General features: G+C 44.9%; 2 protein-coding genes and 1 pseudogene across 6 annotated transcripts; 2 read left to right on the top strand and 1 right to left on the bottom strand.

Moving 5' to 3' along the window:
- Positions 1–34,663: 34,663 nt before the first annotated feature.
- On the bottom strand, positions 34,664–36,885 carry RPL24 (Translation protein SH3-like family protein). Its single transcript, XM_048684352.2, has 4 exons — positions 36,665–36,885; positions 35,493–35,531; positions 35,185–35,412; positions 34,664–35,047 (listed from the first exon to the last, which is right to left on the bottom strand). Exons 1-4 carry the CDS (start codon positions 36,779–36,781, stop codon positions 34,856–34,858), a joined length of 576 nt encoding a protein of 191 aa, XP_048540309.1. The 5' UTR covers positions 36,782–36,885; the 3' UTR covers positions 34,664–34,855.
- Positions 36,886–36,983: 98 nt separating this feature from the next.
- On the top strand, positions 36,984–41,941 carry LOC125519523 (beta-glucosidase 25). 5 transcript variants are annotated; one of them, XM_048684310.2, is made up of 14 exons: positions 36,984–37,185; positions 38,518–38,599; positions 38,693–38,759; positions 38,839–38,897; positions 39,589–39,664; positions 39,746–39,817; positions 39,923–40,010; positions 40,136–40,391; positions 40,467–40,582; positions 40,684–40,907; positions 40,991–41,022; positions 41,122–41,224; positions 41,316–41,424; positions 41,543–41,941. In XM_048684310.2, the coding sequence occupies exons 5-14, from the start codon at positions 39,604–39,606 to the stop codon at positions 41,736–41,738; spliced, it is 1,257 nt and encodes a 418-aa protein (XP_048540267.2). In that variant the 5' UTR covers positions 36,984–37,185; positions 38,518–38,599; positions 38,693–38,759; positions 38,839–38,897; positions 39,589–39,603; the 3' UTR covers positions 41,739–41,941. The 5 variants fall into 5 exon arrangements, with proteins under 5 accessions (XP_048540267.2, XP_048540268.2, XP_087393179.1 ...); XM_048684311.2 differs by lacking the exon at positions 36,984–37,185 and adding an exon at positions 38,277–38,394; XM_048684308.2 differs by lacking the exon at positions 36,984–37,185 and having other exon boundaries at positions 38,415–38,599.
- A 6,667-nt stretch (positions 41,942–48,608) lies between these two features.
- On the top strand, positions 48,609–49,298 carry LOC125520417 (calcium-binding protein PBP1 pseudogene; annotated as a pseudogene).
- Positions 49,299–72,089: the final 22,791 nt, after the last annotated feature.

The following is a 72,089-nucleotide window of genomic DNA, read 5'->3' as shown; positions in this document are numbered from 1 at the left end:
TGATGTAGAAGCCCTCCGTGATCGATGCCTCCTCCGACGGAGCTCCGGAACAGGCCCCAAGATGGGATCTCGTGGATACAGAAAGTTGCGGCGGTGGAATTAGGTTTTTGGCCCGTCCCCGATCGTTTGGGGGTACATTGATATATATAGGAGGAAGAAGTACGTCAGTGGAGCTTCGAGGGGCCCACGAGGCAGGGGGCGCGCCCTAGGGGGGCGCCCCCTACCCTCGTGACCACCTCGTGGCTTTCTTGACAGAGGGTCCAAGTCTCCTGGATCTTATCTGATGAGAAAATCACGTTTCCGAAGGTTTCATTCCGTTTGGACTCCGTTTGATATTCCTTTTCTTCGAAACCCTAAAACAGGCAAAAAACAGCAATTCTGGGCTGGGCCTCCGGTTAATAGGTTAGTCCCAAAAATAATATAAAAGTGGATAATAAAGCCCAATAATGTCTAAAACAGTAGATAATATAGCATGGAGCAATCAAAAATTATAGATACGTTGGAGACGTATCAAGCATCCCCAAGCTTAATTCCTACTCGTCCTCGAGTAGGTAAATGATAAAAATGGAATTTTTGATGCGGAGTGCTACTTGGCATAATTTCAATGTAAATCTTCTTAATTGTGGTATGAATATTTAGATTCGAAAGATTCAAGACAAAAGTTCATATTGATATAAAAATAATAATACTTCAAGCATACTAACAAATCAATCATGTCTTCTCAAAATATCATGGCCAAATAAAGCTATCCCTACAAAATCATATAGTCTGGCTATGCTCTATCTTCACCACACAAAGCATTTAAATCATGCACAACCCCGATGACAAGCCAAGCAATTGTTTCATACTTTTGACATTTTCAAAACTTTTTTGATCTTCACGCAATACATGAGCGTGAGCCATGGATATAGCACTATAGGTGGAATAGAATGGTGGTTGTGGAGAAGACAAAAAGGGAGAAGATAATCTCACATCAACTAGGCGTATCAACGGGCTATGGAGATGCCCATCAATAGATATCAATGTGAGTGAGTAGGGATTGCCATGCAATGGATGCACTAGAGCTATAAGTATATGAAAGCTCAAAAGAAACTAAGTGGCTGTGCATCCAACTCGCTTGCTCACGAAGACCTAGGGCATTTTGAGGAAGCCCATCATTGGAATATACAAGCCAAGTTCTATAATGAAAAATTCCCACTAGTATATGAAAGTGACATAATGAGAGACTCTCTATCATGAAGATCATGGTGCTACTTTGAAGCACAAGTGTGGTAAAAGGATAGTAACATTGTCCCTTCTCTCTTTTTCTCTCATATTTTTTTATTTGGGCCTTTCTCTTTTTTTATGGCCTCTTTTTTTTATTTTTTTCGTCTGGAGTCTCATCCCGACTTGTGGGGGAATCATAGTCTCCATCATCCTTTCCTCACTGGGACAATGCTCTAATAATGATGATCATCACACTTTTATTTACTTACAACTCATGAATTACAACTCGATTCTTAGAACAAAATATGACTCTATATGAATGCCTCCTGCGGTGTACCGGGATATGCAATGAATCAAGAGTGACATGTATGAAAGAATTATGAACGGTGGCTTTGCCACAAATACGATGTCAACTACATGATTTTATTAGGGGTTGTTTGGGTAAGGAGATTTTACTATATTGTTTTCCCCATCTCTAAACTTGTTTAAGGGTATAACCTCCTAAAACTACGTTTGGTCATTGAAATAAAGTAAGGATAAGTAAATCTCTATTTTCGTAAAATTGGTATATATGGAGTGCAACAACTAATAATCCTCACCAATCAGGGTCGGCAAATAGGTTAAGAAAACAAAGTGACCACCCTAGGCCCTAGGAGGATAACGACACCCAATACTATATTGTATACTATATAATACAAACCACTATAGTATTATCCATTATGTCCAACTGAACATGTGAAAAAATTCATAGTCACAATTTTGAAGAACAAGTTTATACCACAGAAAAATAGGGTGTACCACATGAACAAACCAATCTAATCATTATGTGTGTATGGAGGGGTGTTAATTAGGCTGATGGCCTCTCTCCAATGCACATGGTGCATCTTGTACTAAAATCTCCATCAACTAGATTTATATGTTTAATTTTGCATAACATTTTCTTTTGGAAACCCTTAGGAGATCTTATATATTCTAGATGAAGCAAATAAGCATATCAAATAACCAACGATATATGCACAAGTAGAGCTGGGAACATTTTTATTTCTTAGGTGATTACTGTAACTATAAGTGGTCTATCTCAAGACAAATCAACATAGTAGATCCAATTTGCAAGATACGTTTTCCAATGATTGAGTTTATACTCTAGAAGTTTCCATAAATATGTTTATCTAATAACACACTAGAAACCACTATTAAGATAGTAGTTCTTGTCTGAATGCTTAGATATCTCTGTCGTGGTATTTAATGGTAATAATGCATACACAAACACATGCACGTACACATAAGAATACATGTATACACCATATAATTTATCCAGTTGTTAAAAACTAATGCAAACATAACAACTTCTATTAGATAACACAATATAAATCTACCATTATCAAATTCACACAAATATACATTAAAATTTTATAACATAATAATTAATATTTAATAACATTATATGTATTTTTATGCCAACTATTCAATATAATATCATACTCGTTACCATGATAGTATGATATCATGATATTAAGTTTTAAGAAGTATAAATGTTTAGAATAAAAACATCATGGCTCCATTGGATGACGCCGTGATAACCCTCTCTGTCGTAGCGTTACAGTGCAGCTCGTGCAAAAGTTTCTCCCAGTTTTTGGAAACAAACTAGTTTGTCCCTTTAGAGGACGCAAATTAGGAACGGAAATGTCACGCCCAATATCGGATCCTATTCGAGAGGAACTCGAGGGTCCCATCAAGGATAGAGCCGCATATTGAAGACGTTTTTACAAGGTGGATATCATTACATCAAATCATTACATAATAGTTGGAGATACATGTAAAGGCATACAACTGCCACATGAATACATCAAACATCATACATAAGAGCAACATCCGACTACGGATGAAACACAAACAAAAACTCAAACGACATCCACCCTGCTAGCCTAGGCTACCGACTAGGAACCTATCCCCTGATCGAAGAAGAGGCAGAAGAAGAGCTCCAAAACGAGTAAGCATCGCTCTCACGTCAAGATCGTTGAATTACCTGTACCTGCAACTTTTGTTGTAGTAATCTGTGAGCCACGAGGAATCAACAATCCCGTTACCATGGGTATCAAGACTAACAAAGCTTAATGGGTATGGAGAGGATAAGTGGTGAGGTTGCAGCAGCACTAAGCATTGTATGGTGGCTAACTTATGAGTACAAGAGTAAGATGAGAAACTACGCAAACGGTCACAAACTAGTAATGATCAAAAGGTGATCCTGAACTACTTACGTTCAAACATAACCCCACTGTGTTCTCTTCTTGACTCACTCAAAAAAAGACAGTCACGGTTACACACGCGGTTGGTGTATTTTAATTCGGATCTGGTTTCAAGTTCTCTACAACCAGATATTAAAAATTCTCATCTGCTACATAACCGCGGGCATGGCTCTCGAAAGTTTAAACCCTGCAGGGATGTCCCAACTTAGCCCATGACAGCTCTCACGATCAACGGAGGAAAATCCTCCTCCCGGGACAACCCGATCAAGCTCGGAATCCCGGTTCACAAGACATTTTGACAATGGTAAAACAAGTCCAGCAAGACCTCCCGGCGTGTCGACACCCTGATAGTAGCCACGCGTATCTCGTCTTAGGCGATCGGATGAGTGAAGCGTACATTAACTGACGTCCCGAGTTGCCCCAGGTAGCCCGCACGGTGCTCTAGTTTGGACCAGCGCCAGCAGCACTGGCCCCCTGTATTACGTTGAATAACAAACCTCGGGTAGTGCTAACTCCCTATATATGTGTCAATTTTATTATCATGTTTAGTTATTATGTTTGGCAAATGGTAAAACCAATGTTGTGTCTTGCTGGAGGAGTTTTATTCAAAGCAACCTGTCAAGAGGGGCCCATAAACCCCGACTGTGTTAGGAATGCAAAATCAAGGAACATAACACCGGTATGACGGAAACTAGGGCGGCAAGAGTGGAACAAAACACCAAGCAAAAGGCCGAGCCTTCCACCCTTTACCAAGTATATAGATGCATTAATTAAATAAGAGATATTGTGATATCCCAAGATATCCATGATATCCATGTCCCAACATGGAATAGCCTGCAACTGCACCTGCAACTAGCAACGCTATAAGAGGGGCTGAGCAAAGCGGTAACATAGCCAAACAACGGTTTGCTAGGATGGTGGAGAAGGTTAGAGGCTATCATGGCAATTTGGGAGGCTTGATAAATATGTGGTTGGTAGCGCGACATAGCGATAGCATCGAGACAACTAGCAAACCAAAGATAGTAGTGGTATCCAGGGTAACGGCCATCTTGCCTGAGATTCCGCTAGGAAGAAGACCGAGTCCATGAAGAAGATGAACCAACGTAGACGAACGCTCACGATAGCAACGAAACAGGAACTATCGAGAAGAAGCACTACCGAAAAGAAACAAACTACACGGTAAACACACAACACATGACATGACATGATGCTCAACCAACTATGATGCATGACAAGGCTACAAGATGCTACTCATGGCAAGAGATGATTCATACAAAAACATCACATCAAAGCAAGTTCAAATGAGGCCAAAAACAACATATAACAACTCCGGTAAGTCCTCATATGCAAATTTCGAAATTGGTCCAGATCTGAATAACACATTATGTTGAAGTTGTTAAACAGCAAGTTAAAATGCACCATGATGATCTACACGGCTTTCTAGTCAAGTTACATATAAAGTTCATTTACTTCGGAGCTACTGCCTAGAAGATATGAGCAAAATAAGTTAAACATGGCATTGATGCAAAATGCATACAAACACAATCACAAACACTCCACAACATGGATGCAACATGGCATGATGAAACTACATGCAAAACCAAGCAAGTTTCATATAGAGCATGCTCTAAACGGAGCCACGGTTCAACACACACACACGAAACAAGTTTAAAGGACAAAGTTGTCCAAAACAGCGACTAGGCATATAGAAAGCATCAAAACAACATGCTAAAAGAACAATATTGACACAACCATGGCATGCACTTGAATAGCAGGTAACATACTTCCAATAACATCATTTTTGTACATGCATGAAATGACCTCAAACTTTTGTCACCAGGTGGGCATGCCCATGGTAGGCACCCATGCCTAGTTTGAACGAACAGCGACTCCTTGCGGGCAGAGAGGGAGGTGAGACGGGGAGGAAGGAGGAGGAAGGATGGCGGGAGAGAGGGGGCGCGGTGGCGCTCGCCGGCGGCGGGGCGAGGTCGGGGACGAAGGCTGCGGGGCTTGGGCGCTCATGAGCGACAACAATCGGGCATCGGAGCAGAGGCAGGCAGCCGGGCGAGCGGGCTCGCACGGGCTACAGCGGCGGCGGCTCGGGCCTACGCGGGCCCGCGATGGGCCTACAAGCCTAGCGCAGTGGGGAAGCTGGCCAGGGGTGGCGTGGCAGCCTTCGATTGGCTACGGAGTGGCTGGCGGGATGAGGTGGCAGCCTGTGATTTGAGGAGGCCGGCGGCGCAGGTGGCAGCATGCACAATGGAGCGGCACCAAGTGGCGAGGAGGGAGTGGGGCGGCGCATAATTCGAGGAGAGAGGTGGTTGGGAGGTAGGGGAAGGCTAGGGATGACCAAATTAGGCAGGGGAGGTGTTTATATAAGGAAGGGGGTTAGGGTTCGGGGGTTTGGGGGCTTTCGAAGCCCTACGATCGCGATCCAACGAATCTGATCAAGGGGGAGGCTAGGCAGGCCTAGGTGGGCTGTGTAGGAGGTCTTGGGCTGAGGGGAGAGAGGGGGAGAGAGGCCCGGCGACTGTTTCCGGATACCAAAAATGTCTGGCATTTGACCGGCTATAATGACGCTATACTTATCCACTGGGGCATCAAACGGACTCCTAATGGGACGAAATTTGGCAGGCGTTCTACCCACAATAAAACAAGACCGCACGCCAACTTTCATCCCATTCTGAGAACATTTTTATCCCACTTATAAAATAATATTTTGGAGGTGTCACCAGTGCGTGCGAGTGTGAATGAGCTTGGAACGGACAACGGAGAGAACTGGAAGACCCAGACGGATGCAAGTTTTGAAAAACATGCAAATGAAATGCACATGATGACATGGCAATATGCAACACGCAAGTGAATGACATGGCAACAACGGCGAATAACTGGAAGACACCTGGCGCATCGATCTCGGGGCGTTACAACTCTCCTCCACTAACAGAAGATCTCGTCCCGGGTTCTTAGGAACAAGACGGAAGAAAAAGAGGATGATGTGAAATAGGAGCGCAAGAGAGAAGATGAACAAAGTCGAGAGCACTCGGGTAAAAAAGAGGGACGACGACTATGATGAGAATCAAAGGCTTAAGGAGTATGATAGACTCTGAAACCACTCCGGTTAGAACAAGATAGAAAAGGAATAAGAATGAAAGAATTCGGATAGCGTCTGACTAGAAAAGGAAACGGAGATTGGCAAGAAAAAGGACTTCAGAAGAGGAATTAGCACTCTGGTAAAATGGATAAGCAAGTATTAACTATATGATGGGCGGAAAGAGCAACATCACATTGTCTGTGGAACGGAAGAATAGAAGGTGACTTGTTGAAAGAAAAAGAAAAGGAGGAACAAAAGAAAACTTCCACCATAATTGAATTGAGAAGCATCCTTGCAGGGAAGGATTGAACGAAGTTGTTGGAAATTCAACAACGAAAAGAATAAGCTTATTGTGGGCTTATGGAAAACAACTCAAAATTAAGAGGTGATGACCGGCCACAAACGGGAATGATTGTTTACTTGAGACGAAAGAAAAGATGCGAAACAATGAAGAACTGCGCTTCGAAATACAAGAAGAAGAAAAAATTGAGTTCCTCCGACAAGAATCTTGACGGACTTGAAGCATGAATGAAATCCTTGATGAGAATGAGTTAATTCCTTTATGAACCACCATGAAGAACTCCGGTAAACAAAAGGATTAAATAAATGAAGGTTGAAAAGAACAAGATGAAGCCATGCGATGTTTTATATGGAGCTTTGTGACGAGACAAGCGAGAAAAACTTGGAACTCCGGAAAAGAAAAGATGAACAACTTAGAACCAAGAAATTATTCATCATGAACAATCTCTGAAGGAAGGAATTACTTGACCACGATGAAATAAGAATAAGAATTACGTTATGCTTATCCTCATCAATTTTAATTGATGACAAACGGATTTGGCATGCAACTTATTCCTGTTGAAAAGGATTAAGGAGAGATATAGGGCAAACTTGGGAAGGTCTTCAACGGGCCACCGTAAGAAATGAAAACGAACGAAGAAAAGAGAATAAATTGTCAGGAAGAATTAAAAGAACAAATATACTTGAGGGGATTTAGATACAAGAGGATGAAGAGATCACTAGCTGATTAAAGAAAACTTGAACGAAGCACTGGAAGAATTTGAGAACGCGAAAAGAATGTCGTGAATGAAGAATTCTTCTGAAGTGACGGTCTCTGGAGAATCAAAGAGGAAAGGACTCATGAAATGTTGCGGATGAGTATGAAATAGTTCTCATAATCGAAAACAATTATGAGGATGGCCTCAAGCTAGAACCACGAATCTTCACGTGAACGGAAAATATTTAAAGGAACTCTTCTTCGGACTTCAAGCAGAGAATGAAGACACGAAATACCATGAAGAAATTAGAGAGGTGCTCCGGAACAGTGATGAATAGAGAGGTTGAGCCAAAGGTGACAAGAATTTGAAAGAGATCTTGGAGAAGGCATTTGACTGGTGGAATTCATTCTTACATCACACTTTAAAAAGAATTGGGAATCACTTCGGAAAATTAGAAGAGACAGGTAAGATCCTGTGGATAAACCTGTGGGTTAGGGCCCACTGAAAGGAAGCACCATTGAAAAGAATTTTTGAATGAGAAGTGATGCACCGGAACGACTAGAAAAGTTGAATGAGGTGACAACCTCAAATTAGCTTGAATGCAAACACGAATCTTCTATGATGTCTTTAGCACTCCAAAATGATTAAATGGCGAGAGGCGAATGAGTAAGGGGAAACATATGAGCCGAGGGAAAGAATATGATCAACATTGAATACTTGAATTGAATCCACTAAAGAAGAGAACAAGAGAGAGAGAATGACGAACTAGAATCCACCGGTTGAGACAATTAAGGACAGAATGAAGAGGCTTCACACGAACAAAAGGATACTCGATTAGGTTCTTCAAACTCCGAGAAGAAAAGGGCGAGTGGGTGGGAAAAACAAAGTAAACTTGGGACAAAAAGAATGGACATCGCATGATAAGAACTGAGGATTGAACTTGAAAAGGATCAAACTCCGTTGGGGAAACTGAGAATCGATGTTGCAAAAGTTGAAGAGGATGGAATAACTCGAGGAGAAGTGCATCGGTTGAACAAAGGATGGACAATGAACGAAAACACCTGTGTGACCCTAAAGAAAACTTCGAACTGGAAGAGTAGAAGAATCAAAACACCTACATCAAGATTCCTCACCAAAGCGACGAAGGGACTGAGGAGTAAAAAGAATTCCTACTCTCCGATATAACTAGACTCAGAAATAGTATTCTTCTAGACTCGACAACGGCCAACTACGATCATCAAGGGGGCTCCTATGGTTGGTCGAGGCTCTGATACCAACTTGTCACGCCCAATATGCGATCCTATCCAAGAGGAACTCGAGGGTCCAACCAAGGATAGAGCCGCATATTGAAGACGCTTTTGCAAGGTGGATATCATTACATTGAACCATTACTAATAATTAGGGATACATGCAAAGGCATACAACTGCCACATGAATACATCAAACATCATACATAAGAGCAGCATCCGACTACGGATGAAACACAAACAAAAACTCAAACGACATCCACCCTGTTAGCCTAGGCTGCCGACTAGGAACCTATCCCCTTATCGAAGAAGAGGTAGAAGAAGAACTCCAAAATGAGTAAGCATCGCTCTCACATCCAGATGATCGCATTTTCTATACCTGCAACTGTTGTTGTAGTAATCTGTGAGCCACGAGGACTCATCAATCCCATTGCCATGGGTATCAAGACCAGCAAAGCTTAATGGGTATGGAAAGGATAAGTGGTGAGGTTGCAGCAACACTAAGCATTGTATGGTGGCTAACTTACAAGTACAAGAGTAAGATGAGAAACTACGCAAACGGTCGCAAACTAGTAATGATTAAGAAGTGATCCTGAACTACTTACGTTCAAACATAACCCCATCGTGTTCTCTTCTCGACTCACTCGAAAAGAGACAGTCACGGTTAAACACGCGGTTGGTGTATTTTAATTCGGATCTGGTGTCAAGTTCTCTACAACCAGATATTAAAAATTCCCATCTGCCACATAACCGCGGGCACGGCTCTCGAAAGTTTAAACCCTCCAGGGGTTTCCCAACTTAGCCATGACAAGCTCTCACGATCAATGGAGGAAAATCCTCCTCCCGGGACAACCCGATCAAGCTCGGAATCCCAGTTCACAAGACATTTCGACAATGGTAAACAAGTCCAGCAAGACCTCCCCGTGTGCCGACACCCTGATAGTAGCCGCGCGTATCTCGTCTCAGGCCACGACCGGATGAGCGAAGCGTACAGTAACTGACGTCCCGAGTTTCCCCAGGTAGCCGCACGGTGCTCTAGTTTGGACCAGCGCCAGTAGCACTGGCCCCCTGTATTATGTTGAATAACGAACCTCGAGTAGCGCTAACACCCTATATATGCGTCAAGTTTATTATCATGTAGTTATTATGTTGGGCAAATGGTAAAACCAATGTTGGGTCTTGCTGGAGGAGTTTTATTCAAAGCGAACTGTCAAGGGGGGCATAAACCCCAACTGTGTTAGGAACGCAAAATCAAGGAACATAACACCGGTATGACAGAAACTACGGCGGCAAGAGTGGAACAAAACACCAGGCAAAAGGCCGAGCCATCCACCCTTTACCAAGGATATAGATGCATAAATTAAATAAGAAATATTGTGATATCCCAAGATATCCATGATATCCATGTCCCAACATGGAACAGCCTGCAACTGCAACTTCAACTAGCAACGCTATAAGAGGGTCTGAGCAAAGCGGTAACATAGCCAAACAACGGTTTGCTAGCACTAGTGCAGAACCGGGCAATAGCACCGGTTTGTAAGGCCCTTTAGTGTTGGTTCGGTAACCGGCACTAAAGTGTGGGCACTAAAGCCCCCCCCTTAGTACCGGTTCAGCACGAACCGGTGCTAAAGGGCAACCACGTGGCACGAGCCAGCTCCAGGGGCGCGCAGGACATTAGTACCGGTTGGTAACACCAACCGGTACTAAATGTTTGGGTGTGTTTTGGTTTTATTTTTTATTTTTACTTTAATTTTGTGTTTTCAATTTAATTTAGTGATTGTTTTACATTATAATGAGTTGTTAAATCATTAGGTGAAAGTACCGCAGATTAGTTTGACTGGATGCATGTGGATCCTAGCTACGTCATCAAGTATATGCCATATCCATATTATATATACTTGATCACCTAATTAAGTGATCGAGGTAATATGGATATGGCATATACTTGATCACTTAGCTAGAATCCATCCAGTTGAAACTAATCTGCGGTTTCTTTCATAAATGATATAATAACTCATCATCATCACCATCATCATCATATTAATATAAAAACTCTTGCATCATATATATATCATCACCAACAACAGTTTTCATAGCTAGCTAAAAATCATCATATAATAGTCGTCTCATTACCACTACTTAATCATCATATACTCCCTCCTTCCATCTATATAGGGCCTAATGTGTTTTTCAAGACAGCCTTTGACTATTGACAGGATTAATAGCACATGAGATGTATACTATGAAAATTATATTATTGGAAGCTCCTTTGACATATAAAATTGAAGGTATGCTTTGTGTAAGTTGCATGTCATATATTATTGCTCTAACGTTTGGTCAAAGTTAGCCTCGAAAAACGCATTAGGACCTATATAGATGGAAGGAGGGAGTAGTCATTACCGCTATCTAATCACCACCAACACTAGCTTAAAGAAGAAACATTCACTTGTACCAAAAGCCAAGATATCATCGAGTTCAACATGGTAATGATATTATAAGCGTTCATAACAGCACAAAAGCAAATCACTCTTTGAGATTAAGTTCAGGACAAAGAACACGGACATGAGAGGACAAGTACTAAGAGCATGAACTAGCTAATCACTCCTGCTGCTCTCTTTCAGGTAAAATAGCATAGAACATGTATAGATTTCCTGATTCATCATATTGGAGCATGCAGATGAACCTGTCTCCTAATCGTGGGTTGCGCTTCTGATTGCTGCCCCCTAGTACTTCTCTGCGATCGTTCACAATTTTGCTCCAGTCTTTTACTATTAAGCATTCCTCGCTATTAGAAATCCTGAATGCACTAAAGTGCATTGTAGGATATCTTGTCCATAAGCTAACAATATTCATGGTACCTTTAGTCTCGATGCAATCAGGCACAACATTCATCGGGAGTCCCTGTTGAAGAACATAGTATAGTAACATACTTAGCAATGAAGTTTAGCTTAAAAATAATGTATGCAAAAGATGCACTGAGGAGAAATAGTAGAAATCTTACCATCTTTACTAAATATATGTGACCGTAGTTCAGTACAGACACTATTGGTCGCACGTTTTGAGTACTAACATTTCTAAGTGCAGGAAAAAATATTCTTGACAGCATCAAGATCCTCAAGCCATGAAACATAATGACTTGTCTCCTCGCAGTTTAGTTCAGCCCCGGGACAGTGGACGGTCCTGTCTACCAAGCGCCGGACATGTTTGCTTGATTGGAAATAAGCTGTCAATATAAATTACTTGTCAACTCTTTTTGAACAAACAATATCGAAGACATAAATATGGTTGAGAAACTCACATAATGGTAGAACTAGAGGCGTCTGCACATCGACCCAGATGTCTCTATTACCTTCAACATCATCTTCCGGACGAATATCAAAGGTGATAACCATATCAGGCTCAAATGCATAAGCCTTGCATAGTGCTTGCCAAGTTTTGCATTCAAAATAGGTGTATGTGTCTGCATTGTATAATTTGACGTTGAAGGTATAACCATGCTCGGTCTTCAAGTAAACTCTTTTTACCTCCATAGTTCTGTTAGGACTGAAACCTATCTTATCCAACACAAAAATTCTTGCATGGCAGGGGATACGCTAGTAGAATAGTGAAAAAGATAAAATTAAAAGTTGAAGCAAATGAAGCATAAGTCATGCTTAATTATGAAAAAAGACTTGTCGTTCTGACTTACTGTATCCACTTTGAAGTTCTCATCCAGCTTGATGCTGAAGCGCCTATCATCAACTAGAAAATTTCTGCCGCACAGGCCGCGCTGGTCTTCGCAGTATTCGCACATAATGAAATCGTGTTCGTCGTCAGACGACATTCCTATGTTCATAGGTGAAACATTAAACACTTATTAGTTCTATTAATTCAACTAGTTCTGTTAATTCAACTAGTTCAACTAATTAATTCAACTAAGCACTTACGAAAAATATACCTAAATAAAGTAGCTCAACTAATTCAACTAAATAAAGTAGCCACTCTGTTAGGTTTTCGATCCGGTTTCCCTCATAAACTGGATCAACTCTCTTCTTCTATAATGCAAAGCCAGAGCACTTGGCCCTCTGACGAGGTTCCGTCAAAAAACAATTTGACATGCATTAATCTAAAAAACAGAAAACAAAAAATAAGTAAAAAAATGTGTGTGTGTGTGTGTGTGTGTGTGTGTGTACGTACAAGCGGGGGCGGCGGCGTACGGGCGGCGGCGCGAGACGACGACGACGGGGACAGCGCGATGGGGGCGGGGATGGCTGGGGGGCGTGCGACGACGCGGACGGGGACGGGGACGGCCGGGGTGCGCGACGCCGGGGACGGCCGGGGCGCGACGACGGCAACGGGGACGGGGCGCGATACGGGGCGGGGGCAGCGACGAAGACGAAGACGAACAGGAACTAACTGAAATTTTTCGTAAGTGTTGTATATATAGGAGAGGCCTTTAGTACCTGTTGGAGCCACCAACCGGTACTAAAGGCCAACTTTGGCCAAGCCAAGAGGCGGGAAGAGCAGGCCTTTAGTACCGGTTGGAGCCACCAACCGGTACTAAAGGTGGTGCGCTGCCACCCGCGGTGCACAAAGTTTAGTCCCACCTCGCCGGGCGAAGGGCAGCCACACTGGTTTATAAACCCAGCCGCGGCTGCTCCTTCGAACTCCTCTATATATCAGGCTTCCGGGCCTAACTATGGAGCGCTGCCCTGTGAGCCTGCCGGACCTTCTGGGCCTGAATTTGCACACCCTAGGTCTGGCAGGCCCACTGGGCAGCGCCCCAACAATTTTTTTATAGTTTTTTTCTTTTCTGCATTATTTATTTTCTTCTATTTATTTTTGAGTAATTTTTATATAGTTTTTTTCTTTTCTTCATTATTTATTTTCTTCTATTTATTTCTGAGTAATTTTTTTATATAGTTTTTTTATTTTCTGCTTTATTTATTTTCTTCTATTTATTTCTGAGTAATTTTTTTGCTGTATTTAGTTTCTTTGTGACCCTCTCTACTCTTTCGCACATGTTATGCGGGTGAAATGATGATACCATGTCAAGTTTCAACATTTTCATAGTTCATTTTGTAGTGATCTTCAATTTCATGGTCATTTAGCTCAAACAAATCGGTAAATGACTGAAAAACAGCAAATGATGTCAGAACGTGTTGAAAATTGATGAGGCCGCTTTGAATGATGCATACTGAACGCAAAAGAAGTCGGGATTTCAAATAAGTATAAACAACTTTGAAGTGCCCGTGTAACAGATGAGTTCTCGTCCGAAACCCTGATACTCCGTCCGAGATTGTCCAGTTTGTACACGAAGTGCGTCCAGTTTTTGCCGCGACCCTCTACTCTTTCGCACATGCTATGCGGGTGAAATGATGATACCATGCTAAATTTCAACATTTTCAAAGTTCATTTTGTAGTGATTTTCAATTTCACGGTCATTTAGCTCTTTAAACAATTCGGTAAATGACTGAAAAACAGCAAATGATATCAGAACATGTTCGAAATTGATGACGTCGCTTTGAATGTTGCATACTGAACACACAAGAAGTCCGGAGTTCAAATAAGTATAAAAAACATTGAAGTGCCCGTGTAACAGAGGAGTTCTCGTCCGAAACCCTGATACTCTGAAAGAGATTGTCTAGTTTGTACACGAAGTGCGTCTAGTTTTTGCCGTGACCCTCTCTAATCTTTCGCACATGATATGCAGGTGAAATGATGATACCATGCTAAATTTCAACATTTTCACAGTTCATTTTGTAGTGATTTTCAATTTCACGGTCATTTAGCTCTTTAAACAATTAGGTAAATGACTGAAAAACAGCAAATGATGTCAGAACATGTTGGAAATTGATGATGTTGCTTTGAATGCTGCATACTGAACACACAAGAAGTCCAGAGTTCAAATAAGTTTAAAAAACATTGAAGTGCCCATGTAACAGATGAGTTCTCATCCGAAACCCTGATACTCCGAAAGAGATTGTCCCGTTTGTACACGAAGTTCGTCCAGTTTTTGCCGTGACCCTCTCTACTCTTTCGCACATCCTATGCGGGTGAAATGATGATACCATGCTAAATTTCAACATTTTCACAGTTCATTTTGTAGTGATTTTCAATTTCACGGTCATTTAGCTCTTTAAACAATTCGGTAATTGACTGAAAAACAACAAATGATGTCAGAACATGTTGGAAATTAATGATGTCGCTTTGAATGTTGCATACTGAACACACAAGAAGTCCGGAGTTCAAATAAGTTTAAAAAACATTGAAGTGCCCGTGTAACAGATGAGTTCTCGTCCGAAACCCTGATACTCCGAAAGAGATTGTCCAGTTTGTACACGAAGTGCGTCCAGTTTTTGTCGTGACCCTCTCTACTCTTTCGCACATGCTATGCGGGTGAAATGATGATACCATGCTAAAATTCAACATTTTCACAGTTCATTTTGTAGTGATTTTCAATTTCACGGTCATTTAGCTCTTTAAACAATTCGGTAAATGACTGAAAAACAGCAAATGATGTCAGAACATGTTGGAAAATTGATGACGTCACTTTGAATGATGCATACTGAACACACAAGAAGTCCGGAGTTCAAATAAGTTTAAAAAACATTGAAGTGCCCGTGTAACAGAGGAGTTCTCGTCCGAAACCCTGATCCTCCGAAAGAGATTGTCCAGTTTTTGCCGTGACCCTCTCTACTCTTTCGCACATGCTATGCGGGTGAAATAATGATACCATGCTAAATTTCAACATTTTCACAGTTTATTTTGTAGTGATTTTCAATTTCACGGTCATTTAGCTCTTTAAACAATTCGGTAAATGACTGAAAAACAGTAAATGATGTCAGAACATGTTGGAAATTGATGACGTCGCTTTGAATGTTGCATACTAAACATAAGAAGCCCGGAGTTCAAATAAGTTAATTATTAAAAATAAAAAAGTGGTGCAATGCTGGTTAATTTGCTTTAAGCCTTTCGGAATAGTGTAGACTGCATTGCACATAGCTCAATGCAATCTATGCTATTCCGAAAGGCTTGAAGCTAACCAACGTGCAGGTGAGCATTGCGCCTCTTCGTCATTATCTCTGCACTCACGGCTTACAAACCGCTCATATTGCCTCTCTCTTGGCAAGGTGGGACTAAAAATCAGCTTCCTAAGAAACTCTAGTACCGGTTCATGCCATCAACCGATACTAAAGGTCTTCGTGGGGGGGGCCAACCTGACCACAGCCACACTGGCCTCATTAGTACCGGTTCGTGGCATGAACCGGTACTAAAGGTTGCCCACGAACCGGTACTAATGATGTCCGCCCGCCTAGCCGTTGGAACCGGCACTAATGTGCTTCACATTTGACCCTTTTTCTACTAGTGTAGGATGGTGGAGAAGGTTAGAGGCTATCGTGGCAATTTGGGAGGCTTGATAAACAAGTGGTTGGTAGCGCGACATGGCGATAGCATCAAGACAACTAGCAAACCAAAGATAGTAGTGGTATCCAGGGTAACGGTCATCTTGCCTGAGATCCCGCTAGGAAGAAGACCGAGTCCATGAAGAAGACCAACCAACGTAGCCGAATGAATCCTCATGATCGCAACGAAACATGAACTATCGAGAAGAAGCACTATCGAAAAGAAACAAATGACACGGTAAACACACATAACGTAACATGACATGATGCTCAACCAAGTATTATGCATGACAAGGCTACAAGATGCTACTCATGGCAAGAGATGATGCATACAAAAACATCACATCAAAGCAAGTTTAAATGAGGCCGGAAACAACATATAACAACTCCCGTAAGTCCTCATATGCAAATTTCGAAATTGGTCCATATCTAAATAACACATTATGTTGAAGTTGTTAAACAGCAAGTCAAAATGCACCATGATGATCTACACGGTTTTCTAGTCAAGTTACATATAAAGTTCATTTAAGTCGGAGCTACGGCCTAGAAGATATGAACAAAACAAGTTAAACATGGCATTGATGCAAAATGCATACAAACACAATCACAAACACTCCACAATATGGATGCAACATGGCATGATGAAACTACATGCAAAACCAAGCAAGTTTCATATAGAGCATGCTCCAAACGGAGCCACGGTTCAACACATACACATGAAACAAGTTTAAAGGACAAGTTGTCCAAAACAGCGACTAGGCATATAGCAAGCATCAAAACAACATGCTAAAAGAACAAGATTGACACAACCATGACATGCACTTGAAGAGCAGGTAACATGCTTCAAATAACATCAAGGTTCAAGTTCATAGGCATCAAGATTAAACCAACATGATCAATGCAACAAGCCACTTCATAACATAGATTATGACTTAGTGAAAAACAGGGCATACATGTGAGAAGAAATGACATGTTGACATGTTGGAGGCATGAAACAATGACGCTACAGTGCAATATCATAGCATCCCCATATAACCTCTAGATCAATGGCATTCATCAAGACAAGTAAGCAATTCATAACAGATTCTCGGACTTTGTGAAAAACAGAGTAAGGCTGAAAACATATTCATGATGCATACTTTAAGACAACAAAAGTATATGCTACAAGAACATTTCATGGCATCAAAGGGCATGGTAAGCAAGTACTAAACAACCTTAACAAAACATCATTACTGAGAAAGATCATTTGAGAAATAGGTTTTATGATAGCTTCAAGTGAACATGGCAAGAGGATACAGCAGACTTAGTGAGAACCGGGAATGCTGACAGTTATAATTTCAAGCAACTTGAGGGCACCAAAAGAACAAGCTACAAGAGGTTATAATTGAACAAGGGCATGGATGTATAGAGCATAACATGGTCTTCAAAACATGCTTATTGGACCTCTCCAAAATATGCATAGATTTGATGGTAGCATCAAACAAACATGGCAACATAATATAACAGATACAGACTTAGCAGAACAGTAACAGCAAGTACCCTACTTTGCAAGCTTGTGCTAGTCACCACAGGGCATATCATGAAAAGTGGATTACACCACTTCAAAGATGGTATGATTATGCTCCTAAAACAATTTGACATGATGCTTAAGAAAATCACACAAAATGCTATGAAAAAGACAAAATGACATGTTACAGCAGATTATATCACTTAGCACTTTTGCAATGATGATTAAGGCATCAAGATGAAAAATAACATGCATGCAAAGTACACCATCATGTAGAGCAGCAAGAGTGAACATTTTGACATATCATACACTCCAATCGGATAAACGTGCACAAAGTTAGGGCCCACACAACAATGCAATATGATATGACTTTTCAGTGACGTGGAAGAAATCTACCTCGCGGGAAAACGGGGCGGAGGGGTTCAAGACGGCGCGCGACGAGCCGGCCGTTTGGATCGGGGCCGAGGCTATTCCGGGACGGGGCGATGCAGATCGGTAGAGGGAGAGGACCGGCCAGCCATGGCAGGGCGGCACTCCGGCGATCGAGGAGAGGCGAGGACGGGCGGAGGAGGTCGGGACCGACGGGATCCGGTCCAACTCGGGCAGATCCGAGATGGCGGGGAGCTGGGGCAGCACAGCGGTGGAGCTCGGGGCCTTCCCAGGGCAGCCAGCGGTGACTCCCTGCGGGCAAAGAGGGAGGTGAGACGGGAGGAAGGAGGAGGAAGGATGGAGGGAGAGAGGGAGCACGGTGGCGCTCGCCGGCGACGGGGCGAGGTCGGGGACGAAGGCGGCGGGGTTGCGCTCGGGAGCGACGGCGATCGGCGTGGGAGCGGGGCAGGCAGTCGGGCACGCGGGCGGCGGCGAGGGGGCTCGCGCGGGCTGCGACGGTGGCTGCTCGGGCCTATGCGGGCCCGTGATGGGCCCACAGGGCCGGCGTGGTGGGGAAGTTGGCCAGGAGCGCGCGTGGCAGCCTCCGGTTGGTTGTGGAGTGGCTGGCGTGGTGAGGTGGCTGCCTGCGACTGGAGGAGGCCGGCGGCTGCGGCGGCGCAGGTGGCGGCGTGCCCATTGGAGCGGCGCCAAGTGGCGAGGAGGGAGCGGGGCGGCGCGGAATTCGAGGAGGAAGGCGGTTGGGAGGTAGGGGAAGGCTAGGGATGGCCAAATTAGGCATGGGAGGTGTTTATATAAGGAAGGGGGTTATGGTTAGGGGGTTTGGGGGCTTTCGGAGCCCTACGATCGTGATCCGACGGATCCGATCAAAGGGGAGGCTAGGCAGGCCTAGGTGGGTTGCAAGTGGGCTGTGTAGGAGGGCTTGGGCTGAGGGGAGATAGGAGAAGAGAGGCCCGGCGACTGTTTTGGGATACCGAAAACGTCTGACGTTTGACCGACTATAATGTCGCTATAGTTATCCGTTAGGGCATCAAATGGACTCCGAATGGGGACGGAATTTAGCAGGCGGTCTATCCACAATAAAACAAGACCGCACGCCAACTTTCATCCCATTTCGAGAACATTTTTATCCCACTTATAAAATAATATTTCAGAGGTGCCGCGGGCGCATGCGAGTGTGAATGAGCTCGGAACGGACAACGAAGAGAACTGGAAGACCCGGACGGATGCAAGTTTTGAAAAACATGCAGATGAAATGCACATGATGACATGGAAATATGCAACACGCAAGCGAATGAAATGATAACGATTGCAAATAACTGGAAAACACTTGATGCATCGATCTCGGGGCGTTACATGAAACAACAACACACAACCTAATTTTGCATGATCACAGTATGGCTATCATGATATTTTTATGGCTTGGCCATTTTTTGATGTGTGTAATATATATCTCCACATATATGCCTGCAAGTGACGTCCATATAGAAAAAAAACTCATCCATGCAAACATAAGGTGACAATATTCTTAACTAAATAGACATGCAATAGTTCTCAGGTTCCATTCCAGAGAAGTTAGTTGGCAGTGAACATTTGGCATACCTTTGAAATGCGGCATTGCTGCTTCCTTGTCTTTGCAATCTGTTGGAGTCAACATGGTCCTCTCATCTTGTTGTTCTAAATGCTATACAATAGAGAGATGCAATAACATAACATACTCCAAAGTCATTGCCCACAACAGCCATTTTGAGAATCGACCAGGGACAAATGGGAAGATGGATCAATATTCAATAATATCAGATCAATATAACTAGTTACAGTTTCACAGACAACGTGGATAAATCGTACTAGACTAATTAATTGGTGAGCATGGCACTTGTAAGCCCTACACGCATTGATACCTACAACACCAAACATCAAAATAGCACATGAACATTCAAAGCACAAGCAGCATGCATGCAACTCATGTAGCAAGTCAAAAACAATCGTGTACGCTAGTAATTAACTTCCAAGTCGCAGGTGAGATGGCACAAAATAGCAATGTGGGGAGGTGCAGATGAAAGTGGGGAAGTGGGAATCACCAGCGGGTGATGGCCTGCTTGGTCTTCACATCATTCTGCTCATTAATAAGGCGCAGCTTTTGCTGGAATTTTGTCTATTTTGGGCCTAGCCCAATAGCAGTTTCAGAAATTCCTAATAAATCCTAGAGGCCCACGCAGCCCATTTGTGCAAGGCAAGAGGTGGAACAAAAGTTTAGTCCCACATTGCTAGTTTAGAGGGAGTTGGACCTCTTTATAAGGGAGGTTCTTTCCCCACATGTATGAGCATGAGAACAAGAGAGACGTCCACGCACGCCCCTCCTCCGCCGCCCGCCTCGCCACGCCACGCCACGCCTCGTCACGACGCGCCGCGGGAGTTGAAACGTTTTTTTGTAGTGGACACTAAATTCGAACGGCGCGCCTCTTCGGCCGCTGCCTATTCGCTACGTCTCCCTTCGTTGCTTCACCTCCCGTCATAGCCTCTTCGCGTCCTTCTCCTGTGCCTATATAAGAGAGGTCGCTCCTCTCCAGAGAGACACACCACGCTCAGCGCGACTACTGGCTGCTTCATCACGGACGATCCGGTCGCCGACGACGACTTCTTCCCCGACGTCCACGACCTCCTCGACGACATGGCAGGCGAGGACACCGACCCCAAGTCCAGCGCTTCTGCTGCTGCTGTCCCATACGTGTTCTTGTCTTTCCTGTTAAAGGTTCTGCCACAGTTCCTTGTTTTAGTCCTTGTCCTACACATGTTAGGTTCTACTTCATATATACTACTTGATATTCTGTCTAATTTAGATATGATAGGCTACGGTTCATATATGCAGAAGCTATTTTCCTTCTCTCTGTCAGAACGCATGACTTGTTTTATCTCTACTATATTAGTCATGCTTTATCTAGTATTTCTGTTAATAAAATCATTCGGTAAATTGCTCATATTTCCAACAATCCAAAAACCTTATTATAGGCAATTTACCCCAAGTGGTTTTGCTGCTTCCATGAGACCTCCTATGTTTGAGGGTATCCACTATAAGAGGTGGCGCGTGAGAGCAGTCTTATGGTTTCAAACCATGAGTTGCTATGACGCCACTCTCGGCAAACCTAAAGGAGAGCTTGATGCTCAACAGGCACAAGCTTTTCAGAAGATGGATACTCTGTTTAAGGCTGCTCTCTTGAGTGTTCTTGGTGAGAACATAGTTGATGCTTATGCGTCAATTGATAATGGAAAAGATATGTGGGATGCACTCGAGGCCAAGTTTGGGGTCTCAGATGTTGGCACTGAGTTGTACATCATGGAGCAATTCTATGATTACAGGATGACTGAAGAACGCTCCGTGGTTGAGCAAGCTCATGAGATACAGTCATTTGCTAGAGAACTTGAGCACTTCAGTTGTATGCTACCGGACAAGTTTGTTGCCGGAGGTATCATCACTAAGCTTCCTCCTTCATGGAGGAACTTTGCTACCTTGCTGAAGCATAAGAGGCAGGAGTTTTCCGTCCCAGATCTCATTGGCACTCTTGATGTGGAAGAAAAGGCGAGAGCAAAGGACACATGTGCTCGAGGTATTGAGGGAGGATCTAGTGCCAATGTGGTACAGAAGCAGAACTTCCAGCCCCACAAGTTCAAGAACAAGGGCAAGTTTGATGGTAAAGCAAAGTTTGATGGGAAGAACAAGGTTGTGCAACACACGAACTTCAAGAAGAAGAATGGCAAGAAGAAAGGTACTTGTCATGTGTGTGGGGATCCTGATCATTGGGCTCCTAGTTGCCCTAATTGCTATGACAAGCGTAATCCTGGGAAAGGCGGCAAGACCGCTAATGTTGTCATTGGAGACACTGACATGAAGGATGCTGGGTATGGTATATTTCCCACTATTCTTTCAGTATGTCATTCTCCTGACTGGTTGATTGACACGGGTGCTAATGTGCATGTATGCGGTGATATTTCCATGTTTTCGTCTTATCAGACCGCAGGGACTTCAACCGTGTTGATGGGCAACGGTTCAAATGCTTCTGTTCGTGGTGTTGGCACAGTCGATCTGAAGTTTACTTCGAGGAAGATCGTGCGGCTGAAGAACGTGCATTATGTCCCCTCCGTCAATAAAAATCTTGTTAGCGGATCTCTTCTGTGTAGAGATGGCTACAAGCTTGTCTTTGAGTCGAATAAATTTGTAATATCCAAGTATGGAACCTTTGTTGGTAAAGGCTATGAGTCAGGAGGCTTGTTTCGTTTATCCTTATCAGACGTTTGCAATAAAGTTGTTAATCATATTTGCAACAATAGTGAATCCAATGTGTGGCATTCACGTCTTTGTCATGTTAACTTTGGTTGCATGTCGCGACTAGCGAAGTTGAACTTAATCCCTAGTTTCACCACCGTCAAGGGATCTAAGTGTCAAGTGTGTGTGCAAGCTAAGCAACCTCGTAAGTCTCACACGACTGCGGAAATAAGAAATCTTGCACCACTAGAGCTCATACATTCAGATCTATGTGAAATGAACGGTGTATTGACAAAAGGTGGAAAGAAATATTTCATGACGTTAATTGATGACTCCACTAGATACTGCCGTGTGTATCTTCTGAAATCTAAGGATGAGGCTTTGAACTTTTTCAAGATCTACAAAGCTGAAGTGGAAAACCAACTTGGTCGAAAAATCAAGAGGCTTAGGTCCGACCGTGGTGGAGAGTATTTTTCCACTGAGTTTGATGCTTTTTGTGCGGAACATGGTATAATCCATGAGAGGACTCCTCTCTACTCACCTCAGTCAAATGGGGTGGCTGAAAGAAAGAACCGTACTCTAACTGATTTGGTTAATGCCATGTTAGATACATCGGGTCTCTCCAAGGCATGGTGGGGGGAGGCGATATTGACAGCATGTCATGTCCTGAACCGAGTCCCCATAAAGAACAAAGAGATAACTCCATTCGAGGAATGGGAGAAGAAAAGGTTAAAACTCTCTTATCTGCGAACATGGGGTTGTTTGGCGAAAGTCAATGTTCCAATTCCAAAGAAGCGGAAGCTTGGACCAAAGACTGTGGATTGTGTTTTCCTGGGATATGCTTTTCATAGCATTGGCTATAGATTCTTGGTTGTAAAATCTGAGGTACCTGACATGCATGTCGGTACGATCATGGAGTCGAATGATGCAACTTTTTTTGAAGATATCTTTCCCATGAAGGATATGGCTACCTCATCTAATCAGGAGATGCCTAGTTCATCGAATCAGGAACCAGTTACAATTACCGAACCTACCATTTCGATGGAACACTTCGAAAGTCCTGTGGAGGAGAACAATGAAGTTCCTACCAGGAGCAAGAGACAGAGGACTGCAAAGTCCTTTGGTGATGATTTTCTTGTGTATCTCATAGATGACACTCCTAATTCTATTTCAGAGGCCTATGCATCTGAAGATGCTGACTACTGGAAGGAAGCGGTTCGTAGCGAGATGGATTCCATCTTGGCAAATGAAACTTGGGAGATAACTGGTCGTCCTTATGGGTGCAAACCTATAGGATGCAAATGGGTATTCAAGAAGAAGCTTAGGCCTGATGGTACTATTGAAAAGTACAAAGCTCGGCTCGTGGCTAAGGGTTATACCCAAAAGGAAGGTGAAGACTTCTTTGATACTTACTCACCTGTGGCTCGACTGACCACTATTCGAGTTCTACTTTCACTAGCTGCCTCGCATGGTCTTCTCGTTCATCAAATGGATGTTAAGACTGCTTTCCTAAATGGAGAGTTGGACGAGGAAATTTATATGGAACAACCAGATGGGTTTGTACTAGATGGTCAGGAAGGGAAAGTGTGCAAGTTGCTGAAGTCTTTGTACGGACTTAAGCAAGCACCCAAACAGTGGCATGAGAAGTTTGAAAGAACTTTAACAGCTGCAGGCTTTGTTGTGAACGAAGCTGACAAATGTGTGTACTATCGCCATGGTGGGGGCGAGGAAGTTATCCTGTGCTTGTATGTTGATGACATACTGATTTTCGGAACAAATCTGAAAGTTATTAAGTAGGTCAAGGATTTCCTATCTCGTTGTTTTGAGATGAAGGATTTAGGAGTGGCTGATGTCATTCTGAACATCAAGTTGTTGAGAGACGATGATGGTGGGATTACTTTGCTTCAATCTCACTATGTGGAAAAGATCTTGAGTCGCTTTGGCTATAGTGACTGCAAGCCCTCTCCAACACCATATGATGCTAGTGTGTTGCTTCGAAAGAATCGAAGAGTTGCTAGAGACCAATTGAAGTATTCTCAGATTATTGGCTCGCTTATGTACTTAGCCAGTGCTACAGGACCTGACATCTCTTTTGCTGTTAGCAAACTGTGTCGGTTTGTTTCAAAACCAGGAGATGTGCATTGGAAAGCTCTAGAAAGAGTTTTGCGTTATTTAAAAGGCACTGCAAATTATGGAATTCACTACACCGGTTATTCAAAGGTGCTTGAAGGGTATAGTGACTCAAACTGGATCTCAGATGCTGATGAGATAAAGGCCACGAGCGGTTATGTATTCACTCATGGAGGTGGCGCTGTTTCTTGGAAGTCTTGCAAGCAGACCATCTTAACGAGGTCAACAATGGAGGCACAACTCACAGCACTAGATACAGCTACGGTTGAAGCAGATTGGCTTCGTCGGCTCTTGAATGACTTGCCGGTTGTTGAGAAACCTGTACCGGGTGTCCTTATGAACTGCGACAATCAAACTGTGATCACGAAAGTGAGCAGTTCAAAGGATAACATGAAGTCATCAAGACACGTTCAGAGAAGGTTAAAGTCTGTCAGGAAAATGAAAAACTCCGGAGTTATTGCGTTGGATTATATCCAAACGTCTAAAAATCTGGCAGATCCTTTTACTAAGGGTCTATCACGTAATGTGATAGATAATGCATCGAGGGAGATGGGTATGAGACCCACAATATGAGTTGTTCACAGTGGTAACCTATTCTTTGTGATCGGAGATCCCGTGAATTAGATGTGGAAGACAAGCTGTTGGTCAACTGAGAGGAGAGTATCCTTATTATTCACAATACCACTCCATGAAGATGCAATACTCTCCTTATCTGTATAGCAGGTTGATGTAAATCTTAATGTGTTCTAAGTGGCTTATTTAAGAAGAGATGTTATCCTGCAGAACATCTTTTGAAGAACACACCTATATGAGTCTGATTGTCAAACGTCGCAATCTATGAGAGTAGGGTTCTCTCTAGTAAACTCATGAAAGGTCACGGAGTATGACACATAAGCTCCACCCGTGGGGAAGACCCACGGTAGCCACGTATCGGTCAAGGCTTTATGTGAAGCTAGATTCGCAGAAAACTTGCAGTTCAAGGCCCAGTCCATTGTTCAAGTTGCTTACTAGTGTAGCATAGAGTTCTAGGTAGAAGTTCAACTTAAGAGTCTCCACTGCAGTACCGGTATATAAAACAGTGTTTTGGAACCAAAGGCAAATTTTTGTGTGCCTCTGGGATCTGGTGGGGGATTGCTGGAATTTTGTCTATTTTGGGCCTAGCCCAATAGCAGTTTCAGAAATTCCTAATAAATCCTAGAGGCCCACGCAGCCCATTTGTGCAAGGCAAGAAGTGGAACAAAAGTTTAGTCCCACATTGCTAGTTTAGAGGGAGTTGGACCTCTTTATAAGGGAGGTTCTTTCCCCACATGTATGAGCATGAGAACAAGAGGGACGTCCACGCGCGCTCCTCCTCCGCCGCCTGCCTCGCCGCGTCGCGCCGCGGGTTGCGGGAATGAGCCGAGCCGATGTCTAAATTTTTGCCACGCACGACGGGTATACGAAAGGTCACATGTGAGTTGAAACGTTTTTCTGTAGTGGACACTGAATTCGAACGGCGCGCCTCTTCGGCCGCTGCCTGTTCGCTTCGTCTCCCTTCGTTGCTTCACCTCCCGTCACAGCCTCTTTGCGTCCTTCTCCTGCGCCTATATAAGAGAGGTCGCTCCTCTCCAGAGAGACACACCAGGAGATCCCCTTCCTCTCGCCACAAAGTTCCTGAGCACTGCGCTGCTGCTACGATCTTCCCCATCCCGGCTTGCGGCGTGCACCGCAGGTTGGGACAGTAGACCTCCGAAACCGCACCTTTTGAGTCCTGTACGGGAGAAGGGTGATAAGGTTTTTGGGAAGCGCTCAGCGCGACTACTGGCTGCTTCATCACGGACGATCCGGTCGCCGACGACGACTTCTTCCCCGACGTCCACGACCTCCTCGACGACATGGCAGGCGAGGACACCGACCTCAAGTCCAGCGCTTCTGCTGCTGTTGTCCCGTACATGTTCTTGTCTTTCCTGTTAAAGGTTCTGCCACAGTTCCTTGTTCTAGTCCTTGTCCTACACATGTTAGGTTCTACTTCATATATGCTACTTGATATTCTGTCTACTTTAGATATGATAGGCTACGGTTCATATATGCAGAAGCTATTTTCCTTCTCTCTGTCAGAACGCATGACTTGTTTTATCTCTACTATATTAGTCATGCTTTATCTAGTATTTCTGTTAATAAAATCATTCGGTAAATTGCTCATATTTCCAACAGCTTCCTCACTGGATCGGTCCTGCATAAGCAACAAGGTGACCAAATCAGTTCATCCCAGTCGAACCGAAGCAAACCACGAAGGTGAGATGGCAGACAGTAGCATTGTGGGGAGGAGTTGCAGATGAATGTGAGGAAATGTGGATCACTTGCAGGAGATGGTCTGCTTGGTCACCAGATCATCCTTCTCCTCGGTAACGCGCAGCTTCCTCACTGGATCGATCATGCATAAGCAACAAGGCGATCGAATCAGTTCATCCCAGTCAAACCCAAACAAACCACGAACAAATCAGTGCGGGAACCGTGAGTAGAAATTCAACCCGCAGTTCAGTACCAGAGGTAGGATCTTCCTCGGCACAAGCCGGAAGGCCATGATGCACATGTTTCGCCTCACGAATAGTGGCAGACTCCCCATGATGGGTGGTTGCTCCTCGTCCGTGTTCCACGGGGAGAAGGCTCTGGCTATCGCGAACAACACAAGGATCACGGTTCCAACTGCGATGCATGCAACTCTTCCCTTGTGATGTAAGGATTTCTGGAAGCGTTCCTACCTTCTATAGAAGGTTGCGTGATGTTTATTTATACTATTAGGAAGATAGCCTATGCCATCGAGTACAAGACGGATCCATCAATCTCGTGTAAGGATCTGTTACAGAGAGAATCGGGAGCAGACAAAGATACATACGTCTATGTTTTACAGATATTGAGTACAACACGTTATGCCCCCCCCCTCCCCGGGCGACCCGGGCGCCCAACCCTAACCGCCGCCGAACCCAACCCCCACCTCCTTCCTCTCCTCCCACCGTCGCCGGGCAAAGCCCGCGCGGTGCCGGCGGCGGCGGGATCTCGTTTGACCTCGCCTGGAACAGGGGCCGTGGGGGGCTGATTCTTCGGGCGCGGAGGCGGAGCTCGGCGGCCGGCGCGTCGGGTGGCGCGCGCTGGTGGTCGGTGCGGGGCGGCGCGGCCTGCTGTCCAGTGGCGGCACGTCACGGTGGAGCGCGCGGGCCGGTGGCGGCACAGTGTTCTTCGCGGTGGTGCTTGTTCTGGTCAGATCCACGCCGGCTGATCTGAGGCGGCGGCCTCGCTGGGGCGGATGGCGCTCCTCCGGCGGCGGGGAGTGCTCGTCGGTGAGGTAGACCGGATCTCCTCGGCTGCGCGGGCAGCGAGGTCCCGGTGGGCGCTGGTCATGGCGTGGGGAGGCCCCGGGCTCCCCTCGTCAGATCGGAGGCGATCTGGTCCGCTCGTGTTGCATGACCTCCGGCCAGCATGGATCTCCGGCGTGCACGTGCCTGCTGATGTTGTGTCTGGTTCGGAGGTGGCAACAGGGTGCTTGGCCGGGGGAAACCCTTGGCCGCCAGTGGCGGTCACGGCGTCGATGACGTCTCGGACGCCATTCCCTCCTTGGTGGCGGCGCCGAGGCTAAACCTCCCCTGCCCCTCCCCTTCCCCTGCGCCCGGGTGAAAACCCTAGCCCCGGTGGCTAAGCGGCGGCGGCGCCACAGCGTCGTCACCTTCTTGAAGGCGCCGACTTGGGCATGGGGATGCTGGGTGTGCATGGCGAGCTTATCTGGTTCCTGGTGGCGGCATGTCTGATCTACCGCGTCGCTGCTCCGGGCATGTCTCGTGACTGCGATGCTTATCTTCCAGCCGTGTTTTCGATGGCGACCTCGCCCTTCCTCACCTTGTACTTGCCGTGGTGGAGCGGTTCTTCATCTCACTCATTGATGGCGGCGGAGATCGGCGGCATGGCGCTGTCGAGGCTCGGCGTCCGATGCGCGGAGATGGACTCGCGCAGGAGGAGGTAGCTATCTGGCGTCATGGTGACGTCGATGGCAGAAGTGGCCTTCACAAAGTAGAAGATTCAATATAATCTGAAGACGGACTTGTGGAAGATGGTGGCGACGACACAAGAGTGCGTCTGACCGGATTGTGCCCCAAGCCCGGTATGTGGCTTGGCTGGGGCTTCCGGCTTTTGATGTTAGGTTTAGGTGAGTGGTTTGGGTAGTGGCCCAGCTAGCATCCCTTCATCATATGGATAAGAGTAGCGGCATATGTTGCCAAGATGGTGGATTCGGGTATATTGTTTGTAATACTTTGTAAGGTCCTCGAGAATAATTAATAAAGTGGCCGTATGTATTTCCCAGATGCAGAGGCCGGGGGTCATCCTCCTTTTTAAAAAAAAAGATAATTCTTGAACTCTTCAAATAACTTGACTGACAAAGCTTTAGTAAACCCATCTGCAACTTGATCTTTGGAGGGAATGAATCTATCTCTAACTTCTTCTCTGCAACGCTTTCTCGTACAAAGTAAAAGTCTATCTCAATATATTTGGTTCTAGCATGGAAAACAGAGTTAGCAAACAGATAGGCAGACATGAACCGTATCTTCAACTTCTTCTCTGCAACCCTGTTACGATTAACAGAAACTTCTCCAACGTGTTTTGCTTGAAAGAATGGAACTGAAGGGTGTGTTGAAGCTTATTTTGTACGCTCGGAAATGCTTCATGTCTGTTGCCTATATGTACTCTGTACGGATGAGACACTTTTGCATTTCTTCCGAAGATATGACGTGGCCTTTATTTTATTTTATTTGAAAACTTCAATAAGCTTATCATGCTTGTATATTTTTTGACGATACATTTATATGACAAGTTCTTGAAGTATCATGTAATTGCTAATTAATCAACAATCAAACAATACTGTACCATAATTATTTTTGGGGATGTATGACATTAATGTTCCAGCCTACACAACTTGTCTTGGAGTAAAGAGTTTGTTGTTGTAATTGTTGTTGGTGGTATTGTTCTTCTAGTTTTTTTTCAAAAAGAGGGGACATCCCTCGGCCTTTGCATCGAGTGATGCACATAACTTTTTATTTATCATATCAAAGTTCATCATCCGACCATAACAAAGTTCAACCAATAAATTGTCACACATGACTGCCGCAAGGGCAAATTAAAAAATAGAATATCGTAGGGAAATGAGCCTCATGCATCACAAGTCCTACTAGTAGGCCGCCAACAGAAACAAATCCCGAGAGACGACCATCTCCCATCGGTTGCACCCAAAGACCATGGGCGCCCGATCGTCCGCCTTGTGTAGTAATGACCACGTATGGATACAGCTGGTGGCCTTGAAGATAACCTGCAAAAAGTTCGGAACTTTCCTTCTATTAAAAATACAATCATTACGAGTGTTCCAAATGGCCAAAAGTAAAGCACAAATTCCCACACGGGTCTGAGACTTCAACTTGGGTTGCACCCCCACTAACCAGTTTCCAAACATATTCGTACTACTCGTGGGTGGAGATAGATTGAAAGCTATATGGACCATTCGCCATAGTATCTTGGCAAGTGGGCATTGAAAGAATAGATGCTGAATAGACTCCTCATCGCCACAAAAGCAACACTTAGTGCATCCTTGCCAATCTTTATTTTCAGATTATCTTTTGTCAGGATGACCTTGCGATCCAAGTACCACATGAAGATTTTTATTTTCAATGGGACTTCCATTTTCCATATGTATTTGTGGTGGTATTTTTCTTCTAGTTACATTTTCCATATATACATTGAATATATATGCACAATGTATGAATATTCAATGAAATATATACACTATATATATGTATGTATATATATTCAATGAAATATATATATATATATATATATAATATAATATACAACATGTTAATTGCATTTCATGTTGCATAACACCATACATATACAATGTTTAGTACTTGAACATGTATTGTTGCAATTTCCCGATCCAAGATATTGTTATTGCAATGGCAATTGTTGCTTTTGCAAAGAGTAGAATGCAACATATGATGTCTCATGGATGAGAAGAATTTCTTGCAAAGGTGACCTTTGTTTGCAACAATCATGACATTGAAGTTCCTTTTGTGGGAGGAAACTTTTGTCCCTCATGGAAGATCACGTCGGTATTATGAAGTACAAACAAATGATGATCGCTATAGAAGAGAAATATATCTTGGTATCATTGATCAAACCATTCAAGAGCTTGACAATAGGTTTGATCAAGTTAATATGGAGTTGCTTATTTGCATGTCGGCTTTAAATCCTCTCAATTCATTTGCTTCTTATGATGCACTCAAGGTAATGAGACTTTGCCGAATTCTAGACATATCAAACACGGATTTGATAAGGCTAGAATTCAACTTGCCAATTTCATTGATGATATAAAACAAGATGATAGGTTTAGCCATGCAAGTAATATTGGTGAGCTCTCTATTATGTTTGTTGCAACAAAGAAGCATGTTCTTTATGATTTGGTCTACTTATTCATCAAATTGATATTGATTTTACCGGTGGCGACAACGACTATTGAAAGAGTATTTCGGCGATGAATCTAGTGGAAAGTAATTTGAGGACTAGTATGAGTGATGATCGCTTGAATGATCGAGTGACATGTATTGAACGAGATGTGTTCTTGAAAGTAAGTGAAGATGCTATAGTTGATACTTTCATGGCAATGCGACAACGTAGACTTATCCGGTGTTGTAATTTTCTACTTGTGCTTCTTTCATGTAAGACTATTTAAATACATTATAACTGCGCAGTTTTCCTGCCCTCTCAGGCCACTTGCTTTCTCCACCATTCGATTTTTAGTTTTGTGCGTTTCTGGCCATCCGATTTTCTTACGGTCCCGCGTGTGCTTCCTTCGCTAACCAGGAGCTCTAAACGTAGCGGGCCGCTGCTCCCATAACAATTTTGGTCCTTTCCTGTTAAACTGGGCCTAATGGGCTTGAGAATAGTCTCTGTTCGTCTGCCTTCCTGGAACGGGGCGATGCCTAGGGCAGCCGATCGTTCCCTGTCGATTCGCCTCCAATAGTTGGCGATTCAGTAATTAATTTATACACCCTAAAAAATGAATTAATTTATACCCCATTAGGGGAGTAATTGCAACGGACCATTAGTGGCAAATCGATGGGGCGCACCCATCAGCGCCCATAATTGGAGGTCAGTTACAACTTACAATATCGATTTATCACGTCTACATAATCTCCGTTGTCTAGCTACTCCTCATACAAATCCTTCATGGGCAGGCATGCCTGACACTCAGATCGATAATTTGACTCCCCGCCTCTGGCCTTCCACAAGTGTTCCCTCGTTCGTACCTCCACTCTCCTTCAAATTCTGCATGTTTTTTCTCAAGTGATGTTCTTCTTTGTGCTCTCAAATGAATGCAGGTTTCATTGTGTTCCACGGGGTTCACTGGATTTCTCATTCTTCTACGTAAATTGCAACGTGAGGCGCTGCTTTCACCTTCAATTGTTTCTTCCCTGAGAGTATATTATTCATGAATGGCACCATGTTTGCAATTGCACATGGCGCTAATGGTTAAATTGTTTGTTGTGGTATAATATTCTTTTCTGCTTCCCTATTGTAGATAAAGCAGATGCATTCAAACTTGTAATTTTGACTCTGCTTCTACAACAATTTTGATATATACACAGTGTGTTTTCATGACTGCTATGAACGTTAGTTATGCAAACATAATTCCAATGAATGCATGTGCTATTGGAGGATGAATTCAAGCTCGGTACTGCTTTGTTTGCTGCTTCTACCGCATGGTATTCTTCCTAACAGCACATTCTATGGAACTCTAATGTCAAATGGACAAGTTATTATCTGTGCACTGTTATGCCTCATGTTAATTATCTTGCGAGGTGGTTTCATATGTTGGTATTCTGGAGTAATTGCTCCGGGTGGAACTGACTACTCTAAGTCACCACTCCCGTCTTGATTTCAACCATGCATGTGACAATCTCCATGAAGTGGAAAGAGTGGAGTGAAAATGATTGGTCTACTGATGTATCATGCTTTTGAGCCGACTCCTATCCTATGTTTGCGCAAGGAACGATGTCCAGCTGCAGGAGCTCATTGCACGTCAGAGGATCCAATTGGTATACCCAAACCACCAAGATGACCGGTTAATTTTGGAGCTAGCCAATCATGTGTAGCAGCCCTTATAATAAGTACTGCTATATATATTACTGAAGTCCGCAGTCGGGTGACTTCTCAAAAATGTGACTCTGCACTACTGTAATCTAGCTTCTTCCTCTCTGCTTGTATGGGTTGATTATAATTGCTTCTTCATCATATCAGAAAAATGGCATTTGCTACTGCGATCCTATGTGGCGATTTGATCAATGCTATTGTATATTGGGATTGTCATGTTAAGTTTCGAGATGCTACTATCAAGTTATGCATTTTTTGCATGTAGTAGTACAATCTCCTCGAATATCAGCTTGTGTGGTGTTGCCCTATGGGTAACTTTATCTCTACAAGCTTATCTCTGCATCAAAGATTGTTCTCTCGCTCAGATGCCAACAAATCATGTTATCATCTTCAAATATATATAAACAAAGTTGTTTAATTGCAGAACATTTGAATTGTATAGATTAGCAGTATATATCCATAATTTCAGACCCCAAAAAGGTTCAAGGTTTTTATGTGAGTTACTTGTTCTGTACAAAAGCTAGATCTCAGGCTGTCAACATTGTCCAATTTCATGCATATATAAAAAGATTATATTGTTATAGAATAATTTTCTTATAGGATAATTGTCTTATAGATTAGATTTCAGGCGTTCGATATTGTCCAGTTTTATGCACAAATTCATGTACTGGATAAAATTTGTGTCCAACGACACCTTTTATGTTATCAAAAATTCTGGCCAACGGTGACTTGCATTGCTCCTGAAGTGTACCAATTATTACATCATGCTGTTTATATCACCTTGATGTTTCATTGTTGATGAAAGGAACCAATTTAATCCTCAAGTTTTTTCCTCATTCTATCGGGGGATAGCATGTTATTAAAAGATGTTTTGCATCCCTATTTATTTTTATAAATGCCAACCATTTTAATTTAAAAATGTACGGGTGCAGCAACGCCCGCCATCGATGATCTAGTTTGTATTGTAATTGAGCACCTTTGATATATATTTTCTGAATAAATTGTTGTGAGATTAGAATTGAGCTATTCATGTTATTCTTTTACCATATTTTGTATGACATTTGGATTAGGTAGAAAATAAATTAGAGTGTGCACACCCTTCATTTTATTACTGGGTCCACCAATGGATCACACACACCATAATTGTGGAGGATGAGGGTGATGGAGTTCTCCATGGTTTTAATTTTCAAAACATGGGTGATCCTATCCAGCTTTCGTAGCAGAATCTGACGACATTTGAGGGTTTTCTCCAAATGCAGGATCCGCAATCGAGAAACTCATGAGCAGCTCCAGAACAATTTGGGTGAGCATTTTTGGGCGTTTCATATAGAGAATTTAATTCAAACTTGAACTATTTTATTTCAAAACTTTTTTTATTGTAATATTTCTATTTAAATTATTGTTGCATTGGAATATTTATCTTTCTAAAGCTTAAGAATTGTGATATTTCTCTTTGATTGAGTACTTCGGGTATAGAAAGAAAACACTATGAGCAGTCTGCACTTGGTGGCCTCCGTCCGCGGATACGTCCAGGTCTGTTTTGGAGATCCGCGTTGGAGTTGCCTTTAGCTAGGTAGATGAGAATACCGAAATCTCAAATAATCAGCCAAATAACAGTTACCAAAAGAAAAGAAAAACTACTTTAAAATGAAAGCCATCAAAGCGTGCTTAGTGGAAGTTATCTCAACTGTCTCCCTTTGGAACTGTGCTAAATCTGAACGTGCCCTATAATATAATGAAACACATGCGCATGCATTAGAAATTCAACCCTGCTGCCCATGAACTGGCATACTCCATGTTACAGGACAAATGAACAATTGCTAGGTACAACGCCCATGCAAAACAGTTCAAGAACTTGCAGGGCATGGCCGGTTACGGATCTCTAGTTCCGATGCATGTGTCAGGTTTCTTCTCACATTCATATGCCGGATATACACATGCAGTATTTCTGCTAGACTTGCCAAAACAGAGCAATGGTGCTGCATTTCCACATGTAAAAGGGGCAATCATTACTATTCATCAAAATGACAGAAATGTAAAAAAAAAAGGCCTTCTCGCTGGACCAAGCATTGCAAAAATGGTGACAACTTTGTAGCAGTAGTAGTAATTTACAAAAGAGGCTCTGAAGCTAGAAGAAAACTGATCTTACAAGCAGCGGCACCAGCCGAGTAAGCGTTTGGGCAGCAATAAGCGCAGCCAAGGTTGAGAGCATGTGCAGCGTTTCCATACTACGATGATGACTCAGAATCTCCTTCCTTGAACACCTTCACCCAGTTATCAACGCTGTCGATCACTTCACCGGTCTTCTTCAGGTAGCGGACCTTGGTGCCATCCTCGAGGATTTTGTGCCCAACCCTACTCGTCACGTTCTTCTCCTTTGAGTAGAGCATCATGTTCGAGCTATGAATGGGGCCTTCAATCTGACAAAAATAATTCCCCAAAGTCTCGTCAGAAGATAATAATTACGACACTGAATCTATGTTCTTGCCAGGTAAATATGCGAGCATACAAGGCAAGAGGAATGGAGAGACGAAGTTTTCAGAAAAATACTACTGACCATGACAATTTCACCCGGTTCATCCTCTGTGCCTTTCTTGTGCTTTGACTTCAAGTTCAGATCCTTCACTATCACAGTGCTGTTGTGCTTGTAAAGCCGTACAACTTCTCCAACTTTACCTTTCTCACGGCCTGCGATGACCTGCACTGTGTCGCCGACCCTAACATGCATCTTGTGCAGCATAGGAAGACTGTTTGGCTTACACTTCTTCCGTTCCCACCGCTTAAGCTGTAGTGGAGGAGGATTACTGACATTTAGCAGCAGCTAGCTGAGAAAGTATGAGATGATAAACCCAGATTGGCACTCACCCTCATTTCAATTGGGCTTGTCTTGGCCATGAATCTGACCTGTGTATCAAATTTATGCACAGCTTGTTAAAGTTTCACATGAAAAGAACATATTGATTCGCTTCTAAGAAAATACAAAAGGACAGATTTATCGTTTATGTTATGTTGCAAAATCACACAGACGGCCACCACAGACCAGGTAAGAAACTGTAGGGTCGTGCTATACTTCTTTGCATGAGTTTTTCCTCTCCTTTTCACAAAAATGTGTCTCACATAAGTACCAAAGATCTGTCTGTATAACTTAATTAACAGCTATTATCTTGTCTCAGCTGTTTTCCGTGCACCATTTTGGGACAACTACATTCAGTATGATTTCTAGCCTCCTTTTCCTATCAGTCAGGAATTAGCAATAGTGAAATTATTATATGAAGAGGGTAAAATAGGCTATGTTCAAGAGGCAAGACACTGATGAGGACATAGAAATGAAAGCATGTGTTCAGTATAATCAAGTGCCATTTTGGGTTAAAAAACTGTATTCAGTGATATGCTTCTGATACACTACGAGCATGACAATCATTTGTCATAGCCTATCTTACGAGAGAATCGAGCTGCCCGTTAGTTTCCATCATCTTTTACTGACAGAATGAATACAACATTTGTTTCTGACAGTCATACTTGATATGTGCCAGCAGAATAGAACAAAATAAACTTGTCCATGGTCTCATTAGTTGTGACAAGAGAATAGATCAGCAGAAATAAGCATGGAAATTTTATCACCGATTTAATCTAAAAATGTTACTGCCACTAGATTGCAACAAACTGGAGGTACACCGTTTACACCGCCCACGGCACATTTGGCACAACCAAAATTTGCAGCATAAACATAACTATTCTGTGGCGGTGACCCTACTCTAAAACATGGGAGACAACACAATTTGCCCAATCGACACTCACACTCAAAATCTAGGAATTCGAACATTCTCCACTCCCACTCAATCCATCCTCACAAATAGATTTGGGACAAAGGCAGCAGAAACCTCCAGCACAACAGCGAGCAAGGCAGAACCGGCATTCACCGTCGCCGTCATGCATTACCATTTCCACCAAGCTCTAGACTTGCAAGCCCAGACGCATGGCAGGCAAGAGGGGATTTAAGGAAGAAAGGGGGGGAGGCGGCACGGGTTAGTGATTACCCCAGACGGCGCGGCGGAGAAGGTGGCGGCGAGCGGGTTACCCCAGAAGGCGCTGGTGCTCGCGGCCGAGACGGAGAGCGCCCCCATGGCGCCCTGCAGCGCCGCCATGCCGGCCATCGTCGCCGTTCCCTTCCTCACTCACTCGCTCGCAGAGAAGCAGCAGCAGCGGCCAGCGGATAACGAAGCGGCTCTGTGCTCCCGGACAGGATAACGGAAGGAAGCGCCTCTTGCTAGTGGTTTATAGATGGGCTTCGATGCTAACGGGCCGGGCCTTCGGCCGGATCTAATGCGCCGAATGGGCGCCGGGTATCCAGCCCGGCCCGCCAGCCGCCCGTCGTCTTCCTCGTGGCGTCACGCGTCGGCCAGCCGTCGGCGTCACGAGAGGGACGCGGGCGCCGCTCCTCCTCGGAGCGGAACCACGCCACGAGGCCACGCGGCACCCGGGACAGCCGCTTGCGTCCCCCGGACTCCCGGAGGCCCCGCCGCCGACGCGCGCAAGCCAAGCGACGGTTGCCGCCGAGGCAAGCAGCAAAGCCGACCCCCTCCCCCTCTCTTTCCCCCCCTCCATTTTTCTACGGATTGCCGGCAAAAAGCTCCCCTCTTCATCCACGGTGATTTTTCCGCTTGGGCGGTGGCGGTGGGCGGCGACGTGGATGGATCAGCTTCTCGCCCCTTTTGCGATCTCAGGGCCCCAACGCACGGAGAGGGGGGAGGGTGACGTGCCATCTCCGATATTCCACTCTCCTAAATCCCAATCATGGCGTCACCGCGGCAGCTTCGAGCCCTCCACCAAAGATTCCGAAGCCTATCCATGCCGCCCCAACGGCCGCGTTTCTCTGCATTATTTTGCCACGAACCATAGGATATACATGCTACATGTGCCGATCTGCACTACATTCCCAGGCAGTTAGTCAGTCCAGCGAGCGCGGCCGCTCGCTCCACCGGATCACCATCGCCGGATCGACCCCGTCCCTTTCCTGTAACTACCATGGATAGTTGTTAAATCGTTGCCCGGATTGTTCCTGCCGTGCAAGCAAGACATTATGTCTCCCATGGGATAAGCGTGAGTGCGACTGCAGGGGGGCTGTTGAGCCCCTGATCTTTATTAGGATTCTTGCCTCTCTTCTTTATAATTCGTTGGGCCTTGAAACAGTTGCTGAGTATGGATGGGACATGTTGTGATCAACATGTAGGCAGATTGTTTTGTCAGCATGCGGCGTTGCCAAACGAAATGGATAACAATAGGTTGTCTATTTTATTGGACAATTGCCGTGGTCATCACTTAGCACCATGTCAATGATAAATTACTCTTAATATCTTGCGGGGATCAGGTTGGCACTTTAGTAAGAAAAAGGCACCATCTTGCTAATAATGGGGCCTTCCCTCCATCTCCATGCTGGTAGTTATGTAAGAACTTGGCACAATTCTCAGACCGGAGTAGATTCTGAAATCCGAATACGCTCCGGCTTATCTGTGCAGTCATGGTCCATGAATCCTGGAGTTTGAGATTCTTGCGCACAAGCAAGGGTTTCCTTTGCTTCACTCATGCCACTTCACAACAGGACGTGTCAAGGAGTTCACTTCTCTTGCTGATCAAAGGTCCAGCTGACAGAGATAGTTCAGCCTATTTGGCCTCCTTGGAGTTACTTAGCAGAGACGCACGTTGATGGGCTTCAGAGACAAGTGAAGCTCATCCTCCAGTTGCCTCCCACGCTCACCAACTCGCCGAGGTTTATATATATATCTTAGCATCATGTCTGGTACTCATCCATGGAATAAAGACATGAGTAGTTAGAGCTTCAAACTGAAGGAAAAGCCATGGGTGTCTTGACGCTGGTTCATATCCTTGTCAGCTTTGCCGCCTGTGCCGAGGCCATACGGAGAGCCGACTTCCCCCCTGGTTTTACCTTTGGGACTGCTTCCTCGGCTTACCAGGTCAAGTATTGCGAAAACACCCATCTCTCTGATTTCAGCCGTTCTGTCTTTAGTTACTTGTCTGATAGTTGTTTCTGGTCAATATTTTACCAGTACGAGGGTGCTGTCAATGAAGGTCAGCGTGGACCTACGATATGGGATACTCTCGCAAGTCGACCTGGTACAGTAATGATGTGATTTGTTGCAAAAACTACTCTGCTCTGAAGATTATAACTGAATGTCGTGTTTTTCTTCTGCAGGGAGGGTGATAGATTTCAGCAATGCAGACGTTGCCGTTGATCACTACCATCGCTACAAGGTAAGATAACCAATCAATCTCTTTTTCGTTTACATGATTTAGTTCATTCATTTATTATGCTATATATGTAGCTGGAATTTGAACTCTTCCTTAATCATTGATGTTGGGTTCGTAGCATCCTGTTAATCCAATTTTGTTAGATAATTTCCTGTTGATCCAGTGATGCGTTATTGATGGTAAACTTATTAGAGATTATTTTGTCAACATGTAAGAATGTCCCCTGATGCCTGCATGCCTGCACTCTTGAGTCCTGACACCTGATAAAATTTGCCTGCCTCACATTTTATCTGCTTCTAGTAATTTAGAAAAAGATGGAACGGCTTGTGCATTTTCAAAAGATACTTGATATCTCTAAGCATCAATGTATTAACTAATTAGCATTTTGTTGCTAGTTTCATCTTGTCCTTTCTGTTTTGACAGTTGAAACACTAACTTAATATATCAAACTACAAATCCACTTTTCTACTAGCATGGTGTTTCAAAAATTAAAGGCAGCAGAAAGACTATTTCTAAGGTTATTCTGAATCTGAGATGTCATTTTGGTTCTGCAAGAAGGTTTTTTGAAATAGAGCCTCGTATTTCTTATATCTGTCCAATTACTAGTATTCTTAGACTAGGTTTATGATAAAATGAGAAGATCAGCTACACCAATAAATTATCTATAGCTGACAAGCCTAGCACTGACTGGCAGGAAGATGTTGACTTAATGAAGGATATTGGCGTGGATGCATACCGGTTCTCTATCTCATGGGCACGCATCTTCCCAAGTATGTCTCAGGTAAATTCTGTTCAATTATATTTATGTTCTTCACTCTTCCTCCTAACTGTATAGATGATTGTCTTTCCAGATGGAACAGGCAAGCCTAATGAAGAAGGGTTGAGTTACTATAACAACCTCATAGATGTTCTATTAGAAAAAGGTGATCTGTTTTCCACATTTCAGTGTCTGCACAATGCAAGCAGCTGCCTACTTCCATTTTTATGATTATATATCCATTTTTAGTTTTTCTGTATCTGTGCATCAGGTATACAACCATATGTAACACTATTCCATTGGGACCTTCCACAAGCACTGGAGGATAAATATGGTGGCTGGTTAAACTCGCAAATCGTGTATGTAACACTGTTGCATGACCTTCTTCAGATGAAGCTTTCTTGCACAATCTATGTCACATAAAAGTTCTTTATTTTCGCATGAAAAAACTGGTTTGGTTGATCCTGACAGATAAATTACACAGGGAGGATTTTGTTCGCTATGCCTCTACTTGCTTCAAGGAGTTCGGAGATAGAGTGAAGCACTGGATCACCATTAATGAGCCCCATAACTTTGCAATTGACGGCTATGATTTCGGCATCCAAGCACCTGGGAGGTGTTCCATTATATCTCATTTGTTCTGTAAGGAGGGTACATCATCAACTGAACCCTATATTGTGGCTCACAACATACTCTTAGCTCATGCTGGTGTTTTTCATGCTTACAAGCAACATTTCAAGGTAATCCATTGCAAGCACATCCTTAAGTAGTGTTTCTTAAGAAAAGAAATGAACGCTGTTATGTGCTAATTGCAGAAAAAGCAAGGAGGCCTCATAGGAATCGCACTTGACTCCAAGTGGTATGAACCATTGTCGGATGTCGATGAAGACAGAGAAGCAGCAGCACGAGCTATGGACTTTGAGCTTGGATGGTGAGACAATAAGTACCAACTTTGATGTGCGGACATCAAGTTAATTTCTGTAGATAGCTTTGTTCCTGTATTAACTTGAGAATTTGTGAACCTGATTACAGGTTCTTGGATCCGTTAATGTTTGGCCGCTACCCCGCTTCTATGCAGAAACTTGTAGGCGACAGGCTACCTCAATTTTCAAGTCAGGAATCACAGTTAGTATCTGGGTCACTAGATTTTGTAGGCATAAACCACTACACGACATTATATGCTAGGAACGACAGGATGCGGGTAAGGAAACTTGTGATGAACGATGCTTCAACCGATGCTGCTGTCATCTCAACTGGTCAGTCTTGACAGATGAAGATATCACAAACCTCCTAATACATTTTCAGTCTTACTAACTTCCTCACCGCATGCGCTATGCAGCTTACAGGCATGGAAAGAAAATAGGAGAAACGGTATACTTGCAGCTTCATATTTTCTCTAAACTTTCGTTGGTCATCTTATATGCAATCACATGTTTGATTGGCAATACATGTTTATGTGTGGACTTTCAGGCAGCGTCGAATTGGCTGCACATAGTTCCCTGGGGCATGTTCAGCCTGATGAAACATGTTAAAGAGAAGTATGGGAATCCACCCGTGTTCATCACTGAGAATGGTAGGTAGCTGCGGATTGTACTGTTGGCAGACGATAAGATTTTTCTCCTTGGATAAACAGTCAGTGATGATTAACAAGCTGCTTATGGCAGGCATGGACGACGCAAACAGCCGGTTTTCAAGGTTGGAAAATGTCCTGCAGGACGATAAGAGGATACAGTACCACAACGACTACATGTCCAACCTCCTAGATGCTATAAAGTAAGATTTCAACTCTCTGTGCCGAGTGAGAACTGAACCACCAACATCGCTGATGATCATCACCTGTTGAGCTACGGTACTCAAGTGCTGGATATGCAACCTGAATGAATGGCTGCAGGAAGGAAGGGTGCAACATCCAGGGGTACTTCGTGTGGTCGCTGCTGGACAACTGGGAGTGGAACTCGGGGTACACGGTGCGCTTCGGCCTCTACTACATCGACTACAACAACAACCTGACGAGGATACCCAAGGCGTCCGTCGAGTGGTTCACCCAGCTTCTGGCCCGGAACCGGAAGACCGCTGCCGTCATGTAGATAACAAACAGTACAGTGGTTCTTCAGTCACCGTTCCAATTGTGCATAGTTACCATATACACACATCCGTACATACCTTATTAGGAGGCAAAATTGTAACTGGAGAATTCCCTACTCGACCGTCAGCAATGCCCTCGACGTGTCGCGGTTGTGCTTGTATAGTGTTGTTACAGAGATCAACAAGAGAACTGTACATCCCATCATTTTTATTAGTGTATGTGGATAACACTAGACAGTGATTCTTCAGTAACCGTTTCAACTGTGCATATTACACATTTTTTCCGATTATCTCAAATGTAGCATCAAGCGGATACAAAGCATTATGAGCAACACCCGGCCTCTGCATAATTAGGATGCACACGGCCCAATATGAGGGTCTGACAAAAATTGATGAAAAAAACCGACAAATCGGCAACAGTAGAGCCCTATAGACCGACACTATGCCTATGTTGATGGAGGTGGTGGATCGATCCGAAGGTTATGTCGCCAACCGTGTTGGGAAAAAACCTCCATAGCCACCTGCTCCAATCACATACACACCACCTTGAACAGCGGTTTGTCCTCCGATCGTTGTAACATAGACCACATACGTAGCAATTGCGTACACCGGAAAATAACCTATAGAGGAGAAGCATTTCTTCCATTAAAAACAAAATCATTTCTACATAGCCAAAGCGACCAAATTAAGGCATACGCTCCCACCCTTATTAGAGTTTTGAACCTATTTGAAATACCGTCCAACCAATGTCCAAAAATATTGGCAACAGTTGTGGGCGGATACAGATTTGACGCTATTTGGATGACTGACCACGTAGAATGTGCAAACTTGCATTGGAAAAGGAGGTGTTTGATTGTCTCGTCATGAGTACAAAAACAGCACTTCTTACTCCCTTGCCAGTTGCGTCGTGCGAGGATTGTCTTTGGTTAACACAACCCCCCTACGAAGATACAACATGAAAAATTTCACTTTTAGTGGAATCTTGGACTTCCAAATTTTCTAGTTATTACTCACTGGTATCTCAGAATGTGTGAGCGCACAATACATAGAGTCTACAGTGAAAGACCCTGATGTAGTAAGGTTCCAGCAAAACACATCCCGGCCTTGTGTCAGTTAATCGAATCCAGCCGGGATAAAAGATTATGCCATGACACAAGTCGGGGGTCAATCAAATCCCGCCTGAACGAAATATTCGGCGGGAATGAACTGAGCACTTGCGCAATAGAATTATTCTTATCACGAACAATGTTGTATAAGCCTGAATATTGTTCTCGGAGACTGACATTGCCTAGCCAGATGTCTTCCCAAAAACGAATCTCCGACTCATCCTTTATCGCGAAAGACCCAAAGGGAAAGAGATGTTTCTTTGCCGCCATTAGGCCAGCCCAAAAGTGCGAATCGTCAGGTTTCCAAAATGCCTGGGACACCGCCTTTTGACCTAGATACTTATTTCGCGGCATGGTTTGCCAAACACCATTCTCAGTAAGAAGTTTGAACAACCATTTACTGAGTAGGGCTTCGTTTTTGACCTACAAGTCATGAATTCCGAGTCCTCCTTGGTCTTTCGGCCTACAAACCACGCTTCATTTGGCCAGCATACATACATATGTTAGAAGCAAAATGTAACATACATGACCATCGACCACGCCGTCTAATGCGTCGCAGTCGTGCTTGTACATTGATGTTCCGAGATCAACAAGAGAATTGCACATCCTTTTTCTTGTATGTGTATGTTGAAGCTGTTTTCTTTTCCTCTGCTCAAAGTTGAACTGACGGTGAGATGCCAGCTCCAAGTTCAGCCAGGTTCTAGCTTATTCTTCAGTCACCATTTCAACTCTGCATGTTGCACATGTACTGTACATACCTTAGGAGCAAAATGTAACCCACACGACCATCGACCGCGCCCGTCAAACGTGCCGCGGCCGTGCTTGTCCATGGATGTTACAGAGATCAGCAAGAAGGCTTATCCAGTTCTTCTTGAGCATCCCATCCGTTTTATTCTACTGTGGTGTATTTATATGTTGAATGTGGATGCTGCTTTCCTTTTCTCCCCAAAGTTGAATTGACAGTGAGATGTGCTCACACACACACACACACACACACACGCACACAGTGATTCGAGCTGCTGAACTTTAAGGTGTGCTTGTGCAGACGAAGACAAACCCTGAAAAGTTTAAGATGCCGTCCGTTGGGGGCCATGCCGCATGGCCCCGGCAACTTCAGGTCTTGAGTTGAGCAATGGTCCCTCTCCCCTCTCCCCTGAAATTTCGAGCTATTCCCCTCTCCCCTCGTAGCAATTTCCGCCTGAAGCTGCAAGCTTTGTGCCTGCGAGTAAAACGCCGAGATGATTGATCCGGTGGACGCAGTTTCACCTGAGCTTCACCTGCCCGGCCTCCTCTCTTGGATGCTACCAAAACGCCTTTCGGGCGCCATGTGCCACGCCGCAGCTCACGCATTTTCCCCCGGATTCCCTCGGAAACCCAACTGTTTTCCCCAGCAGAATTCATGAGTTTCCCCCAATGGGGCCTCGATGCACGCGCGAGCTAGCTTGCACACAGCTTCCTGAATTTCGCCCAAAGCTTCCAGCAGAATTTCCTGCACTTCCCCAACGTGGAGGCCCTGACGTGGGTGCTTTTTTGTTATGGTTTTGTTTGTTGGTGAATCAGCTGCCAACATGGCAACGTGCCGCCACATCGTGCTGATCATTGGTGGCAGGAGGGCCGCGAAAGCGACGGCCTGAACAGTGAACACAAATGATATTTATTTATTTTTGAGAGGAAACACAAATGATAATTGGGGAAGAAGAAGACGATGAAGAGGGAATCACACATGGAAAATGCGGGGACGAGATGTGGAAGGAGGTGCGCAGCGACAACGAGGCGAGAGGGCAGGTAGTAAGCACGAGTGAACTTGTCGCCAGGCGCTCATATATTTGTCAGCGTGTGGGGCAAAGACGAGAAAAGTGTGCGTGGCCCCGGTGAAAGCTATCCAGGCCCCGGGAACGAAGTACTGCAAGGAAAATGCCGTACACGAGAGCCGAGACGGAGACGGGATTCCTCGACTTTCTTTTTTTTTAACGAGAATAGCAGGAGCTCTGCCTTTGCATTATAGGTAGAACGAGTTCAGAACGTACAACATGTGGCCACCAGAAGAGAAGCCGAGCCGTTCAGCCGTGCCGGGACGCTCCACGTGCGTGGGTTTCTGAGTTCTGATCGAAGGTTCCGTGGAAACTTTGGGGAAAACCTAGTGGAATTTCTTGGCTTTTACAGCACGGTGGCCACCGTGGACAACCAGATGGGAAACTTCTTTTTTCTTTTTTTGAAGGGCAGATGGGAAACTTCTTGCGGATAAGGTATCTGTGTAGTGAGAACGGGGTACTACGTGGTGAGAGACCGAGATACGTCCGGTGTTTGTTTCCAGAGAAATACCAGACGCGATGGAGAAACGCACCCCGTACATACTCGCTTGGCGGCTAAGAAATAGCATGGGCTTGACGAGGTTCAGAATCGGCAAAGGCTGACCTTTGACATCTCGCTATCCGACGCTAGGAAGTTAAATCACTGGAAAATAACCTGACCTCCGAGACGCCGATGACAAGCATACACACTTTGACCTCTACGGTAATACTATGGACATCAAGCATTTGTTGATGATTTACTAATGAACGGTGTGAATAAGTGATTACCTGCTACCAAATCTCAACAACACACAATGATCGGCCCCGGAGCTGCATATCAGACTAGCCGACGACTCTAACACCCAAGCGTCGAGAGCAAACGCCCTACAAGCCAAAGTCGGTTTCTGGAGACGCCGATTCGGCTTCCAGAGCGGCCTCAAGGTGTGCACCTTCCTAGCGGATGACAGATCATTGAACAACACGAACCACTGATGTACTACCTCTCTTTCAGTTTACAGGGCGTGCGCGTACCCCTAGGTCGTTAATTTGACCAACTTAATACAAGTCATATAACACAAAAAATATACCAATATAAACTTCAGATGCTCTATTTTCAAACCGTATAATTTTTGTGTTATATAGTTTATATTAAGGTGATAAAATTAACAACCTAGGTATACGCGTAGGACTTATAAACTGAAACGGAGGTAGTATGAAGGAAGACGTGACATTTAAGGTGATGCCCCCCATGGGGAGGCGTCATATATGTTGTCGACGCCCACTTCGTCCACGGTCGAAATTTTGGTGTTCACCTTGAGAGCTCAAGATCCAAATGACACTGAAAGTGAAGGTTCTCTATAACAACACCTACAAAGAGGGTGATAGAGTTTGAGGATGTTGTCACCACCAACATCCACCAAAGTCGGTGCTAGGCTTTCGCCTGGTGACGGAGTCGATTTTGCCGAGTATCGGGTAGGGGTCCCGAGCTAGTAGCCTAGATGCGATGGTAACAAGGATATGATTTTACCTAGGTTCGGACTCTCTCGAAGAGGTAATGCCTACGTCATGCTTGTGTTTGTATTGAGATTTGGGATCTCAAAAGGTACAGGTTGATCTACAACGAGATTGTTGTCTGTTTTCTACGAGCCCTACCTCTTGGTTTATATAAATACCAGGGAGTCTACGGTTACAAATAAGTCAGGTATGTATAAAGTAATCACATTGTAGACGACCTCTAAGTCTTGGAGTATGTGCCAAGTCTTCGGGAACATTCATTCTACGCGCCATGGTCCTTCTGGAGATGGCCCTTCGGTGAGCCATCATGGGGAGTGCTCGGCCCGGCCCACTTTGCCGGGAGATGACATGGTGAGTGACCCCTAGTCTGGGACACCATCACCTGGAGCTTACTAAACCGAACATCATTGCATCATGCCCCCACAATCCTCTTTGACTCATAGCAATAATGCATCCTAGACAACTCGTCGACACCAACATCCATCACCATGGCTGGCGGACCACCGCGGCACCACAAATCCGTCATGGCCGCCCCATTCCCCTAGTGCTCTTGCCGCCATCCTCATCCTCCATCCTCGGCACACCGCAGGCCGCCAACAAGAACCAGCGTCAAGCTGACTGTACTTGCACCCACAATGGTGCATGCCACAACAACCTGGTGTTACCACCGCCGCATACCACAAGTATGCGCCTACGCAAAAGAAAACAAAAACAGGGGGCTGGGGCGGCTTTGCTGGTAGCCAACCAAATATCTGTTTGGAAAATGGTGAGAGATTTTTTTTTTGAAAATACAGATAGATCATGGGTATGTTTAGAGAATCTATAACCAGACTCCTCAAAACGCTCCCTATATGAATCGGGACCAATGCCCCCACGAGGCCCGGCAGGCCCGTGGCATCACGAATCGGGACCAATGCCCCATGGGTCCCGGTTCTGGACTGAACCGGGACTAACGGGCTGACCCGGCCTGAACCAAAGCCCTCTTTTCTACTAGTGGATCTAGCCCATGTTGGCTGACCATGATCCTACATAAATTCATCTCTATCCGTTCCCGGACAATACCCTAGCCACTCTACTCCACTTTTCTCTGCCCCAAGCTCCATTCCGGCTATCCTCGACCTTCTCCAGCACGACGGGCAGCGGATTTGGCCCTGAGCTCTCTCGATCCATCGACTCGAACCTCGTCCCATGCGGGGACGAGGAGGAGATGGTCGTTTGCTCTTGCACCTACGATGGCGCATGCCACAACAAATTTGGCGTTGCCGCTGCCGCATACCAAAGTCTCCGCCTACGCAGAAGAAAACAATGACGGGAGGAGGGAGGCTTTGGCGGTAGCCAACCAAATATATATTTCAAAAATTGGTGAGGCAAAACTTTGAAATTCGAGATAGATCATGGGTAGGTTTAGATGATAGCACTAGGTATTTTGCATAAAGATTAAAGGGACATTTACATCTGTGCCCCTAACTCGAACCCACTACTCATATTTGCCCCTAATTTTGAAGCATGCTCAAATTTGCCCCTCCGCCGTTAAGTCACTACTCAGAAATGCCCTTCCGTACAGTACTGTAGCACTTTCCGTCCAATACTGTAGCACTTTCCGTCTGCTACAATACACATGGGCCTTTGACGGTCAAAGGCCTTTGACTGGACGGAAGGGCATTTCTGAGTAGTGACTTAACGGCAGAGGGGCAAATTTGAGCATGCTTTGAAATTAGGGGCAAATCTGAGTAGGTGGTTCGAGTTAGGGGCAGAAATGCAAATGGCCCAAGATTAAATGCTACCAAAATCCTACGAATCTAGTGTCGCCGTGCAGATTAGACCTAAATAAGGTCACATAAACATATACTTAGAGGCTAAGAAAACGTAGAAATGGGTTTAATTGGCTGGCACTCACATATACTCAATACTTAAAGCCGAGTTACGTAAGGAATTTGTCTTATCAACCATTGTACATATTCTCTTTTTTTTTGAAGGGAACCATTGTACATATTCTTAGAGGCTAAGAAAACTCCAGAAATAAGTGAAATTGGCTGTGGGGGTCTCGACGCTCTTTCTTAAATCTTAACCCAGTCATCCATCCTCATTCGGCACACAACAAGACACCCATAAACTTACGCGCAAACAAACGAACGCTTACCTCGTTTTCTTTCAGCATCGCCCGGTACGGAACACAACAGTTACCCGCGAAGACGAGGCGGCCAGGCAGGCCAACCCGGGAGAGAAGCACGACGTCGACCCAGCCGACGGGCACCCAGGAAGCTGCTGCTGCTGCTGATGCCCAGCCCACGGCCAACTCACCCCTACGCCCAGCCTGTCCTCCCAGCGTCCTTCCTTCCCCGTCACCCCCACACATCGCCCGCCCATCCCACCCGTCCACCGCCCCCCGCGCGTCCCGCGTGACCCCGGCACCTTCCCTGAAACCCACCTCCCTCCTCCTCCCCACTATTTATTCCCTCCCCTCCCCCACAATCTTCTCCACAACCACATCCCAACCAGCAGCGATCCATCCATCCTCCACAATCAGAGCAAGCGAGCGACCAAGAAACCATCACAGCGACCATCATCTTCTCTGCCTCCATGGCAGCGCACCAGCAGCAGCAACCGCAGCAGGCGGTGGGGTTCGAGGACTACCTGCCGGTGATGGCGGAGCGGCTGGGGGAGGAGGGCCTGATGGAGGAGCTGGCGGCGGGGTTCCGCCTGCTCATGGACCCGGCGTCGGGCCTCATCACCTTCCACAGCCTCCGCCGCAACGCGCCGCTGCTGGGCCTGGGCGCCATGTCCGACGACGACCTCCGCGGGATGCTCGCCGAGGGCGACTTCGACGGCGACGGCGCGCTGTCCCAGATGGAGTTCTGCGTCCTCATGGTCAGGCTCAGCCCCGACCTCATGGACCAGCCCCGCCGGTGGCTCGACGACGCCGTCGCCCAGGCCTCCCACTTCCTCTTCACCAGCTAGGTGTCGATCGGATAGGAAATTAATCTTCTTCTTCGTTGTTGTTTTTTCTTCTCTCCCCCGCTGTTCATAGAGTCAGGATTCAAGAAAAGAAAGGGCACTGTCGATTGGTTGAATGATTTCGATGTGTGCTCTCCCGCTCTCTGATGTTTCCCATGGGAATCTGAATTAATCGACATAAGCTTCTAAATTTTCAGCACAACTCGCCACATTGCCCTGTTCTCAGCCGCGCACCAGCAGAATCTAACTACGCTATGAACGTTGAGCAGCGTATGGCAGAGAGCCAGAGGGTGCGTCCCCCACCCTGATCGCTCCGCACTGGAATCTCTGGATTAATCGACATGAGCTTGTACGTTTTTCAACACCGCGTGCGATGCGACATTGGCCCTTCTCTGCTTCTTTCTTTGAGCAAATGCCCGTTCTCTGCTACGACCTACACACGAACGAAATCCAAATGCGTCCATACGACCAGCAGCCGCAATCGGTACATCAGTAAGATGACGCAGGTGTGCGTGTCGCGCCTGAAGAAAGCCGAAATCCTTTCACCGATTGCAAGAACCGTACGTTGAGAAGAGTGGCTGACAAAAGGCGTGCAGACTCGCACTCCGGTCCTCGCACAGCACGCAACGCCGTAATCGGTCGATCCATCCATACATGCTTCCACGAGGCCGGGCATCGGCCGAACGCGTCGGTGGCGAGGGGCGGCGCCGGTGGTAGCAGCCTCCGGTCCGGTGGCGCCGAGGTCAACGAACGAAGCAACCGTCCGGGGAAACTCAACTCGTGAAGCACAACGCACGCCCGAATTCAATTCAACGCGGCGTCCATGTCAATTCCTGCTACGTACTACCAGTGCTCCGTTCCGCTGTGTTTACTCGGTCCGGGCCGTGAGAAATATCCGAAACGCAACGAAAAGGAAGGCGCCGATGTACTAGTACGTCGTTGTCACCTCCCGTTACTCGTAGCAGTGCGCCTCGGCGTCGACCGGCCTCTGCTTTTGCCCGGACGCTGACCGGCAAGCGACGGTGCCTTCCTACGCGACGAAACTGAAGCTAAGCGATATGTAAAAAAGCGAGCTGAGTAGCGATGCGTGAAAAAAAGTACGTATGTCGGCCCGGGGAGCTTCCGGAAAGGTGGCCGGAAGCTTCAAAAGCGAGCGAGGGGGCGCGTGGGAAAGCAATTGCGAGCAGCCGCCGCCCGCACGGGGCCGGGCGGGGCGGTGCGGGCCCGGAGAAAGAAAAGAAGGCCGTCCACGTCGTGCCGTCGGCGTACGCACGTCCGAGCACTATCCGGCTTTGCCCCGGTCTATCTTCCGGCGTGTGAGCTTCGCGCCCAGTTTCCCCCGTCGACTTTCACCGCCACGTCGTTCCGTACGTGCATGATATCTGACGCGGTGTTGGGTTGATCCGGTACCACGTCGGCGCGCCGGATGTGGGAGATCGAGTCGGGGAGGGAGGCCCCGCGCAGTGCAGTGCAGCTGCAGTAACCGGGAAATTCATTCCTCGTGCGTACTACCCAGAGGCTGGTTCGATGAACCGGCGGGCGGGGATCGGGCATTATTAGTGCAGCATCGCCCCCGCGGCCCATCAATCGGGCCTCTTTCACTCCTAACTAACCAGCCAACCCGATCTGAATCCCTCGAGCGAGCAAGAGAGCCCATCCATTCTCGCCATGATTGTCCTCCGCGATCTTGCTGCTCAGGTTTGGTCAGTTGGGTGCCTGCATCCAATCAGTTGACATGCACGCACCATGCGCTGTAGCTGAGGACCTGAGGTGCATGAACTGTGCCCAGCTGTGGCTATGCTTGCTAGGTGCGCCGTGCCTTCCTCCCCCCTACGTCCACTTCTTTATTTGTGCCTCGCCATTTGCAGCTACACTGATCTCTCTCTCTCTCTCTCTCTCTCTCTCTCTCTCTCTCTCTCTCTCTCTCTCTCTCTCTGCCACGCCTTCAAATTCAAATGATCGGCGCTAGAACTAGTAGCAGTAGAATATTGAACCGGGTGATCGGCATTGAGCTGGACACGAACGATGGATTCTTCTACTAGCAAACATGCTGCCCCCGTGCCGGCCGTGGCGACGGCAGCGCGGCCTGCGCCCGCCGGCTCGCGCGCTCCCGTGTACGCCGTGGAGGGGTCACGGCGCAAATAATCAAACCTCAACGGGCCAGCACGGTAGCAATCTTGATCACTCTGCCCATCTCTTGGCTTTGATTGATCTGTACGATCTTTGGTTGCGCACGTGAGGCTTGCTCCCTCCTCTTCCCATTGCCAACTGCAGATGCTGCGGCAAGTTGGGCAGTGAGTCAGGCGAGTGTTCGGCAGGTCGAGGTGAGCTGTCCACTGACCGGGGGCACAGCTCGACGCAGGCTGATGTATACACGAACAAACGACAATTGACACTGGCATTTTTATTCTGATGATGCGCGGGAGCAAGCTTCTCGGATTCTTCTGCCTTCTCCCTGGCGTGCCACTGGATCACTGCCTTTGACCATGCAGCGCAGCACCGGATCACGAGCCCGACCGGTCCATCTCTGCGACACGATGCATCATGCATATGCATGCCAGTAGGTAGCTTCTCCAAGCTGTAGATTAACAATAGCGTGTGCTGGTATAAACAAGTTGAGCGGAAACGGCATACTGCACGCGCGCGCGGCACATGCACCTTCATCACGAAATAACAGATCGATCGATCGAACCGGTGGCGATCAGATAGTAGTAGTACGACCTTCATCGATCTGGCCTGTTCCTGCATGGCACACGCACGCGACTTTTTTGTTGGGTGGAAGAAGTTGCGCCGGCAGCAGCTGGTGCTGGATTGTTCCACGGCTTGCTATTCTTCCCTTGTGTGATGCGATGCGCCCTCATCGCTTCGAAATTAGCAAGAGCGGATCTGATTCCTATTCCTCGCGGGGCTGCTTAGTTTAGGCAGCATTAATGCCAGCCTGTGCGCGCCTGCCTGCCTGCCTGCTCTTATCCTCGACGGACAAGAATCGTCGACATCTGATGCTCCATCGGTCGATCCATCAGGCGTCACTCGCACACTTGGGCCTTGTTTGGTTCATAGGATAGAAATTTTATAAAAATAGAAAAATCATGAGAAATGAGATGACATGCATGTCAATTCCTGAATAGGATATGATTTTTTTCATTGAATCTAGGCTAATGGTTTTTTCCCTCCAAAATGTGAAGGATTGATTCCTATCCTACATAGAAATAAGAATTCATTCCTACAAACCAAAGGGCTTCAAAGGAATTTTTTCCTTTGCAAATCCTATCCTATAAAAATCTTATAAAAATCCTACAAACCAAAGAAGGCATCACTGTATTCATGACATGATGAGGAGGATGCGGGAGTCATGGAGAATGTAGTAGTGCTCAGCCTTGTGGTCGCTGTTGATAGTTCTGAGTCGTCCAAGGCTACTCACCGTGAATTAGGAATTGCAGACTGTGAGTGAACCACAATTAGACGTATGTCATTATTGTCTACCTCTTCGACTCTCTCCCGATACCTATCACTCCTAACCAATGGCTAGGCTGCTGAGATAGCGAGCGAAAAGTGCTAGTTCTTCCAACGCTGGGAAAGTGACATCTCAAAGATATGCTCAAAGGGAAGTGAGGGTGTGTAAATATGCAGGCAGTAGTAGAACTCGAAAATTTATGTAATAAAGGTGAGAGATTGCATGACATGGATAGCATAGATTACGTACGATGTTAGGTGCCGAGAGTTATTCTTTGCAGGTTTAAAATATGAATAGTTCAAAATTACAACTTCACTTCTCTTAAGAATTACTAGCTTTATTTTTTACCGAAGCGTACATGCATGCATGTTTTAAGGAGAAGAGGCTTTGATTTTGCTCTTTGTATGCCTCTTGTAACATGCATACTACAAAGTTGTGTGTGTAAGAGCCAAGTTATCAGTAAATTTAAAATAAATGGTAAACAAATTTTAAAAAAAACTACCAAGACAGAGTCCGAGTCGGAGGATGACGAGTAGTTCATATATACTCCCTCCATTCTACAATGTAGTGTTTTCTCTATCCACGTGCTTCAACTTTGACCGTAAATTTAACTATCAAGACCGATTGCGACGGGAGCAAAAATTATATCAGTGAATTCGTATTCGAAAGAAGTTTTCAATTACATAATTTTTTCTCCCACCGCAGTTGGTCTCGTTGGTTAAATTTATGGTCAAAATTGAATCTCAAAAAGCGCGGACACGTTATATTTTGAAATGGAGGGAGTAAACACCAACTGACTGACCGACTGTGCTAGGCTGCTTGCTTGACCCGGCTGGCTACGGTGGAAAATGTCAGGAAACTCAGCCGATGAATGAATGGTAGTGGCACGAAAGGTGAGACTTGCTCAGGTTTGTTCCGTTGATTTCATGTTATGCGTCGTCGTCAGCTGTGGTCGACCGACTGGCCGATCTTATTTTCTTGAAACGGAGGCATAAGAACTGTCTCATCGATTACTTAAGTTTCTTTCCTTATGACAAAAGAATATATTAATATCGTAAAGATATCAATAACATTCAGACTCTGCATCGATAATATATCGAAAGACTTAAATGATGCACACAACTAAGAACAAATAAAAAAATATAAAAGCAAAGACCTCGTCGCAGTGACGAAACACTCGTAACATCAACACTTTAACCACCGCCAAAGACAACAACCGGACCACAAAAAAGGTTCTCCAAAAGTGACACGTTCAAGAAGGAAACAATGCAATCGTCGCCCAATCAAGGATCTTGAGTTTTAACCCTCGAGAAAGTCCGGGATCTCAAAAATAATGCCTTCAGCAAGGTCATTGCCAGGTACAACCAAGGAAGACCAAACCTTGGGATTTCACCCTGGAAATCATGACTCGGTACTCGAGAAGCACCACTAGAAATGATGTCCACATGTATTGCCGTGCCCTCCTGCCAAGGCCGCCGCTGCAAGTCCTCAACACCCGACACACAGGAAAACCCCGTGTCACCATTCTTCATCGCAACAAAAGCTCCTCTCCGTCATTACAAACCTCTGATCGGTTAATTAAATATAAGAGAATTGTTCAAGTTAATTAACGAAAATCAGGCGAAAACCGATAAAAACCAAGCACATGTGGACTACTCATAGAGCATGCAACTTCAAAAGCGCACGATCAGCCCTACAACCATATCCAACACAGAACGGCCACCAACCCTCGCACTACTTCATCGCAAAGAAACTTCAAATGAAAGCACCTTGGCCGAAGTCCACAAACACCGCCAAATCCACAATGACAAGCCAGGCCATAAAGACCGCCCAAAAGACGGATGCGCATCCATGAAGCAGTTGTGAACGCCTTTCCTGTAACGTCACTCTTCTCGGATTTGCTCTAAGAGACTTCTCCACAATTGCCTTGCTAGATACAGGGTTGGCTGCCTCCAAACGTGCGAGTAAACTGCGAAGCTATATCTCAAAGAGAATCTCATAATCCTTGCCCCTCACAGACACCACCACATCAATATCCTCCGGTTGCTCACATGACAGAGGTGAAACATACAGTTGCGCCACAGAATTAGGTGCCAACACACCTATGATGAGTAATATTTTTACACTCATTTAAGCTTTGTTTAAACCAAGATATTACATTTAAATAGAGCTATTCGCTCCGATATTGCTACTAATGACTAATAAATCCAAAGGATTTCACAAAACCTCTCTTTGATGTGTTTCCACGGGAAATAAGCTAAAAAGAGAAGAAATCACGTGTGAAAATGGAATGGAAGAAAAATGGAGGAAGGAGTCAACAGGAAGCGTCTGCGCAAAGACAACAGAAAAGACGTCGTTCCATACGGGTGCGAGCACCCGTATGAGCGTCGTTTAGAGTGGATTTCGAGGCAGATCGTCCAACCTAAACAACTTTTATTAAAGGGACCTTGTCGAAATGTCAACAGAACAACGAGCACGAAAGTCATAACCTCTTCATCCGCAAACCCTAGCCACTGCCATTTCCGTATCCATAGCCATCTCCACCACCACCATTGTGCTCTCTCATCTAGTTCATACTTGTAATCGTGCATCGCACAAGGCATCCATTGTAAGACATATTGCAATCAATCAGTCTCAAGATTTGTTCTTCAATGTTTTCTTGCCGCGATTTGATCTCCATGCGTGAGTAGTTCGGTAAGGTATGGGTTGAGGCATGTGCATTGCAACCCAAGGTATTTGTTGAGGGGATCAATGGAGGACTTTGACATAACGTCCCGTATGTGTGAAATAAAATTGTTTCGTGAAGATGTCTTTTGTCTTGTCCGCGATCTTCATCCCTGTAGGTACCCAAGATCATGGAGATCGAGCACCGGTGAGGCTAGGACCAAGGAGACCATGAAATATTATACCGAACACCGGTGACAGTAAGGTTCAGTAGGATAACATGGATCATATCCTTGGGGATAAATGAGGTGTAGTCACTAAACATCCAAAGCTCTTGTCTGAGTTCATTATCTTAATTATCGAGGGAACCCCGCACGATAGATAGGGCTTGCGGTAGGAAAATTAATTCTTGATGCAGGACTCGTGCCGATCAAGATGTTATTTGGACACATCCTCCACTTCAATCCGTAACACGCACATCTCGATGATGACTTCCAGCGCAATTAATATCATATTTGATCCCAGCGCAAATACAAGGTTGTAAGAATAAGATCTCCTACCCGTACACCTTTTTATTATAAGTGTTTGAATCACTATTTGCTTGCTGATCTGGTCAAAAGCTGGGTTCGACACTTTGATAAAAGCTTGCTAGTGACCATCGCTTCAAGAGAATCTTCCTTTCGTGGGTTCGATAACCCAGCGTCACTTCTGGGGAAATGTGTGCGGGATACTCTTTTCTATTTCAATACCGGATCATAAAAGGAGGTATCAACCTTGTCCACACTGACACCACCTGCCCTGTCTCCTCCGAAAGCACTAGTGAAAAGGGGTGAGGTGGGCTCCCCACAATGCACTTGCAGCTTAGGCATAATCTGCAACACTGGAGCCACTACCTCGTCGATAGCTACACACCCAATTAAAGAAATCAGCACAGGCATCCACGACGGACATGGTATAGCACGAGGGGAGAAATATCCATAGAGACTTGCTTCCTTTCCTACATAAGACCCAACCTGATGTTCAGGCAACAAAGACACAACCGACACAACCTCTAGTTTGGTGAGAGGAGCCTCTGCTCTCCCCAAAACACTTCCAACTCACGCAAGGCAGTCGCGAAGCATAGTGCAAAGAAGCTCGGTCTCCTACGCCAACCCGGCTTGCTCAGCAAAGACATCTGTCGTGGTGACTCCACTGGTTGGTGTAGGTGATGGAGCAGGACATTGGAGCGGTGAAGTTTGGTGAACGAGCTTCTTCGCACGACAGAAAGCGGGCGATGTGGCTGGATCAAAGGCAGTTCGTGCGTCGGATTGGATCTCTGCAGGAGTGTGCGCGGTGGCCTCGATAGAGTCATCTAAAACACCGCACAACGACAGGGCGATGACAAGCAGCAGTAGCCGAGCATCGCCCTCTTGAGACGAGCTGCCAGCCCCCCAACGCATTCCCGCATGAAGCGTGACACACATGAACTATCGACACACGAGAATTTGCTATGTGACTGCCCTGAAGTAGCCGTGCCGGCAGCGCCCCGGTTTCGCCTTCCAAATTGTTCTGATTCCTGACTTATTGAGTATATGGAGCGGCTTGAAAAAGGTCCCGATCGCGACGCATAGAGTCTGCACCGGAACCGGGCCGCTCCTACGGCACAGTAGAAATCTGGTTGCCACTTTGATTTCTCCGTGTAGTGTGGGCATTTTGTTTGCGGGAAAACTTTTAATCTATTCATTTTCAATTATGGTAATATAACAAACATAAAAAATAAAAAATGAAATTTAAATTCATAGACCATCTAGCAATGACCATAAATATTAAATTGAGTCAAAGACGCGTCACCGTCATTGCCTCTTCTTAGTTGGAGCCAGGCAAAATTTGTTGTAGTAGATAATTGTGCCGTGTGGGCATTGTATACACCCAGGGTAATGAGCTGGGCTTAGTCGTGCAATCCCTTGGCAGATCGTGCAAAGCTTTCTTATATGCGAGGAACCCATGCAGTAACGCCGGGGTTTTGTGTCCGCGAAAGCTATATCTCGGTCATAGCGAATATAGCATCTATACGATGCACCAGCAAATTAGTGCAGCTCGTTCGCTCGCCGCCGCTCGGTCGACGTACTACTTTGGTCTGTTTTCTTGTTTCCTTTACCTTTTTTTTTGTTTTCTTTGTTTCATCATCAGTTTTCTATAGTTTTTTTTGTATTTTCACGCTTTCTTCGTTTCTTTCATGGTTTTATTGGTTTTTATTTTCTCTCTTTTCTATGTTGTTTGTTTCTTTCTCGGTTTTCTCGCTTTTTTTCTTCCTTTCCTCGGTTTTCTTTGTTTCTTCTTTCGGTTTTCTTTATTCCTTTTCTTCTTAGGATTCACTATTCCCATTCTTTTGCATTGGTTTTCTTTGATTTTCATTTTTTTTCTTTCTTTCTTTGTGATTTTCTTTGTTTTCTTTTTTGTTCAATACATGTCTATTTTTCAGTACACAATATACATTTGTAGTGTACACGACAAATACTTTTATGATACACGCACACATTTTTCATATACATGATGTATATTTTTGTTTTAATACGTGTTTTGAACACTTTTTGAATACATGTTCAACTTTTTTATGGTAATAAGTATTTCTTTAAACTATGCAAACATTTTTTTGCATTGTATAAATATTTTTTAATGTCATATTATTTCTGAAAGACGAGAATATATTTTAAAACTTACATACATTTTTTAATTTTACAAAATATTTTTATATGGACCATTTTTTTACATTTTATACACATTAGAAAAAATAACATACCCTCTTGAAATGCAGGAACATTTTTCATCGTCATGAACATTTTTATGAAACTATCAATATGTTTTAGTTGCGCTAATTTTTTTCAAATTTATGTTGTTTTTTAAGAATAAAATTTAAAAAAGGATAAATAATAAGCATGACATCGGCATGTTGTCAGTTGGCGAACCAAAATTCCTACTGAGCCAGCCCGACACCAGCTCTCTACAATCGAGGTTGCCGTCCATCTCGCTGTAAGCGAGGCATAGGCACGCTCCTATGTGTTGCCCGTAACGATACCTACTAGAAGCGCCTACAGTGGGCGGCTATCGGGCAGGCACAACACTCTAGCCGAGCGTGTGTTTTTGGTTTTTGCTTGTTTTAGGTTTTTACACTGCTTGTAGCACAGTTTAGCTCTGTATTTTTTCTTGTTTTCTCTGGTTTTTAGGTCTTGTTTGTTTCTTTAATTTTCATTAAGTTTTTTTACATGTATCTTGCTTTTTTTTGCATATATTGTACATTTTCCGTATAGACTAGGAGCACTTTTGTAGACACGTTTTTAAAACATTTTCCATATAGATGTTTTAGTTATTTTTTAATAGATAAAAAGAAAAAGAGAAAACAGATGCGTGAATTCAACCTGATGTAGACATGATGATTTTTTACCTATTCTTATCTTATCGGTTTTCATTATTTGCATAAGTTTTCTTCAGTTTTTTTGTTTGTTTCTCTGTTTTTAAATTTTATTATTTGTTATTTTTCCTCAACACATGTATTCTATTTATACATTGGACATTTTCATATACATCAGGCAAAAAATTATAACCGTTTAACATTTTTTCAAATATATGATTAAAACCATTTTCAAAAATCTTTTGATGTCTATTTTTTACATAAACACATTGTACATTTTTAGTATATATCTAAATATTTTTCAAATATAATATTAATATTTCTTCAAATACATGTTATTATACGGGAGACCATATCGAGCGGTCTCCCGTATTGCTAATAAAATGGCCCAAGCCCAACTAGTGGCAAGAAGTGTGCATCTACCACATGCCACTACATGCAGCGCCCCACGCACATTTCTTTCTCCTCTCTTTCCGTTTTCTTTCCAAATTTAGCGCTTGTCTTTTAATATTCCAGCAGGGTTTGAAAACAAATGTTGTAGAATTTGAAAAAAAATATGTTTGTGAATCCAAGTTTTTTCATGAATGCAAAAAAGTGTCATGAATTCAAACAACGTTTGTGAATCCGTAAAGCTTCACAAATTAACAAATTGTTCACGATGAAATAAAAATATGTTTCTCTATTTGGAAAATCTTCACAAGTTATCAAAATTTTTAAAAATTGCAAACTGGGAATGTCCTCCTGATTTTGGAAATTATTAATTAATTCAGAAACTTTTCCAAAATGTCACAAATTCAAAAAATGTACAAATTTTTCAAAAAGTTTCACCAACTTTGAACAAGCTGTTGAATTCACAAATGAATAACTTTTGAAATGTGCACAAGTTTTGAATTCATGAGCAATTTTGAAAGCATGAACAATTTTTAGAAAAGGATGAATATTTTTTGGAAAAAAGATGAACATTCTCTTGAAATTTTTAATGAATCTTGAAATTATTATAATTTTTAAATCACAAAAAATTGTGAAAAATTCTCAAATTTTAATATGTTTTTGAAATACAAGCAATTTTTTTGAAAACATTATTATTTTATGTAAAATTTCAATACGTTTTGAAGATATTTAACATTCTTGAATTTCATGAAATATAATAAAACAAAATATGAAATGAACAAGAAGAGCAAAGAAACGGCGAAAAATAGGAAAATCTAGAAGGAAAAAGTTCTTATTGGAAACAAAAACCCAAAGAGAAATAATGAAAATAAAACACGGCCCGAAAGCATCCCGTAACGCTTCCCATAACGACGCTTGCTGAGCCTTCTCATTAATTGCAAACATGCGGTGCAACTAATAGCCCAGCCCACTTTGAAACTCTTGGGGGTGATCGTGCTCATAGTGGTGGCATTTCCGGGCGCGACTATAGCCCGCGCTCAGTCTATTTGTTTATACGTCGCGCTATTCGTCTTCCTGAGTGAGAAATAGTTATTCTTCACCCCTCTATATTTTGACATCAATACATCGTAGTTTTACGATTCGTAAATTTTGTCTTATTTCATACATAAAAAGAGAACGTAAAAAAATATGTACTCGCCGTAAAAAATATTTTATATTATGTAAAATTACAAATGTAAACACAGTGTAAAACATACATAAAATATGATTTTTCTGCTCTTATGACCTATATTTTTCTTTTTTTATACCAAATTTTACATATTGAATCAATATGCACGTAACTATTTATATTCTAAACGTAATTTATTTAGGAAGCAATCGCAAGATTATCTCGGATGAGAAATAGCTTATTCTGCATCCTGGGTGATGAATAATGACATTATATGTGTGTGTCTGTGTGTGTGTGTGTGTGTTACAAAAAATATATTTCAAAAATATTGAATGAATATTTGAAAAATGTTGAATAAGTATTAAAAAATTGTGGAATGAGCATTTGAAAATGTTGAAACTACATTTTATAATATTGAATGAGTATTAAAAATGTTGAAAAATTATTTTAAAAATGTTCAATACTCTCTCTGTTCACTTTTATAAGACCTTGAAGACGTTTCAGACAATGTACAAAACAGTCTATTTTGAATTATCTGAAATGATTTACAAAAGTGAACAAAGGGAGTAATTATTTGAAAGTTGTTGACATAAGTATTTAAAAAAATGTTGAACGAGTATTTGAAAAAAGTTGAACAAGTATATGAAAAATGTCAAATACATATTAAAAATTGTTGAACGAGTATTTGAGAAAATGTTGAACGAGTATTTAAAAAAATGTTGAACGAGTATTTGAAGAAATGTTGAACAAGTATTTGATAAATGTTGAAAAGGTATTTGAAAAAAAATATTGATCTTGTAGATAAAAGAATGTAGAATGAAAAAAAATCGGAGAAGAAAAATAAAAGAAAAGAAAAGGAAACTATAAAAAAAAATGAAAGAACGTGTTCGCACACGAACACGTCACTGTATACTGTCGACGTCGGGGGTAATGCGCCGCAGCTCACGTCGAATGAGACTCGTCTGGATGCGCGGTTCGCAAGCAATTCGGCGGGTGCTTTTGTAGACCCGAAACCCCACATGTCCGGGAATGACCCCGTCTGGGCGTGCGACGTCTATGGGCTGCCCTAGGTCGACCTGGTCGCTCTCAGGGCCTAGAGATTCGTCGCCCTGCAACAAGATAAACGAACGAAGAACGAGGAAGAAGAAGAATAAGGGAGACGATAAAAGTAAAGGTGATGAATTGATCATTTATGTGTTGTTCAATTGGCTGTCACCTCTCATCTATTTGTGAGACGCTGGACTTCCCATACAAAAAAAAAACTCCAAATCTCGTTCAAATCCTTCCAATATTAGGCGAACTTGGATTAGGTATGTGTGAGACAGTAGTTCGGTTTTTGTGTTTCACAGGCGAAATACGATCTTGGATGAAAATGTGCCCAGAAGCAAATTTAACCGTTTCGACGAGACAAACAACTTTCGTGTTGAACGTTTTTCGACTCGAGGCCATCTTGAGGGCCGAATCGCTTACACGACCTATCAGACATCACCCACACAAGTGTCTGATGTCCCGGGCCAGTTTTTACTCATGATAGGTTCGCACTGCATCGGCTCCAACTTTTATATACGAGATCGGAATGAGACGCTTTATATATAAAAATCGATCATTCCTATGGTACGAAGACAATCCATATACAAACTTTTCTCATATGAGGCTGTCTTGGAGGTATAATCGGCCAAACAGTTCTCCGCATAGAAAATCTAGCACTTCGAGCACAACTTCACCTCTCTAGATGAGATCAGATGGTGATGGCCCGAACTTTAAAGATGTTTATGTCGATGATACATAACTTGTTCATGTAAATCACTTCTTCATTTGAGACAATCTTAATTGCGTTTCATACCATGCCAAAATCTGATGTCAACAGAATGGAGAAAAACCGGCTCAGATCTAGTAGGTCACGATCCTGCTACTAACCAACAACTGGAAGCTGGCGCAGTGGTTAGCAACGCTATTGTTCCCCCGCACGACTAGGGTTCGATTCCTGGGGCTTCCCATTTCTTATCCATTAGATCTTCAAAACTAGATCTCATGTTGGTAGGTTTTGACCAATATTTTTTCATAAAAAAAACGGACGAACAACCCGAACTGGAAGCACAGTTTTTTCCCTTTCCAAAAGAGGCACGGTCATGTCTCTCGCAAAAGCATAATTTTTCCTCTTGCGGAAGCAAAATCGTGCCTCTCACGGAAGAAAAAAAACAGAAAACACGTTTCTTTTTTCTTCCGAGAGGCACGACCGTGCCTCTCGCGAAAGCACAACCGTGCCTCTCGCAGAAGCAAAACCATGCCTGTCATTGAAGAAAAAAAATAGAAAATACGTTTTTTTCCTTTTCCGAGAGGCATGGCCGTGCCTCTCCCGGAAGCAAAACCGTACTTCTCACGAAAGGAAGAAAAAAGAAAACACATTTTTTCTGTTTACGAGAGGCACGGCGGTGCCTTTCGCGAAAACACAATCGTGCCTCTCGCGAAAGCACAACTGTGCCTCTTGCGAAAGTAAAACAACAGAAAAGCGGTTTTTTCGTTTTCAAAAGGCACGGACATGCCTCTCGCGAAAGCAAAATCGTGCCTCTCACGAAAGCAAAAGAAAAAAGAAAACGCTTTTTTCGCGCAATTTTTTTTTCCAAATTTTGCTTTGGTCCGAAAGCTATGGAAGAATGGTGGAAAACCAAAAAGTTGAAAAAATCGGTTTAAAAACCGATAATGCGTGCGAAAAAAATTTTTTTGGAGGAAGCACCGTGACCACCGTGCAAATCGCTAACTAGGCCATCCCCTCTAAGCGTATAGCAGGAGAAACCTCTTCCCTGTTTTGCTTCCCACCAGTTTTTTTTTTTGTTTTCTCCTAGCACTGTCTTGTTTGGTTTTTTATTTTTCATTTTTCTTTATTCCGTATTCTTTACCTTTTCTATATTTCTATATTTTTATTTTCTTTATTATTTTTCAAAATTCACGAAATATTTCGATTTTGATGAAAATTTTGAAACAAATTGGTTAACTTTTACTAAAAATCAGTCTTTTTTCAAAATTGATGAAGGTTTTTTCAAAATCAGTGAACCATTTTTCAAATTGATGAACTACTTTTCAATTTTTTTTTCAAATTTATGTTGTTTTTAAAATTGGTGAACTTTTTTTTGAAAACCAATGAACCCTTTCATATGTGCGAAGTTTTGTTTCCAAATTGTTGAACTTTTTTAAATGTCTGTGATCTTTTTCCATATTCGTGAAACCTCTTTAAAAAAAAACCTTTAACTGTTTTCAGTTCGTGAACTTTTTTCTAATGCATGAACTTTTTCGAATTGGTTTTTTGCAAGTTTCTGGATTTTTTTCTTTCTTTTTTCTTTTTTCAACAGTTGTTCAGCAGTAGTGACCATTTTTTCTCGAGTGAGCGGCCACACTGGTGTGCCGGACGATGCAAGCGCCCGCTCGATTGGCGCAAAGAGTGTCATTGCTTCATAGCCCTGCCCCAGGGGCGCGGCTATAGCTTGCTTCACGCGAGATGGATTCCAGCTCCGCCCGAGGGATCCCCATACTGGGCCGGAACAACTCGCGTGAGGCCATACCCTCATTTTTTTTCTTGGTTTTCTTACTTTTTTGTTTTCATTTTGTGCTTCTTCTTATACTTCCAAATATTCCAAGTATACTGAAAAAATAGTTTACATAAACATTTGACAAAAATGTTAACTAAACAATTTAAATATGTTAAATGTGTATATAGATTTTTTTTCTCATACATACAAAAAATGTATAGGAAAATACAAAGTGTATGTAAAAAATGTTAATGAAGAATTTGGCAAAAATGTTGACCAAGTATTTTAAAAAATGTTAATCAAACATTTTAAAATTTTAAATGTGTATACAAAAAATATTGACCATATATTAAAAAAATGTTTTTCTTGTGTTTAAAATGTTTATTAAGCATTTATAAAAATGTTCAAAATGTATATAAAAATGTTAATCATGTATTAAAAAAATGTTAAACTTGTATTTGAAAAAAATGATCAAGCTTTTTCAGAATGTTGACTATCTAAATGAATAATATTAAACTTGTATTTAAAAAATATTAAAGATGGATTATAAAACGTATTTGATATATAAAAGTAATGAAAAAATGTGTGGCAAAAGTAGGCACCAAGTTTTTGATAAATGTTAATCATGTACTTCAAAAACATTAAACATGTATATTAAAAATAGTTCTGATGTATACATTTTTTTTAAAATTTTTTTTTACTTTTTTTCGTGAATACGCAAATATTGTGTATCATTGCATTGATAGGAGGGGTGAAAAAAATACAAAGGGTGATTGCTACAGCGACCACGTGTACACAAATCGGCGCGGGCTCAAGTAGCAGGAGCGGTTGGGGTAGGGGCTGCTGGTCCCCGATACATCAAGCTAGAGCGTATCTCTCAGAGATCATGATTGCCAAGCCGTTGGTGTCGGCGCTAGCCCATAGGCGAGCATCTTCCTGAATAGACCCAAGCAGACTAGCGATGGAGGGGTGCTGCTGGTCGAAGACACACCCATTCTGGTGTTCCCAGATTGCCCAGGCGGTGAGGGCAATGATGGAGTTTAGCCCCTTTCGTAGAGCAGCTGGCGATGTGGAACATGCGTCGATCCACCATTTCGCAAAAGTCGTGTCCGGGCCTGGGATCGTAGCAGTCGATCTGCACCAAGAGAGAACCTCATGCCAAATTTGGCGGGAGAAAGGGCAAGCAGCTAACATGTGGTGCATGTCCTCGGTGGCCTGGTCACAAAGCGCGCACCGGTCGTTGTGAGGTAAACCACGGCGGGCGAGGCGATCAGTTGTCTAGCACCGATTGTCGGTGTCAAAACCGGCGGATCTCGGGTAGGGGGTCCCGAACTGTGCGTCTAGGCCGGATGGTAACAGGAGGCAAGGGACACGATGTTTTACCCAGGTTCGGGCCCTCTTGATAGAGGTAAAACCCTACGTCCTGCTTGATTAATATTGATGATATGGGTAGTACAAGAGTAGATCTACCACGAGATCAGAGAGGCTAAACCCTAGAAGCTAGCCTATGGTATGATTGTTCTTCTGTATGTCGTCCTACGGACTAAAACCCTCCGGTTTATATAGACACCGGAGAGGGTTAGGGTTGCACAAAGTCGGTTACAATGGTAGGAGATCTACATATCCGTATCGCCAAGCTTGCCTTCCACGCCAAGGAAAGCCCCTTCCGGACACGGGACGAAGTCTTCAATCTTGTATCTTCATAGTCCAGGAGTCCGGCTGAAGGTATAGTCCGGCTATCCGAACACCCCCTAATCCAGGACTCCCTCAGTAGCCCCCGAACCAGGCTTCACTGACGATGAGTCCGGCGCGCAGATTGTCTTCGGCATTGCAAGGCGGGTTCTCCTCCAAATTCCGTGTACCTATTGAATAAAGTCCGGTTTCTTGTAGATGTTGCGCTCCTTGGCTTCTACGCCCAATAATGGCCGTTTCCCACGTGTCAAACGAATATGAAAAGTCTGAATGTTTTTACATTCACACCCCTAGCCGCGTAAATGAGCTGCCCTATTTAAGGGGACGAGGATTTAGATCCAAACCACATCTTCCCCCCTTCGCGAGTGTTCATCAGAGTGCATCCGACAAAGGTCCATTCCACCATGGCCAGCCATCGCAACTCCTCCTTTCGCCCTTCCAGCCCTCAGGCTGGATATTGGGAGAGATGCTCCATCCCGCATAGCGAGCTAGTGACGCTCCAGACCAAGGGATTTCTTCCCCCGGCCTATATGATCCCGGTTCAAGCCGGTCTTGCCATCTATAACGGCGGAAAGCAAGCGGAGAGTGCCCCCAATCCCTCCAAAGGAGAGCGAGTATGCCTTGTCCCTTATTTAATAAGGGGGCTCGGGTTTCCAATCCATCCATTTCTCCGGGGGCTGCCGGAGTTCTACGGCCTCCAGCTACACAATCTCACGCCTGCCTCCGTATTGCATATCGCGGGCTTCGTAGCCCTCTGCGAGCTGTTTTTGGGTGTCGAGGCTCATTTCGGGCTATGGAAAAGGTTATTCTGCCTTGTGCCCCGCTCTAAGGAGGGGTCAATGTATCAAGTGGGCGGAGCCGAAGTGTGGCGCATCGCCGGGACCGGATATCTGTCCGGAACCCCAAAGAAGGCGTCCGAAGACTGGCCCTCGGAATGGTTTTATATAGAAGACGTCCCGCTGCCGGATCCTGTCCGGATCGGCCTCCCTGAATTCGACAGTGCTCCCTTAAAGAAGCGCCTAAGCTGGCGTCCACAGAGCCCTCAGAGGGAAAGTGACAGGGACATCATTTACCTGATGGGCCGAATAAGATTGTTAGCCCATTCCGGACTAACCATGATCGGGGTTATGGCCGAATGCATCATGCGGGGGGTGCAGCCGCTTCAGTATAGAAGCCACCCCATGTGGGACTTCAACGCGGAGGACGACGCCACTCGCTACGGCCGTAAGGGGCCGGATTCAGCTGCCGCTCTACTAAAGATCTTGTCCACTTTGTATAAGGGAGAAGAGGAGGAATTTCTCCGCGTCAACCCACAGGGTGGATTCTCTATGCACAATCCCCCAAGCTGGGTAAGCGGTCGCATTTACTTGCCCATCCGTTTTGTATTCCCATTGTTAAATATTCAGTCTGACGACTTCAACGCAGGAACTGCGCCAGGCTGTTGAGGAAATAAGCAGCCCTCCTCCAAAACCCGAGGACCCAGGACGGTCCCTCGACCCGGCCTCTCAAGAGGATCCGGACATATCTGTGGAGCTGATTGATGGAGTGTTCCATCAATTGAGCAAGGACAACGCCTTGGTGGCCATTATGGCCGATTACCCAGGGCTAATCCCGGCCTCCCAGGTAACTGAGATCGAAGTCCCAGTACCCGAATAGGTGTCCGCCCTCTCGTGTTTTCAGTTTCCTGATTACGATCGAACTTTGCAGGGGAGGTTTTTGAGGCGGAAGGCCGAACCCGCGGCGACAAGCCAACGAGGGACCGCAGGGCCCCGTGGGCAGAAAAGAAGTGCAGTCTGGACCGAGGCGTCAGCGCAAAGGTATGGCGCGCCCCCTTATCCCAGGTGTTATACCTTCGAGGCACATTGACACTCGTGCTCTCTTCAGGACAAAGAGACCTCGCCGGACTATATCCGGAGAGGCTGCCAATCGCGCCTCCACCAGCCAGGCTCCAAAGCCTGGTCCGGAGGCGGAGGCGAACGCAAGGCGCGCGCCAGACGCTCCTCCGACGGAGGATGTGGACGGGTTGTCTGCCACCAACTCTGAGGTGGAGAGTGCCATGAACCACAGGCGTCGCCGGACAATTCTTCGCGACGCTTGTTTCTCCCAAGGGGCGTTAGATGCCTTCAACTCGGGAGATGCGTACCTCCGTGCCGCTCAAAATGGTCTAGCCAGAGCCACGGAGCAATATGTAAAAGACATACGGGTAAGAAAATTTTGGTAATTATATATATACCAGTAGCCCCCGAGACTTGAAACAGTCAGAATAACTGATTTAAGAATCATTTGTTATGCAGGTTCTTACAGAAAAGAATTCCCTACTGTCCAAGGAGCTGGAAGAGTGCAAAGCCCAACTTGAGGCCGCACTAGCCGCGGCAGGGGAGCCCAAGGAGACCCCCTCTGGTAATATACACTTCGAAAGATAAGTATTTTGCGAAGCACGACATGGGTGCGAATCTGACAAATGAAATTGCAGATGGCGCCGGATTGAATCCGGAAAGGAAACACCTCCTACGCCAGTTAAAGGCTGGTGAGAAGGTGCTGACAAAGGTGAGGCGGGAGAAGAACGATCTCCAAGATGCCAAAACCAAGCTGGGCGTCGAGCTGAAAGATGTTCGTGCCCAGCTGTCAGACTCCGTTAAGGAGAATCAGCGGATTCGGCGCGGCATATTTAGTAAGTGCTTGAACGAACCTTTGAAAGAAAGTTCGGCGGGGAAGTCGACTAACAGAGCAATGTCTGTAGGTGTGCTAACAGGTCGTCCTGCAGAGGAGATGCCCGGTTCTACGGGTGACCTTCTTCCCGAGCTCTCGCAACTGCTCGATCGAGTTCGGCAGGCGATGCAAGGCGTCGCCCAGGCCCTGTGGCCATCCATCTCCATGCCCGAAGGTCTTGGAGAGCTTGCGGAGAAACTAAAGGGAGCACGGCGGCACTTCCGATTGTGGAAGATATTGGCCTGCCGTCAAGGCGCTAGGGAGGCCTGGGCTATGGTGAAGACGCGGTACACAAAGGCTGACCCCAACCACATGGCCGAGGTCGGTCCTGTGGGGCCCGATGGGAAGGAGATCCCTGTAAACTTAGTATACGGCCAAGTAGAATTGGCCGCAAAGTATTCCCAGCAGGACTGTAAATTAGACAGCATGTTAGATGGTATTGAAGAAGAATACAATCAGTCAGAATGACTATGTAATTTAATTGACATTTATAATGCCTTCTAGCCGGATTGTAGATCGTTTGTCATGGCCGACCTTTTCGCTTCAGCCTCGGGACCTGACGGTCCGGAGTGTGTCCGAATTCCCATGCGGTTATATAAGAACCGGGGAATGCATGGAGACCAGGCGTAGGGGTCATTAGTGCGTGAACAGACAAGTGCCCGACTAGTTATGTTATATTACATGGTTAGTAAGAAACATCTTCCAGGGAGAATAGTTCCGTTAGGGGTTCCTTTCCCTGGGAGGCATGCCCTAAAGTGCATGCCCATTCTGCGAAAAAGACGCAGGAAAAAGCATCTGGGGGCGCATAAATAAATAAGTGAAAAGATCATCTTTTAGGTCACCGACCGAGTATTTCCTTAAGAACGCTAGCTTTCGGCTTCACCCAGTCTGAGGTACACATCCGGCTGATCCGGCAGTAACAATCGCAGAGGTGCTCCCTTTACCGCCTAGCCGAATAATCGGAACGTAGGGGTAAGCACATGAGCCAGGCAACCCAGCTTGGCCAAAACTTAAGTCATATCGATGCATATAATTGTGAAATAAAAGGTATATGCGGAAGTGTAACACATGTGTTGGGCATGAAGCCCGTATAAATAAGCTTCTGTTAAAAGAAGCCCCCAGGTTTAATGAGTGCGAATAGCACGTCATTTGATGAGCCTTTAAAGGTTATAAGAGAAAGGAAGGGGTGAATGGGAGAAATGTAAGACAGACAGTATATATAAAAAATGGACAGAGGAAGGAGACGAACACAGAGTCCGGCGCTAGGCATAGAATCTTCGGAGATGGGCTGCGTTCCATGGGTTCGGCTCGAGTCGGTTATCCGATGCATCTCGCAGGCGGTACGCTCCACCAGTCAGGACTTGGTCAATTATGAAGGGACCTTCCCACTTGGGCTTGAGTTTGTCCTTTTTCTTGTCCGGCAGGCGTAGAACTAATTCGCCAACGTTGTAATTCTTGGCCCATACTTCTCTGCTCTGGTATCTTCGAGCCTGCTGTTGATAGAATGCGGAACGGGCTTTTGCCACGTCGCGCTCCTCCTCCAATGCGTCCAAACTGTCCTGCCGATCGAGCTCGGCTTCTCTTTCTTCGTACATGCACACTCAAGGTGAGTCATGAATTATGTCGCAAGGAAAAACTGCCTCTGCGCCGTACACCATAAAGAATGGTGTGTATCCGGTGGTGCGATTCGGCGTGGTCCACAGCCCCCAGAGTACGGAGTCAAGCTCCTCTACCCAGTGCGTGTTAGATTCCTTGAGGGACCGCACTAATCTGGGTTTGATGCCGCTCATGATAAGACCATTTGCACGTTCGACCTGGCCATTAGTTTGTGGGTGATAGACGGAAGCATAATCGAGCTTGATGCCCATGTTTTTGCACCAGAGTTTTACCTCGTCGGCTGTGAAGTTCGTGCCGTTATTGGTGATGATGCTGTGGGGGACGCCGTAACGGTGTACAACCCCGGATATAAAGTCTATCACCGGTCCGGATTCGGCCGCCTTAACAGGCTTGGCTTCTATCCATTTGGTGAACTTATCCACCATGACCAGTAAGTATTTTTGCTTGTGGGTTCCGCCTTTAAGGGGTCCAACCATGTCAAGCCCCCAGACCACGAAGGGCCAAGTAATGGGGATATTTTGGAGGGCGGTGGGTGGCATATGGCTTTGGTTTGCAAAGAGCTGGCAACCGGTGCATCGTTGGACTAAGTCTTGAGCGTCTGCCCGGGCCGTCGGCCAATAAAAGCCTGTACGGAAGGCTTTGCTTACAAGGGACCGAGCTGCAACGTGATGACCGCCGAGTCCGGCATGAATTTCAGCCAGGAGGTTCCGCCCCTCCTCTTCGGAGATGCACCTTTGAAGGACTCCGGTAGTGCTTTCTTATAAAGCTCTCCCTCGTGGACTCTGTATGCTTTGGATCGCCGCACTATGCAGCGTGCCTCATTTTGGTCCTCGGGGAGTTCCTACCTAGTAAGGTAGGCAAGGAATGGTTCTGTCCACGGGGCGATGACGGCCATTATTGTTGGGGAACGTAGCAGAATTTTAAAATTTTTTCTACGCATCACCAAGATCAATCTATGGAGTCATCTAGCAATGAGGGAGAGAGGAGTGCATCCACATACCCTTGTAGATCACGAGCGGAAGCGTTCAAGAGAACGGGGTTGATGGAGTCGTACTCGACGTGATTCAAATCACCGATGACCTAGTGCCGAACGGACGACACCTCCGCGTTCAACACACGTACGGTTGGGAGACGTCTCGTCCTTCTTGATCCAGCAAGGGGGAAGGAGAGGTTGATGAAGATCCAGCAGCACGACGGCGTGGTGGTGGAAGCAACGATGATCTCGGCAGGGCTTCGCCAAGCGCTGGGAGATGGAGGAGTGTCACGGGAGGGAGAGGGAGAGGCCAGGGGCTTGGGTGCGCAGCCCTCCCTCCCCCCACTATATATAGGGTGCCTAGGGGGGGGCCCTGGCCCTAGGAGATCCAATATCCTAGGGGGGCGGCGGCCAAGGGGTGCCTTGCCCCCCAAGGCAAGGGTGGCGCCCCCACCCCTAGGGTTTCTAACCCTAGGCGCAGGGGGAGGCCCAAGGGGGGCGCACCAGCCCACTAGGGGCTGGTTCCCCTCCCACTTCAGCCCATGGGGCCCTCCGGGATAGGTGGCCCCACCCGGTGGACCCCCGGGACCCTTCTGGTGGTCTTGGTACAATACCGGTGACCCCGAAACCTTCCCGAAGGCCGAAACTAGACTTCCTATATATAAATCTTTACCTCCGGACCATTCCAGAACTCCTCGTGACGTCCGGGATCTCATCCGGGACTCCGAACAACTTCCGGGTTACCGTGTGCTAATATCTCTACAACCCTAGCGTCATCGAACCTTAAGTGTGTAGACCCTACGGGTTCGGGAGACATGCAGACATGACCGAGAAGCCTCTCCGGTCAATAACCAACAGCGGTATCTGGATACCCATGTTGGCTCCCACAAGCTCCACGATGATCTCATCGGATGAACCACGATGTCGAGGATTCAATCAATCCGTATACAATTCCCTTTGTCAATCGGTACGTTACTTGCCCGAGACTCGATCGTCGGTATCCCAATACCTTGTTCAGTCTCGTTACCGGCAAGTCACTTTACTCGTACCGTAATGCATGATCCCGTGATCAATCACTTGATCACTTTGAGCTCATTATGATGATGCATTATTGAGTGGGCCCAGAGATACCTCTCCGTCATACGGAGTGACAAATCCCAGTCTTGATTCGTGCCAACCCAACAGACACTTTCGGAGATACCTGTAATGTACCTAGGTCGGGCCTGACGCATTGGGTATGACTCCTAGGTCGGTAATGAACTCCTTCACCCAGACTGCTTCTTGTGCTGCCTCCGAGGCTGCCATGTACTCCGCTTCACATGTAGATCCTGCCACAACGCTTTGCTTGCAACTGCACCAGCTTACTGCCCCACCATTCAAAATATACACGTATCCGGTTTATGACTTA

Source organism: Triticum urartu, chromosome 7A (assembly GCF_056163025.1).
Source record: "Triticum urartu cultivar PI428250 chromosome 7A, HENAU_Tu73, whole genome shotgun sequence".
Lineage (NCBI taxonomy): Eukaryota > Viridiplantae > Streptophyta > Magnoliopsida > Poales > Poaceae > Triticum > Triticum urartu.
The sequence above is the reverse complement of the archived record's forward strand: the minus strand, read 5'-3'. Positions and strand labels throughout refer to the sequence as shown.

Coding starts and splice junctions, on each gene's coding strand:
- RPL24 (XM_048684352.2), bottom strand. CDS start 36,781: ATGGCCGGCATGGCGGCGCTGCAGGGCGCCATGGGGGCGCTCTCCGTC. Junction 35,532..36,664: donor TCTCCGCCGCGCCGTCTGGG/GTAATCACTAAC, acceptor TTTGATACACAG/GTCAGATTCATGGCCAAGAC. Junction 35,048..35,184: donor AACCGGGTGAAATTGTCATG/GTCAGTAGTATT, acceptor TATTTTTGTCAG/ATTGAAGGCCCCATTCATAG.
- LOC125519523 (XM_087537053.1), top strand. CDS start 38,483: ATGGGTGTCTTGACGCTGGTTCATATCCTTGTCAGCTTTGCCGCCTGT. Junction 39,665..39,745: donor ATGGGCACGCATCTTCCCAA/GTATGTCTCAGG, acceptor TTGTCTTTCCAG/ATGGAACAGGCAAGCCTAAT. Junction 40,583..40,683: donor ATGGACTTTGAGCTTGGATG/GTGAGACAATAA, acceptor ACCTGATTACAG/GTTCTTGGATCCGTTAATGT.